The sequence below is a fragment of the Opisthorchis viverrini genome, assembly GCF_000715545.1.
Source record: "Opisthorchis viverrini unplaced genomic scaffold opera_v5_61, whole genome shotgun sequence".
NCBI lineage: Eukaryota > Metazoa > Platyhelminthes > Trematoda > Opisthorchiida > Opisthorchiidae > Opisthorchis > Opisthorchis viverrini.
Genome location: NW_008751717.1, coordinates 992,500 through 1,064,588, shown reverse-complemented (window position 1 = coordinate 1,064,588; position 72,089 = coordinate 992,500). Strand labels below are relative to the sequence as shown.

The window sequence follows — 72,089 nt, the reverse complement described above, 5'->3', positions numbered from 1 at the left end:
TCAATACAGTTCCTGCTCAATTGTTGATAAGACTGAATGAACAATTTTTGACCTCACTTTCTCAGTAATATTGCAGCTATCCATTTCTCATCTCCACATACCATTATTCTATCTGTATCGAAGTCTTATATTGCGAAGCCGCGCAATGCAACACACCAAATTAGCTCGCCAATCATGCCGTTAATGCATAAAACCGATGGGCATCAGTCGCAGGTGGCACTTAACTTCGAAACAGATCGATAACTTATCCAACACTAGGTCACGTAACTAAGAAATCTTTCCAGCGATCAATAATGATGATTGTTGATTTTTTATCACTTGGCTGCCCCGACCAGCATTTCAATGCAAATAGCAACATTTTACAGCTGATAGACACAATATTACTGATGTATGTGTTGATTTCATTTTGTTGATTCCGTTCAGATTGAAATCGGAAGATACGCCAGTAAACTAAATTAAACAAATGTCCGGATACCAAATTCCTTTGCAATAACTACTTAAACATCTTAGAAATTCAAAAAAATATAAACTGTCTGTGATAATAAATAATTGCATTTGATTGCTCTGAGGCTCTAGCCCTTTCTGCATCAGGTATCGAAAGCCAAAATGCATTGAAATATCTTAATTCCGGACGATACTAATTTAAAAAAGCCCAAACCGACCTAGTCCCGATCCCATAACGTCTACTTGAGGAAAATGGCCGGAACAGCTCACATAAGGGTATATTTCAAATATGACTTTTGTTTCAATAGACCATCCAAAAGGCAGTTTAGACTGCAGTAATTCCTCCGTAGCAACCGTCCGTTTATTTTTCACCGTGAGAAGAATGCATCCACAACTAATGTTTTGGTTCAGCATAATTTGGAATTACCACTTCGAACGTTTCCTTATTTAGGAAGCCGCATCACTCGGGGGTCACTCAATTCAAAATTTAACGATATATTGCAACCGGGACGGCCAAGAAGGGCAACTAGAAAAAACACCATTTCCATCACAGAGAAGGCTGTGAGGGGGACGGGAGTACTACGTGAAAAACTTTGCCAACGTGTTGGGTAAAAACGGATGTATCGTCAATGCAATCATCCATCCTTATCCGACTAGCTGAGGTGCCATATAATTTTTCTTCAACAGAATTCATTTCTGGCCATTTGGAGTACAGTTTGGGCAACCATCACAGTTACTAAGAGCGAACTTTAAAAACTGCTTTGTCAACAAAAACCTGTGTTGTATATATTTCAAACCTCAGTGCATCATCTTAATACGAGCTATAAGAAAACCATGTAGTTTACACGTGGTTCCACCTCATGTACGGGGTAACTGCTGTGTTTTTCATGTATGCTCATCATCGGGTTGATAGGAAATTTTATAATGGATAGAAAAAAATGGATAGTTCATTAGGTGCTGTAATGAACAAGCATGATTGTTATGCTAAACAGTTTCACAAACCACTGCATGTGAACAGCACTAGAGTGCCGCGAATCACCACGTAAATATTGTTTATGGCGCCATATTCTAACGCTGTTACAACGAGCGACGTCTGTGGCGAAATGATGGCTTCATCAGACAATCATATATTGTGGTCCGTTTCCATGCTTTGTCGAAAAATTTGATACGAAACCAAACTTTTCTGAAAGACCAGTTATGACTCTTTGTCAGCTACTTTATTAGACATTGGTTTTTCTCATTCTGCATGGTGTGCATCATCACAATGTTACCTTTATCAATTTGGTAGGCGGTTAAAACCCTTCAGAAGGACTGTAAACAATTGTTGGATGTATATGAACGGTGTTGTCTGGATGTATATGAACGGTTTCGTGGCAAAAATACATGTATATTTGCATACCAGAGCAAGATTTCTGTTGGTTCGATTTATTGAGTAATGCTGATCCGCTGGCGCTGTCATACAACGAGCGACGTCTGTGGCGAAATGATGGCTTCATCAGACAATCATATATTGTGGTCCGTTTCCATGCTTTGTCGAAAAATTTGATACGAAACCAAACTTTTCTGAAAGACCAGTTATGACTCTTTGTCAGCTACTTTATTAGACATTGGTTTTTCTCATTCTGCATGGTGTGCATCATCACAATGTTACCTTTATCAATTTGGTAGGCGGTTAAAACCCTTCAGAAGGACTGTAAACAATTGTTGGATGTATATGAACGGTGTTGTGCCAGAAGTACATGTATATTTGCGTACCAGCGCAAGATTCCTGTTGGTTTGATTTATTGAGTAATGCTGACCCGCTGACGCTGTCATTTTCGGATATTCAAACACACAAAGAGTCTATTTTTGAGCGAATGACCCAGGAAATTCCTGTGAGGTTTGCGTTAGGACTAGAGTTTTAACGGCTCAATCGTTTATCGTGTAACTTATCTGCACATTTGCTTACCCTGCCAGTTTACACGGAATTTATGATATACCGCCTTCTACGCATCAGTATTTTAGCTGGTCTAGTGAATGCTTGTTCTCTCGTACGATACACGCAGATTTACAGCCATGGATCATCTGTGCGTAGTACGTAGGCGATCTATTCAGCCAAAGGTATACGTGAAAAAATGTAGCATACATTACGCACGTCGGAAATGCATAATGTCCTGTGCTTGTGAACGCATAGTAAACGTATAAGTGTGACTTGGACTGGCCACCTCAAGTTCTGGTACAACATAGCAAATGTTCGCATCTAGCTGATCGAAAGCGCAACTTAAATGTCCACTGAAAGAAGAGAACAGTCTCCTCCCTGTACGCGTAATCTTATCAAAACTTTTCGGTGGTGCTAATATTAACCTGTGAATAACCTGTGATTAAGCATGTATATCAACAGGTTACGTAAAAACACTGAAGTTATTCATTTGACCAAAATCTTCGTCAGGACAGCTGTTCCTACTGTACCTGGTGATCTATAAGACCGCTCTTTCATACTTTTCGTCATGTTGACTGCACTTTCATAAACAACACCTGTTACAAAGACTTTATATTAAAGAGTGTGGATGACACTTAGCTACAAATGTTCCCCAAAACGAATCAAATCTGTTTGGTGGAGTTCCTTGTATTTATTCTTTAAGTCAGATCAGATGCCCCGGAAATACCAATGCATGGCAAACCATTCATCGTTATCCCTACATACTGAACACACGTCAGTGTGGATGATGAATGGTACCACACGTTTCAAAAACCTGGGCAAAAAGCAGGCGGACACCTGACATTTCCCTAGCAGATTGCAAATCACGCGATAAGAGCTGCTCCATCCAATATCAAACATCCGAGTTAATGGTGGGGTTTTGTTTTCCCTCTTTCCTCTGATCAAAATTGTCTTCCAATGACAATTTCCTGTCGGTGCTACTTACGAGTAGTCAGTAATCATATGTAATTCGCCGGCGAGAAATAATTAGTCAACGGCGAAATACTCGTTATTTCACGAAGTGGTGACCTATGCTCGGACCCTTACGGACGTAACTCAAAATAATCTTCTTGAACCGTATTATAACTTGGTGTTTTCCACTAATCCCAAGTCAAATGAACATGCCGTTTTCATTAGTTCGGTGACCGAAATTCACGTCACTATTGAGAATATCCCCAAAACAGAATCGATGCGCTTTCACGTGAAGTAGTGGACATCATCGCTAAGTTTCCTCTTGTCTCTTACCTTGTCTACCACATGAGTGAAGAAAGCCGAACACTTTTACGGTCTGTAGAAGTTTCGGGATTACTGCAAATGAAGTAATGATCTTCGGCTTCACTGTACACAGTGCATTTGCAAAGGAGGCACGACAGGCGGCCTCAGAGTGGTTCACCATGATGTTCTACCACATTATGTGTCTGCAGCTCTTCAGAAAATCCAGGTTGAAAATATTCTGAGTCAGCTAGACACCGATTGCTTGATTGATAGATGCCGACAATTTAGTAAATCATCAACAACGCCATTAGGAAGTAAAAATCATAACGACTCCAACAATACTATTGATTTTTTTAGCCATAAATGTTGGGGTTCCTCTGCGTAAATAATTGTTTATTCCTTTTATTTCGGTGCGGACAGGTTGTTTTTATATCCCATTGTGGACTACTCAGGGAAAAAATCAATAATTGATTTCCGCTTCACCTACTCAAAGTATGACAAGTTTTTGAAGCATGTACCTAAGTCTGTATATACGACTACTGACCTGTCAGTCGCGATTCCATGAAGTTTGTGTTTCGATGGAAGTCAATGACTGACGCATCTTTATTTCAAGACTGAATTTGCTTTAACTTATTCAATCAAATTAATTTTACTAAGCCATTGATAAAGATGTGTGCCTTCGGCTGTCTGCAAGAGGAATTAGCATTTTCAGGGCGCAAATTTCCTTGGTATAGATATCCCAGACAATCCATCTAAAATCTATACATTTGACGAGGCTGTAAGAAGCTTTACTAGATTATTTGACATTAACGAGAAGAAGGTTGTAAGCCACTTGCCAGAAGAATTGACGCGGCATATTTTGAGGCTATTCTGAGCATTTGTTCCAGTTCCAGAAAAAAATATCGCAACTTTCTATCTCTCTATGGATATTCAGTCATATTCCAGCGGTAGTATTGGAGCCGACAAACTAAGCCAATGACTGTAAAAAAAACCAGCTGAAGTTAATTTTCTTCTAGGCTAAACTAAGTGTGTCGTGATAAAAGCTCAAGTTCTGTTTCATACCGAGTGCTAATAAACCTACCGATTGTTGGTTGTGAAGACTATCGAAACCTGGCTACGTGACACAACTGTGTCCCCAAGAAAAAAACGTTCATCTTCCTCGCGGAAAATACTACTGACAACTCTTTGAAACATGAGGCTGCCCTTGAGCAAGCCGTTTCATGGGAGAGTATAAACGGTAGGCCCAGCTGGTATTCGAGTGGGCCTCCTGTTAAAACCAAATCGGTTGGCAACTGACTGCATTCCTCATAATTGTATGAAATTTGATTCAGAGATCGTCCGAGAACAAATCCGTCCCATGAAGATACTTAGTGTTGTCATGTTTTATTTACTCCCTTAGAGCACTGATCTTCCACCTACTTGATCCCGCGCAACTTTACGACCAAATGCCGTTGGATTTGTCCAGTTGTACACATGGTTTGTGTTGAGTATCATATGGAGGTCTCTTGTGCGCTAGGTGGCAACACCGTTCACAGAAAACAAGCTTTGCAAATAACCGTCTTTACAACCCCGAAATGAGGGGGAACTTCCATCGATTTGTTTACGGATTATAGTCGGAACATCTATTCATTTTGGGCATGCAGTAATCATACGCTATTTTTTAGAAAATCAACCCTATCATAGCCGTACTTTAATATTTTATGTTTAATTTTTTATCTACCCGAAGTGGAACACGCCCAAAACTACGGTTTCACACACAGGCTGAGAGAATTCACCCAGTTTTGGACACTTTTCACTGAACGTAGTCCACCAATCTTTATTTGAATGTAGTGCCCCAACCATTCGATACAGTTGTGAAACTTGTTCCCATAGTCACTGCGGGTGAGTCAACTGCTTCGAGACGTATAACCTGATCCCCACATATTCTAAATATATAGGCCATCCAGTGCTGTAGCGCCATATGTGCCGAAGGCCAGCAATTGCGGCCTCTTCGACTTCAAAGGCACCTTTGATTCCATTCTGAGGCAAGATGACCCAAGTGGTTAGAGCGCGGATTTACTAACCGGAAGGTCCGTGGCTTGAACCCGACCTCTGCCTCTCGACTTCACCTGCCTAGGCTTGGGCTCGACGACGAACCTGATACTACTTCGACGGTCCACTTTAGTATACGCTGCACTTATTCTTGACTTGATTGTTGACACAATCTTCCCCACTTTTCTTTAAATTCATCCAATCGCCTAGCAACTGCTTTATCACAAAACAAGTTTTGCTTATGCATTTTAGGTGGTCACTACTCTCTCGGTAGATCAAGGAGCTCTACCGGATGGCGTTGTCCCGGCGTCCGAACCAGTTGGTTATTTCCACGTTTGGCAAACGTTTTTCTTCCCTCAAATCCGCCCAAAACTGATACATCAGATCCCAACCTGGCCCATTATCGTTGGCGTCGTTCTAGGAATTATATTCCTCGCTCTTCTGGTAATACTGCTCTATTGCGTTGGTTTCTTCAAGCGACGAAAGCCGGACTTGCGAAAAGCCAAATTTAGCAAGGGTGGTGCAGATGAATTGGAACGCAACTCGGAAGAAACGCCTGCCAGACAGACTCATTTTGCTGGATTCCAGACCTCAACTACAGATAAGTATGAAAGAGGAGCTAAACGCAAACGCAGGGGTAAACATCGAGGTGAACTGACAATTTTGCATCCAGCAGATTTGGCTGCAGGTCACCAGACCCAGGATGAGCAGCATTTGTTGGATGACTCTTCAGGAAACGTCAATGAAGCCAGCCCCAGGGACTGAAGACTTATCATACCTCGCGGTTAAGAGGGAAGGCAAACTAATAATGCGCCAAGATGCACCACTAGCCTCATGCTTTACTTGGATTACTGAAACTTTCTGTTCAACGGAGGTCTTAGCTAGCTCGCATTGTAATGACAATTTCCTTCATTAAGATGACAATTTCTTCAGAATTACATCTCTTTTTCGTTCGAAATAACGTGCTTAACCTGCCCCTCTTTGCTTTTGGTTATTAGTAGACGATATATTCCACAATTTTCTGGAGTAATCTGCCAAATAAATTCCTCCATTGCTGATCGTCCTCCCTAGCGCAGAACTACTCCCACTCAGTGTGTTTGGAATGACTATTATTTTCGCAAAGCAAATGTTCAGTTTAGGTGTTTTCCTATTTTCATGTTATCACTATCCACCTGTGCTTTCACAGTTAACCCAATGCTGTGTCACCTCGATTATCGCCCCAACCCCGGCCAAACAACCTCTCATCCACACCTATTCACAACGCACACGCTGCTTCTCTTCTGTTGTTGTTGTTTAGCCCGAATGATAAATCACCTGCACATTTTTCAGTATTTTTGCCCATCTCCTTTTCAAATACGACTGTGTGGACGCACGTTCATCACCTAGCTGACACACCCTCCAAAAAGCCCTCTGATTGATCCTCACCTTTTCTAAAGTTATATTTTCTTTACGTGAATCAGTTTGGTGTGGTGGTCAATAAAGTATATGAAGTTACCATTCCTTGCGTCGTGCAATTTGATGGTTAAAGGTGAATTTTACATGATATTTCAATGGCCGCAATAAGACCCACACTGATTACTGTGGCTGCGGGCTGCAAGCTGCGTGGTCTGTAGAGTGTGATTGCCGTAATCCAGATGAGCACCCTAGGGATGATCACCACTGGGTCATCTTTAATCATCAGAAAAAATCAAATTCCTTTGGTAAGGATGATTCAGTCACCAATACTGAAGTTCATTTGACTCATTTCGATTATTAGTACGCCGACTGACCGTAAATAAATGTGAAATCCCATATACGAATGCTTAAGTTAACCCGTCTGGAAGCAGCGTGGCATTGTAAGCCTGTTCCACTGGTGAGCAAATGAGCAATTCCTAACGTACTAGTGTGATGAACAAACTTAGTGAAACCAGCCCGTCATGCCTCATTTTCCACCGCTTTTCTATTCACCCGAAGGTCCACCGAAACCAAAGTCGTGTTCTTACTGACGAGTGAAATGAAATGTTTTGGCTTCACGCCCTGCGGTTCACTGAATGTGTAGGCTGAATGTAAAGGAAATAATCACGTTGCTTGGCTTCTATAATATGAAAAATTGGAGACATTTTCAATCTGACAGGAGGCCGGCTAGATGGCGAATTAGCCCGTGAAAAGTGTATTACGTGCTTCAGTTGCTGTATTCTGCCAGTCAGCTACGGCGCAATCAAACTTAAACAACGAGTCTTTACTCGGGTAAAAACTTGTGTACCTCAGTTGGTAAGAAGTTTTCATTGCCTTTTAAGTGACTGTCGGTAACTGATGTATTTATTGCGTTTACATTGGTTTAACAGTTGAAAAACCCATTGTTCACTGACCAAACACATTCATACTGTTTCAGCTCTTGCATGAGGACCATCTGTCCCGTTATTCTTTCGTAGGCTTATCCCTCACTGATACTCTTTAAGATGTACGTTCTCCTAAAGCACGTTACTTCAGTTGTTCCTCCTAACGACTCCTCCTTGACCTAACTAAAATTTTTGCATTAGATCCTCCAAATCTATGGAGAAACGCTTCTTTTTTAAACATACTATTAAAGAAGACAAAACTTCTGACAGTTCCTCGGTGGTTTATTGCAGAGTTGACCCGACGCCCCACTTAAAGTTGACCGCCGAACGCATCTAGATTCCTACGTAGTCTGAGATAACTCGGTGAGGAGTGCGTCAGCCCGCATGGTAGCTATGCATAAACGAGCCCGGGAATTCATTTTTGTACATGTGAAATCAGCAGCTGACATTATGCTAACATTGGTAGCGTGGTTGGTCCTCACTTTGGCTCTATAGCGTTTCCTGTCACAGGACAGGCCTGTGCACTTCGCGACGACTGGAATGTGAACTCGATGCGTATTGGCCGGAGTTGCTCGGAATTTTAGGCTCACTCCTGGGCCGCAAGACGTTACGAAAGTCATTTAACAATATTTGTAACGCCGTATGCTTTACCGTTGTGGTCACCCTCATAAAATGGGAATTTTCTACCGCCAACCTCTCTGAGCTCGGCCATTTGGGTGACGAACACGGCTTGCTCTGTGACCCTGAAATTTCTCTACCACAAACGCATGCTCTTAATCCAAAATCTTTGGTTGGGGTTCCATCGTATGCAGGTTTATCACATTACTACAAGTGATTCGTTCTAATTTTGTGGCAAGGCTTGACGATCTTTGGCATTAGATAACCAAAACCATCCCATCGAATAATAAAGTGGACTTCAACATTTCCTAAACGTTTGCTATTCTGTAGTCACCACGGTTCTCATCTGACTGCCTTTTGTGATGTGCGTTGACACTCAGCGACAATTATTAAGAGAGGTTTTGTCCTCAAGTATTAATAGGTGCTGAAGAGCGAAGAAGCATTGTGAGGTTGTTTCACCTTTGCTGTGCATCACCATCAGCATGTCTCACGGAACTTCAGACGACCTCAAGCCCACGACTTCTGGATAAATAGCTTAAGCCCTTAATCATTCGGCCATGAGCTACTGACCAATGTTGAGATTAACTCGAACTGACACTTCAAAGTTGCGAGTTCAAGACCCTCTGGTGTTTTGTAAGATTCGCGCTGCTGATGATTCTGACTAAAGTTGGAATGGTGCTACTCTGCTTTTCTGCGTAGTTTGACTTCACTGACAAAATGATATTTTCAGTGAACGTCCCAAATCCATTCACTCCATGAGCAAGCCTTTTTAGTTGAGGTCCCCTATGAAATTTCCAGGGATTTCGGTGTGAAAACACAACCGATAGGCTGTAGATGCGTGTGTACTTCCAAAGGCACAAAGGCATTTAATTCAAACCAGTTTCCGGACGCATGGCCTCAGTCGGGGTCTCTCATAAGGATTTTAAACTGCACGCTCCAGCTTTTGTCCACTGTCTTTGGTTTCAGCACAGTTTTGCCTGTACCTGTAGAACAGGGTGGAATAAGATTTGATTATCCATGAAAATCACAACGTCTGGGACGGAGTTTTTCTTGACCTTTCAACCACAGCAGTTCACCTTTATTGGTAGAACAATCGCAATGACTAAAAACGGAAGAAACAGAAGATTGGCACCTACCGAACCACACTCAACTCTGATCTTAGCGTTGTGTTTTTCCACCAGCGATCGACGCAGATGTCACACACAACACACGAACTGTTTGAAAAATACGTGCTGAACAGGGTTCGTATATCTGAAAAAAACTGGGGTTTGTCTCGTCATTTGCTTGTTTCCCTTTACTGTTATGTGTTTTGCAATACCAAGTTCTTTACAGTGGTAGACTATGTCTTTTCTGTCTGGACAAGGATCTGTACATGCTGAATGCCGTTAACGACCGTCAACCAGGAAAGCTGGTTGTTCCTCTAGTTCGGTCGCACTTTACCGCGTTTTTATGACCATGACCATTTACAAGGAACGCTCGACCATTTTAGATACGAGAATTTGGACGTTATTCATTGTTACTGGATCACTTGACTATCAACTTTAAGTAGTCGTTGTACGGAGATGGAAGTATTGAATTACTGGGATGTTTGTCGAACAACTTTGTAGCTTTTCACACGGGTCTTGTTACTACTACTTGAGTGCTCTGCTTAGCTGCTCCACTTGCAGTTGAAATCAAGATTTTCCCAACGAGTTGAACTTGCAGGGGATTGGAACAAAGCCGTTTGGTCATAGGTCCATCTTCGATCAAGGTGTGCTCACTCAAACATATCACTTGATCGAATATTGACCTAAAGGTGATCCGTCAAACGATGAATCGCCAAGCCACAGTGACGAACGGAGGTCAGGAAAAGGAGAGCAGCTTTAGCGAACTACACTCATTTGTGGTTTTACTTTGATAACAGCCTGCAAACTTCATATGTAAATGTGAGCAGAATGATTGAACTCTCGTGTCGCAGCACGCCAGTGACATCAAAATACCCCTGGATTGTAGGTTCTGGATAAACTGTATGTACTAGGGTTGCCACTCGGTTTCTAGAACAAGACCGATTAGAAGTAACGGTTTTTAACCGTTTCCAGATAGAAATATCTTTTCGTGTGCATAAATTGGATTGCTCAGCGGGATTTCGAGGCATTAAATCATATGGCCTGTAGACTCTGTAACATGATTCGCTAATTTTTGTTCGGTTCGCAGAGTGGTGTGAACAATCTGTAACATTTTCAGGAACTTTAAAAACCAAAAATTTTAAAAACGCATTTAAATGTGGACCGAGTTTTGCATCGTATCAGTTTACTTTCATCAACGATACTTCAACTGGCCTGATGTCCAACTTACCACATTTGTCCTCAATTGTCAACGGAAATGGTTCGTTCTACATACAACAATCACTCAGTTTATTAGAAAACTCTTTGTGTTATATCAGCAACCGATTCAGGGAGACATTTTTTATGGTAAGAAAGTGGTAGAAACCCAAAAATGTCAGCCGTATACGTGATTTTTTCCTAGTTATTATGAAACAAGTGGGTGTTGATGCTACATCGAAATATAACTAACACGTGTAGCGTGGAATGTCAGGAAGCTGGCGGTAATCGATGTTCGCGGGGATTTGGTGACGGCACACGCCAGTTTTGAAATGTTCACATGTGGAGATTAATATTGTTCGAACCACAAGACACACACAGCACACATTCGCACAAGTTGAAAGACGCAGGGGAGAAGACCGGAGCAGAGCAACAATGTGCACGTATTGAAACCGAAATTACAGGCACAATCCAAGTACAGGTAAAATTATGGCTCAAATGCACTTGAAAGGATGTGCAGGCGGGCTACTCTTTCCTACATGGGGCTCGAGGTGATTGTCGGGGTTACCTGTTATACGATGAACATGTGTGTACAGTTCAGTTTCACTTTCGTTACAGACGTGTAGCGTGGGACGTCAGGAAGTCAGCGGTATTCGACGTTCGAGAGGATGTAGCGACGGCACACGTCAGTTCTGAAATGCGCAGATGTAGAGGTTGGTATTACGGAATCCACACGGCACACACAGCACACATTCGCACAGATCGGATGACACAGAAAAGAGCACCGGAGCGTGGCAACGACAAACGTGTATTAAACCGGAGCCGAAACCGTAAGAAGGGGGTACAAAGTCAGGTCAAGGTCAATCAGGGATGGTGTACAAGAGGGTTACTCTCTCTTGCCCGGGGCTCGTGGTAGCTCGTCCGTGATACCTGCAATAGGGGGAGAGAGGGAGAGGCACGTTTAAGGTCATATGAGAGACGTGCAAGCAGATCTAGTCGAGTTTCAAATGCGTTACAGTCGCAAGATTTTATATGGGCGCGATTTTAAACCTTTGAAAATAGCGAAATAAATAATAGTATAAACAAAGTGTCAAACCGACATTTGCTTTTGAAGTAAAACGCTCATGGATGAAAGATTGCACCTTACTGAAGTTTTTGTTTGAGTGTTCTAGACTGGTCAAAGTACAAATTGGTGGCGCATTTCTCTGGAGAAGTTCGGATATTTCCCCAAGTGAGTTCTGCTTGGCCTCTGGGTCTCCCCAAAAAGAACAGCGTTGCAACTGTGTTATTATTCATTGATTCAGAACTCAGCAGATGATTCAAATGACGGAATATTGTTTACGATGATCACCCTATCCAACTGAACATATCCGTCTCACGTGCGCAACGAAACTACACCAGGGGGCGAGGACCGACACCGGAAGTTGGGATCAAACCCGTTTGAAAGGCCAATAAAATGGCTGATGAAGGTGATAGACAGTAGAAAATGTATAAACGTTCCTGTTTTTGGGACGCAGGAAAACAGCAAAAGAACTCTTTTGGTGCTGAAGCACACCTGTGGATCCGGTTCAAGTTGTAATTTTTCGATAAACGATAGTAGGTTAAGGGTGCTGTCATTATGGATAAGGAGACTTAAAATAAAACGTACCCTGTTCAAATGCGTCCACAAGGAAATCAGAATTATCTGCCATGTAGCCAGGAGGGGTAAACCAAGTTTCAGCGATTTCGGGTAGGGAGACAGCAGTGGTGCCAAGTCAGACAGGTCAGAACACTTATGTGTATGTTGTTGCAGTTTGTGGCGGCAAACTTATGCATTGTCTCCATCGCCTTTTCGTCTGACTAAGCTGGAAGGAAGGAATATTGGTACTTCAACGAATATGGTAAAAAGATGTTTGGAATGATTTGGTTCGACTCAGTTGGATCGGAGGATGGGTAGAAATGACGGTATATGGTGAAGTTAGTTTGATCTCAGAAGTTGACGGAGGCAAGACGGAGAAGTGGAAGCATATGTGAGAACCGGTGACAAATGGATAGCAGGTGGGATTGGGTAAAGTGTTTGAGGGTAGACAAGGAAATACAGAGTTTGCTGCGACCAACATGTGTAGAAGGGACGGATAGTTGTGTAACTCGGGCCAACAAGAATTTGCTAGGTTTGTGAGTTCTTCCAGCTAAGGCCGTCAAGCTTTAGTTTGGAAACGCCTTAGTCAAGCAAATTTCAACACCACCATATACGGATTTTCTCGATCACAACTTGTCACACCGCTTTTCCATCGCTTGTATTTTACTCTAGTTGTTATCCCAAAACCTGAAGTGCTTGAATCGTGGTAAACTGATCGTTGTAGCTGCGGAACACTTTCATTTGGGTTGACTCGTACAGAACTTTACAAAAACGGCAAGTCCCTTAAAACCATAGGCAGCATCAACTGGTACATCTTGTAGTATTTTTCTGACTATTACCATGACCGCTCACTCATCAGGAAGAGACAATGGTTGGTATCAATCAATAATGCTCGCTAGCCGGAAGTAAATACTGTCATTAAAACAATTGAAACTGAAGGTACTTGGTTTCTGTCTGTAAAAGAGCAAGTTGATGCCATCCCCAGGTGACTGACCATACAACACAGCATTTTCTCGAGGAGCGCGAACTTCCATGCTAAGTGAAATCCGCGAGCTTCGGTCTGGTGCTCATTGCGGGCAAAAAATAAATGCAAGTGAGTTGCTTGCCGATTAAAGTCACTCCCATGCTGGGCGGATCTTAGAAAAGTATCACCTGAGTGCTACAGAGTCACGCAAAAAAGGTAGCGAGTCGGTGAGTACCGGTTACTGAAGGAAAACCCTTGGGTTGCGCGAGCAACGTGGGTGGCGCCATGACCAACAGGCATGTAGTTTACATTTCATATACAGATTTTGGCAAAATAATTCATGTAGAAAATTTTTGACAGATTCGTCTGCCAAGCAAATTTGTGGTGACACCTCGCCGCATCCTGGACTTCTTAGTAGACAATAGCTACCACACGGTACACATGAGTCGCCTCCATAAAAAAGATTGGTTGAAGCCGTTTATAATAACTGCACATACAGAACCCAGCTGAATGCTGTAGCGTAAATACAACACCGCAAATTTAGTTTAAACCCTAGCTAACAACCAAGGCGGCAGGCCAAAACATTTAGAAGTATAGGTAAGCATGAACTAGCACACGTACCATAAATACAGCAGAAGGAAAGTTCGGACATATTGCAAACGGCATAGAAAGAATCACAAACATCGCAGACATTAGGAGTAATGCAGACAGCGGTTTACAAACAAAACACCATCGCGCTTACTTTGCATTTAAATTTATATTTACTTAATAGTATAGTTATTTAATTAAGTTATATGTATTTGATCTATTTATATTATATTCTGTTGATTTATTTATATTAATTTGTGTTCGTATTTTACTATATACTTATTTTATTTTTTTATTTTTTAAAGGTCAGAACACTTATGTGTATGTTGTTGCAGTTTGTGGCGGCAAACTTATGCATTGTCTCCATCGCCTTTTCGTCTGACTAAGCTGGAAGGAAGGAATATTGGTACTTCAACGAATATGGTAAAAAGATGTTTGGAATGATTTGGTTCGACTCAGTTGGATCGGAGGATGGGTAGAAATGACGGTATATGGTGAAGTTAGTTTGATGTCAGAAGTTGACGGAGGCAAGACGGAGAAGTGGAAGCATATGTGAGAACCGGTGACAAATGGATAGCAGGTGGGATTGGGTAAAGTGTTTGAGGGTAGACAAGGAAATACAGAGTTTGCTGCGACCAACATGTGTAGAAGGGACGGATAGTTGTGTAACTCGGGCCAACAAGAATTTGCTAGGTTTGTGAGTTCTTCCAGCTAAGGCCGTCAAGCTTTAGTTTGGAAACGCCTTAGTCAAGCAAATTTCAACACCACCATATACGGATTTTCTCGATCACAACTTGTCACACCGCTTTTCCATCGCTTGTATTTTACTCTAGTTGTTATCCCAAAACCTGAAGTGCTTGAATCGTGGTAAACTGATCGTTGTAGCTGCGGAACACTTTCATTTGGGTTGACTCGTACAGAACTTTACAAAAACGGCAAGTCCCTTAAAACCATAGGCAGCATCAACTGGTACATCTTGTAGTATTTTTCTGACTATTACCATGACCGCTCACTCATCAGGAAGAGACAATGGTTGGTATCAATCAATAATGCTCGCTAGCCGGAAGTAAATACTGTCATTAAAACAATTGAAACTGAAGGTACTTGGTTTCTGTCTGTAAAAGAGCAAGTTGATGCCATCCCCAGGTGACTGACCATACAACACAGCATTTTCTCGAGGAGCGCGAACTTCCATGCTAAGTGAAATCCGCGAGCTTCGGTCTGGTGCTCATTGCGGGCAAAAAATAAATGCAAGTGAGTTGCTTGCCGATTAAAGTCACTCCCATGCTGGGCGGATCTTAGAAAAGTATCACCTGAGTGCTACAGAGTCACGCAAAAAAGGTAGCGAGTCGGTGAGTACCGGTTACTGAAGGAAAACCCTTGGGTTGCGCGAGCAACGTGGGTGGCGCCATGACCAACAGGCATGTAGTTTACATTTCATATACAGATTTTGGCAAAATAATTCATGTAGAAAATTTTTGACAGATTCGTCTGCCAAGCAAATTTGTGGTGACACCTCGCCGCATCCTGGACTTCTTAGTAGACAATAGCTACCACACGGTACACATGAGTCGCCTCCATAAAAAAGATTGGTTGAAGCCGTTTATAATAACTGCACATACGGAACCCAGCTGAATGCTGTAGCGTAAATACAACACCGCAAATTTAGTTTAAACCCTAGCTAACAACCAAGGCGGCAGGCCAAAACATTTAGAAGTATAGGTAAGCATGAACTAGCACACGTACCATAAATACAGCAGAAGGAAAGTTCGGACATATTGCAAACGGCATAGAAAGAATCACAAACATCGCAGACATTAGGAGTAATGCAGACAGCGGTTTACAAACACCATCTCATGGCGCTTACTTTGCATTTAAATTTATATTTATTTAATAGTATAGTTATTTAATTTATACAAGGTCAACCCATGGTCACGCACAATTTCCCTTTAGTTGGAGGACCATGTAAGCGTACACCGGGGACTAGGCAGATTGAATGAATAACGGCTGTACGGGGCATTTGAGCAACTGCAATCGAGGTTTGAAGCTTGGGAAGGGGGTGGATGAGGAAGAAATAAGATGAAAGAAGTAGCGTCTGGTGAGTGCCAGGAGGCATCGGACAGGACGGTGTGAATAGAGAACAAACTAGAGGAGGATGACAACAAGCTAAATGAGACCAGGAAAGTGTCTATTTTGTTGGCTGACCTATAGGCCAAGTACTAACTGGCCAAAGTAAGTCCCTAATTCTGGGAAGGTAAGGACGTTGCCGCCAAGGTAGCTAGGAAGGAAGCTAGTCGTTGGATTGGTTGGAACGGTGAGATTACGTGGCAGTAGTTTTAGCCCAGCAAAAGAATCCAAACAGGGTTTACGTTGTGTAAATATGGGTTAGTGTAAACAGGTACAGCAGGCAAGTAATAAGCGGTCGGGTAACAGCTTCCGGGATAATGGATAGGACCCGTGGTTTAACTGAAATCTACTATGTCAGCTTAACAGGAAGGTAAGATTAAGGGTCGTCAGCCACCGAGTCACTGCTGTCAGCTCCAATAAACGAATGGCTCAAGGCAAAACAGTCATCAAGCGCTAGCTGCAACTGATGGTATTCAGGCACTGGTAAAGAATTTACAGTTTATATGTAATCGATCGCTTCAGAGAACAAGAGGGAAGAACGTGTGTCATGTCGGGATGATGAAGTGGACTTGTGGTGGCGCAACCCAACTAAGCCGAAGATGGCAACTCCTCATACGTCAAGGTTAGCCGTGAGCCTCAAACATTATTTTTAGGCTATCCATCCCATATATATATATATAAAGGTAACAATCAATGGTCTTTCGAAACCTCCGTGAGATGATATAGTGTGGATAGTGGAAGTGATTTTTAACATAGCTTGGAACAGGAAAAAGACAGTTCGAAAGGTCGACAATGGGAGTAAAAATCTAGAGATGCGGATACTGTAGGGATGGCAGGAAGTTAATTCAGGGCGGCAGTCAGCTATGTGAGCCCGTCTGTAGATTAGGCGATACAGGAGGCCTAGGTTCAGCCTTATTAGCCTCAGCCATAAAGGATCCAGCCCAAGAGACAAACAGAAAAGACGATTCGGCAGATTGAATCGACGGAAACAGGGACTTATCAAACGAAGGCTGCACTATCTCCACAGAATTCCGACTTGCACGCAAACACTGTGAGGCAAATGCAGGACTGGATGAAGTAATCGGTCTCATAAACTGCTTCAAGATGGTAGTTAAACATGGTTTATTGTGGAAGGATCGGCGGACAAAAGCGCAGCGCTAGCGGGCTTTGGCCACTCTATGCTTTGCGTGCCGGGAAAAATTAAAGGCACGTTATACCCAAGACCTAAGTCTCTCAATTCGGAAAGAATAAGTATCCCCGGGGGATCTGAAACCGATTTGAGAGGTTTAGGGTACAGGTTTGAGGACCAGGGGGATAAAGAGTTCAGATGAGACTGGATGTCAGCAAATGTGGAAACAGTCACTGGCGAACAGAAAAGAGGATCCATGGGTGATCGAATCAGTGAGATTATCATTGTATGGTAAGAACGGGGGGTAAACACACTACCCTGAATAACTCCGCTGGTAATGAAAAGAGGTGGTGAGAAGAGACACCCGATCTTGGTGATCTGGGTTCGCCCACTGAGGTAAGAAGTGGACCATCCTAGTAGCGACCACCAATCCCTGCAGATCGTGATTTGTTGAGGGGCGCACCGTGAGCGACTTGGTCGAACGCCTTGCGAATATCAAGATAGATAAGAATAATGCACAGTCCGGTATCGTAGGCTGATGAAATATGGTTAAAGAAATCAACCTGGCATGTGTTAACTAACCGCCGTACCACAAACCCATACTGTTGACCATAAAGGGTCTTGATTTTGAGCAGGCTGTTCATGATAAGGACTTTGGTGAGACGCACCAGAGTACGGGCGAGCAACCAGTTATAGTGAATGCCACGATACTAAGCTGGAGCGGTTCGTGGACCTAAGTTATGGTGTGGGGTGCTTCCACCGACTTTAAACTGTGTCAGCAACAACGGGGATATTGAAAAGATTAGGGATTAAGGAGTGTGTCCGGCCCATTAACTTCAAAGATGAGCGACGGCCCAGTTAAAAAGCGCCCGCGCCATCGTGCAGAACCTGTGCGGAATCTATACAGGACTTCTGCACTAATGTAAGGCTTTTAAACCGCGAGAGATTGAGACATCTAGGAGGCATCAAAGCCTCGTTATCTGTTTCAAAGTAATAAAGAACCACAACATCCTGTATTTCTGGATCCCTACGGAATGTAAACAATGACCAATCCAGGTGGTTTTGTTTCAGTGCACCATTTCCGCACCTGGGTGCGGACTGGGTACTGAAACTTGTTTAAATTCCGCACCCCGGTTGCAGAAATGTGCAGAATTTGTGCAGAAATTTGCGCACCCGAATGCAGATATGCTGCAGAAATTTCTGCACCGGTGCTAATGGGGGACACCGTCAGTGCCGAAAAAATTGTTCTTACCATAGTATGTTTCAATGACGGAAGGCTGGTCGAGATTTAGGGAGAATATACGGAAGATCATGGGCCACATCTAGGTACGCGAGATGTTGTGGCCCCGAAAGCCATCAGCGTTCATTTGGATATCAACATTTGTCACCGTAGTGTGTATCTCATATAGCTGCAGGAGGATACTTGCCTTCAGTCCACCGGCCCTCTGTCGCACGCAACACAGACGAGGATTTCGCAATACGGGCAGTTGATCCTTTAAAATAGATGGAAGAAAGCACCTGAGTTCGTCTAACACAACGGCTAAATCGTATATAGTTAGGCTCAGCCTACGCACCATCCGACGACGCCGTTAAAATAATCGTACGCGGTTTCCTAACACAACAAATCGTATATAGTTAGGCTCAGCCTACGCACCATCCGACGACGCCGTTAAAATAATCGTACGCGGTTTCGAATGGTTAAACAAGGATGGCGTTGAAAAGTGATATAGGTGTAAGCAGGACTGATACTTGCGCTGGGCCATCCTGCGGCAAAAAGCTGTATTGTCTGTAGTGGCAGAACGTTTCTTCAAGGAACGCAGTGATGAATGGCCTTTCAGCGCCAATGTACTGTTTGGTAAAATGCGCGGTAACGGAGATAGCTGTTACGAATTACCGCGAAGACATATCGTAACTGCTAAGCCAGTATATGTGACGCTGATTATGGGCTTCACCTATACCCGGCAAGCAATCCAATGGCCAACGACGGCTTTTCATACTCATAACTGTATTCGTTGTTATCGTATAGTTTCAGTGAAATTACATTGAGTATGCTTCTAGTGAGCGCTTATCTACTTACCCAAATCATTCCTCAAAAAGAGGATCCATTTAACCACCCAACGTTTAACTGATATCCGCCAACGCGCATGTCGTCTCACCCATGGTCTTCAGTCCGCACTCGTCTGCTGAATTCGAATTACTAGATACCAAAGCGAAGGAAGCAAATTCAGCTGAAAGTAGACAGTGCAAGGACAGACTAATACATAAACTCGAGAAATTGCTTTCTATCACTCGCTGTTCTAGTAACACAGCAGAAAAGAGTAAGTCATCCACTAGCTACTGTAGCGTAGCCAATTTATCAGATAGACCCTTCAGTGAAGAGGAACGTTGTCTGTTCGAGTAAGGATTGAAGTTTGCAGTACGTAATGGTGTTATAAGGGCAGAGGGGATTATTCCTAGTATTGAGTCTGTATTCCAGAAGCTTCCTGCAACGGATGCGGAAAAGTTACGTGTACAGTTGACTACGGTCCTACATACATTGCACCAGCTGAGCGAAGAGCCTTAAACACGTTGAAAAGTGTAGACAGCATATTAATTAAAAAGGCAGATAAAATTAAGGCCACGGTCGTCATGAATAAGGGTGACTATCTTCAGAGAGTTGGACAACACATAGCTGATGGTCCTTGCCGAAACATTAGTAACAGGACGATCACGTCAATTATGAACAACAGTAAAGTTGAAGTTGGAAGGTATCTAAGAGTTGCGATAAACCACCTGGGGCAAGGCAAATGGTATCGATTGTAACCAAAAAGTAAAATCCAACCACGACTTTACGCGTTACCGGAAAATTCACAAGGAAGACCAATAGTGGATGGCATAGGTTCGCCACCACATGAGCTGGCCATATTTCTGGCAGGTATCCTTAAACCATTTGCCGGCAAGTCACCCACACACATTCAAGATTCATATAACTTTGCTAAAAAATAGCTGGGTTTCAGATAGAGCCAAATGAAGTCCTGGTTGGCTTTGATGTCAACTAGATGTATACCAATGTTCCTAAAGCGGATGATGTGGAAGTAGCAAGAAGAATTTTTACTGGCAGACAAAGCTGCAAGAGCGAACGCAACTCTCCGTAGACGACATGTTTGAAGACATGAGGGTATGCTCCAACCTCAGTCATTTTGATTTCGTCTCAATTATGTACTCTCAAGAACAAGGCTTAGCGATGGGCTCACCAATATCCCCGATTTTGGCCAACATGTACATGAAAGACTTTGAGCAGAAAGCTTTAAGCGGATTAGGGTGTCCACCAATGGTGTTCTGGCCTTGCGTAAATGACACGTTCGTTGTGACAAAGCGGGATAAGGTAAACAAATTCTTTCAATATATGAACACTTTGGTCCCTCATGGAGCTAGAGTCCACATTGGTTACACTACCTTTCCTTGACTGAATGACACACGAAATTGACGGGAAATTAAAAACAACTGTATATCGGAAATCAACAGATGGCGGCGCGGTCTTAAACTGCTTCTCTGCACGTCCAAAAGCAGTATACACTAGCGTAGCTGCAGCGATTTTTAGAAGATCGAGAGCAGTGTGTACAGAGGAGGTGGACCGAAGAGCAGCTCAACTTGAGGTAAAAAAGCGACTTCAAGATAGCGGATGCCCAGTGGGTTAAACTAGGCGGTGTATTGGTCTGGCTACCCAATAAGTTAGTTTACCAGGAGTGTGTGGCAAAGAAATAAAAATAATAACGCTAGGTTGGGTATAAAATAATAAAGAAGGCAGACGGAACAGACTCACTGACAATTGCTTGCTTTAAAGTAGTTCGTCGTTGGCCCAGGTCAGCAAATAAACAATAACCCAATTATGTTGGTCCATAGGTCTTCTTCTGAACGGTTCCCACATATAATAGATTCCGAAGATGGTCTGAAATGTTTTGGTACCAGAGTTAGTACTTGAGACTCGCGAATGACCGCTGCAAGCGTGAGCGAAATCAGAAGAGAGAGTCAAAGCAGGTGACCACGCTTGTAGTATGTGAAATTGCACAAGTGCGCGTTTTCTGGTTCTTCGTATTCAAACAAAAAACGATTATACAATTGATGAGATACGTAGTGTTATAATGTAAGTAAAGCACCCGAGCGGCAGCTAAGACGGGTATCATTGCCAACATCAAGGCCCAACAAGGAATGGATCGGAACAGCGGTCATTCCATAGAAAACAGGGACATCTGAAGTCATTAGAAGGGTACTGAATACGGTTAACATTAGAGTAGCATTCCAGAAGGGGGAGACTTCACGCTCGGCGTTGGTGCATTTGAAGGATCGCACTTCGGTGGTTGTTGCTAGGACCTGTGTATGCAAAATAAAATGTAACGACTGTACGAAGGTTTACATAGGTCAGACAGCCAGGGAATTGCACACCAGAATTGGTGAGCATAAGCGTCCCATTAACAGATCACCGAGAATCGAGTATGAATACCAGGAGTTAGTCAGAGATTCAGCAATGGCAGGGCATGCGCTAAACACTGGACATAATACAGATTCAGAAAATGTGGACATCTTGAGACTGGGTTTAAGATTCACACCAGAGCCACTGGTGGCCGAGGCGGTGGAAATCGCCAAGCATCTCAGTGTGAATAGAATAGAGGGGGTTGAACTTGCAAGCGTGTGGAGGGCGATCTTAGATGACATGAGGCGTTGTGCGGTTACCAGAGAAATGGCCTGGGTCTAAAAGTGCAAACTCCAACTAAGGTTAGCTCCAATCAACCACACCACCCCCATCCCCAAACCAATTGTCCCAGCACTCGTGGACGAACACAGACGAAATCTGTGAACGACCCCGAGAGGAATTTTCCATTAGGGTGTTCTAGGCTGAAAAAGCAAGGACGAAAAATCCCGGTTCATCATAAAGCCGAATTCCTCCTAACCAATCTGTCGTAACTCTTGGTCATCCCCACTAATCAACAAACAGAAACATCAGACTGAATACCCAGCACTGATCAAGTCACTAGTCATAAGGAAACTCACGGACTGGTTCTCTGTCTGCCTTAAAACCCAATCAACCTACCGACTTACTCACTTGGCCTGACGAAGCTTTTGTGTCAAAAGCGAAACGTTGCCCAGGAATAAATCCACTGACTGTTTACCAAACCCCTCTGAAACGATGACTTTCCAATCGGTCCCAAACATTTTTAATTGATTCAAATCGAAACACTTAATCCGGAATCTTTATGCATTAATAAAAGTTTTTAATATGGTTGACAGTGGTGAGTGGCAACAAGTATAAACACAAATGCAATGCGAAATGTGGAGCGAGTCAAAAGAAAAACTTATTGCTTTTAGAGTTCCTTGGTAAAAGTCCGGACGGCGGGAACGTTTTTTCTCCGCAGTATAACTGCTACACGTGTTCCTTACTTGCCCGTGAACACGTGACTCCTTGCTTCATGCGCGCGAGTCTGTATGTCGACTGTGCTGCTTTTTTGGCCGTGTTCTGCCCTTACATATGTTGACTGAACCGTGAAAAACTACGATGTGAAGTCTCTTTGTGCCCCCAAAGAGACCAAGGGACATGTTGTTAACCAAAGGTCATGTCATTCAGGCCACGATGTTTCGTGAGGCACGTTGTGGTACGTGAAACAGAGCAAAAGACGAAGGCAACACTGGACGCGGATATACTTATCAGATTGTGGGACCACCACATAGTGTGCCATTTGTAACCCCAACTCAAAATTCCATCATTCTTGTTTGTAAGTTAAGCGTTCAATGGATAGCTCATTCTTTGAACGCACACACTTCCTTTCAGCTGTGATCGGTTGCACGAATGGGGCTTCTGAACCTGATGGTCTACGCTAATGAGGCTCCTGACCACGAACGAGTTATGGAATGCTTCTCCTAGAAACAGTCTCTGTGATATTATATTCCATCCTCTGTCCAAAATAAAACTTACTCTCCTGATTTTTACAAATCCCACCAGAATCTACATTTACTTAGCCAGAACATTTTCAACTCCCATGCAGCAAAGCATTCACTGCTAATCGTGCTAGTGTTTTACATGTACGACAATCTTATAATCCACCTATTTTGACGCCTGCCCACGCACATCCATATGCTCAATCAGCACGCATTGAAGCCTCCATGGTCCTTCTCTACTGTTTAGAGGCCCTAACCTTCCAGATATCCTGTCAATTTACGCACCGTTTATTCTGAGCATAGAAACTGCTTCACCCTCCTAGTTTAATCAATGACAATTCTGTGGTGAATCTATGTTATCCGTCTCTCTACCCACTGGACGAACACATGTTGGCCCAATCCACTCAACTTCCCAGGAAAGTACCTCAACTCTCTTGTGAGTACTCAAGTCGAGATACGTAATCAATGGTGAGGCCTACTGCTCCCTCGGTTCTGTAAAGTTAACCACGAAACTTCTACTGATGTCAAAAATTCTTATATAGGAATCCACGGGCATCCAGCTTCCGATCCGTGCATGGTTTCCGAGCCAGTTATACGAAGCCATTCGGGCACAAAAGGAGGCTTTCGACAGGAGACTACCCATCATGTTCCGAATGAGGCTGCATCAAGTAAAGCCCAATGATCATGAGGACCTCAGTTGGAAGCCCATGCAGGAAAACTCAGCAGCATAACTCGCTCGACCTGCAGTTAAAAATAAAACGTCGAGTGTCGAGTAGTTGAACTGAAGGAACGTGAAGGTCATGCAGCATCGAAAGTGCGCTCATAACAAGGTCGCTTGGTTACCTCGTGGTTGACCTAATGTGTTAACTTGTACGGGGACATACAGATACAAACGGACATTCATATACATTTTTATCAACGTAACCCAATGTCGCTGAGATGCCAGATATAGCTCCAGAGCTCGAACAGAAATCTTCAAGAAATATATTCCATAAAGTTCACGATAAACTATCTGCAAATAGAGTATTTGTTGGAGCATTCATATGCAGTGGGTGTAGCATCATACGTGTTAAATTTTAGCCGTCGGAGTAATAGTCGTATCATCCACAGTCACTGCTTACTTTAAAACCCGTGCCCGAAAGGTTTGTCAATTCCACTCATGTTCTAGCTATTTTCAGCTTTATTCCACGAATCTGATAAATAGGACCTTCGAGATAGACACCCTGAACGATGTTTTTTTAAAGGACAATGAAGAATTTCAGTTCATTTCTGGCAGTATCCATTACTTCCGAATCCCAAGGATTTATTGGTTGGACCGATTGCAGAAGGCAAGTGCGCTCGGACTGGATGCCGTACAAATGTGAGTTTTCATCTAAACCTAGTCAAATCCGATGCACTATCCTGGTAATTTTCTTTCCCTTATCGCCGCCAAGCTACCTCAACTCACCATGCTTAATGTTCGCTTGAGACCCTAAGTCCTGTGAGTTGAGTACGGCAGTGAGGCATCGGTGTTGAATACTGATATCATGCTGTCGATGATGATGATGATAATATTCTGTGAGTTAATGGAAAACCCACAGAACAGACAGGAGACGGAAATTGGCCTGGGTACTGGACAACAGCGGTCGAGCGAACAACCTACCCGTCAGTGTCAACTAGTTGAGGCCCATTGTAAGCAGTCCATCCAACAGTGTAAGACATAATGGACGAGCCCATTATCTTCGGCTCAGTTTTCCAGCAATAAACCCTGTACCTAGACTGCATTAATTATAGCTGCTGCCACCGGAAATGGGGAAGCATAAGATATGTGGCCAAGCATTGAAGGCGATGAAATGGTCACTTAATTCGTATTTTACTTTCTTGTGATGGAAAGGGAAACCGGGGATAGCTACTCATTGAGTTTGAGAGCTTCGGTGCACAAACGCTAATGTCTCCTTGTTGTAGCCATGGATACAAGTGTCATTAATCTTTGATGGGGTAAATCCAAGGAGGTGGCTGCCGATTGAGTTACTGGCTATCGTTTTTATACTTTGTTGGTGGGTGGTACACTGTCCACATAATAGCCGGTTCCACTCAGCACAGCGTGGAACAAAAACAAGCCCTTTAAAACATTCAAAGTACATGTCTTAACCAGCGTGAACTGCGAAGCTTGAGTAGTTCGTTCATTGCGGAATAGTTATCTTAAACTGTCTGGCGTACCACAGCATCGTTAATCCGATGTTCCCACCAGATTCGGTCGTTTCTCCAGTGGCCATATGCTGTCAGCCTTCAGTCACCGTATACTCGTAGAGGTCATGTTTCTGATCCATTGAGCAGTATGGATGGCACTGCTGCAATGTATATTATGCACTTGGCAGAAACCGAAGTCACACCACTGCCATAAGTGTCAGAGTGTACGAGGGCTGGGACACTGCCAGGTTGTCCAAGCCTAGACAGAGGAAGTCGAGGTCGGATTGAACCGCGGATTTTTGGTCAGTAAATCTGCGCTCTAATCACTGAGTTATCGCGCTCCAGGTATTTAGGTTATCTCAGTTGCATCTTTTAGAGGTCTGAAACTAGGAGATTAACGACATCCTCATCGCGCCATCATCATCGTAGAGCACAGCAAAATCATTGCCGTACAACCACAAAGTTTATTTAATTATATTTAAAGCCTTGATGTGAGTATAAAAGAGAAGACAATGCACGAGGGAGGTATGCGTGGCACATGATAGCACCATCGTGGTCGGTGATGCTGGACGACTTCCTCGATTGAACTACCTGCCGCACAACCAAATGCCCGTTTTCTAATCACCTTATCAGTAACACGCTGACGCTATCTAAAACCAGCCACGCCTCTGAGGCATCAGTCGACAAAACCCTGAAGATGCCTCACATCTGTCCGTAGAGGCCACGTATCGTACTCATAACACAGCACAGCTTTTACTGTAGCCTGGTACCCACGACCTTTAAGATCTATTGAGATGCTATTTTGATGCCAAAAGTGACGCAAACTAGCAAAAGTGATTCGATTCTTTGAGATTCCCGCACTTACTTCATCAAACACTTCCATCAGAGCTTATAGAACTACTGAGGTATGTAAAGCTATCCACAACATCCAGCGATTCTCCCTGAATTGTTAGTGATATCGTTTCAGGCTGCACGTTTTGAAGCATGATTTTGCTTTCTGAGGTCCAAGAAGCATGCTAAAAGTTGGTATGATGCTGGTCAGTCTATTCAATAGGGCTTGTGCTTCGCTTTGGTCTTTAAAGATGCGGGCAATGTCATCTGCGTACTCCATGTCGACACGGCTCTCGCCGGCAACAATTTGAACACCTGGGCTTGCAGACCCTTTGAACGTTCGCCTCATTATTTTATCATTGATGAAGTTGAACAGGAATGGAGAGAGTGGACGTTCTTGTCGGACACCACTTTTTGTAGGGAAGCTTTTGAAGAGCTCACCATACAGTGTCACTCGTTCAGAAGTATGCGAAGTTAGGGACGGGACTTTTTTCACAAACTTCTCTAGCGTACCCTATTGAGCAAGTGTAGTTATCAGCACTGACCGATCGACAGAATCTAACGCACCCTTGAAGTCAAAGAACATCAGGATTGTGGCTCATCTGCACATGTAACGTTGCTCTAACACTGAGGGAGTGTGAAGATGTGGTCAACGCAGTCCCTTCCCGGTCGAAATCCCTCTTGATTCCCACTAGTCAAGGGTTCGCGTGCCACCGTAAGGCGTTGAAGAATCAGCGACACCACAAGCCTTGTCACAACAGGCGTCAAACCAACATCTCTTTGGTTAATGCATTCACTGCGAGTACCCGTTCTGAAGATGGGCACTATTATCGATTCACCGCAGTTGTCTGGAAAGGTGTCCCTCCCAGATGGACCTAAACAGGCTAGACATCGTACCATCCGGCCGGCGTTCGAGGAGTTGTCTCTGATAATTTCGTTTGACTTCTGGGTTTGCTAGCTTCTCAACGGCTAAGCGAGGTGTGCGCATTTTACGTACACCTGAAACGCGCATTGAAAAGCAGCAGCGTACAAGTGCATAGTCAGGGTCTACGCTCTGGACGCTACCTCAAACCCCGTAACAAAAGCGTTTCAGGCACCCAACCCTATCGAAGAAACAACAAAGCCCGGCTTATGACGAGAGCTCAATGCATACCAAAGATAGTTCACCTGTAACGCCCTTCTGGTGTCTATATGCCATGCTATCCGAAGAAGTAACCAGGGCTGGGATACTGCCAGGTTGCCCAAGCCTAGACAGGAGAAATTGAGCTGCAGAGATCGGGTTCGAATCACGAACCTTTCGGTTAGTATATTGGCACTCTGACTACTGAGCCATCTCGCGATAAACAGAGTAACTGACAACAAGATCTAATAGGTTGCGTGAAGCGTCAGACAGTAGATTTAATGTTACTGGGCATTGCTTGACGTGATGATGCCAAACACCTATCGCTACACCGTACTCTCAGTTCGATAGAGGCCTTCATGCAGTGACAAAGGTGGCAGGTGCAGCCGGACCTCATTCACTGCAGCGCAGTGTTGTTACCGACTTCAAGCCAGTCTGCCGCCAGTTACTGCTGGCATTGCTATGCAACATGACTTCTCGGACTACATCCTCAAAATCGCAGATTCGTCAGTTATCGCTCCTGTATAGACGCGAATATTGTGACCATATTTTCTAAGGCGGCTGTTTGTCACTCTTAGAGGTGAAGAAATGTGCTTTTTGCTTATGGTCGTTGGGCGTTATGGACGATCGCTACAGACTACTTTCCTGGAGTTGCAGACAGGCAAGAAGATGGCCAGATGTTTACGACAAAAGTGCTCTCTCTTGTTTTGACTTCCGTTGCGTTTTTATTCTTCGAAATCTTAGAAAAGACACTTAGACCTGTCAAAAGCACCACGTTTAAATGCTTGCGTGGGAAAATATCTTTGACCGCGGGTGTGCATACGACACCGTTTTTGCTTTTGAACAAAAAATGACGCGGATGTTTTTGGGGTAATCCGATCACGATGGGTCCATCCTTTGCTCTTATGAAATGTGTAATCGTGCTTCCTAACACAAAGAACTGATAATACTACTTGAAAAACAAGGAGACACCTGCTGTTCCGGGGCACTTTAGGTAAGCTAGAAGTTGTATTCGACTCGACTCTAATGTGAAAGGTCTGGTCGGTGCTGAAATCCTCAAGGCTTATATTGCGGTCACTGATGTGCGATACACGGCGACGTCGTCGTAGACTTCTGGCTGTTAAACTACAATACAGTTTGTACTTTTGCGCAGTTGTTAGTGGTAACCTCAGGGTGACGTGGCGGAGACTTCTCTAGTATTCGCTAACCGTTGTCTCAAACTCTAAAAACATGTTCTTTGGCATCATCAAATATGCTTCAATAAAAACAAAAAAAATAAGTGTTCAATTCTGCAACGAGATCTCCAACAGAAAAACGTTAGATGCTAAGTTATCCCCGGTGTCTGGTGACCTTCACACACCATCATAGCTTCGCTGATGACCGCCTGAGACAGCGATTCAAGCAGGATGTGAATCGGCTCTACTTGATCGCTGATTTCTCCGCAGTCCCTACACNACGAGCGCTACTTGTAGAGATCATCTTGTAAGCAATATGCACAATGTGGTTTACAGCATTCAGTCGAATTGTGAGTACGCCATACGTGTTTCTTCGATGGAAATACGTGCTGATCGCCCACGGACCGCTGTATCTCTCACAGGGATGGAATCAGTCACCAGTTTGTAACACAAAAATTAGTCTATGGAAGTCCCGTGAGATCTTGGAAACTGCTGGAAAGCTCACGATAAGAAAGACCATTTGAACTGACGGGTAGCAACATATGGTTGTGTGGTGCTGGTGATTCACGCACTGCTTATTTGTGGTCGCCGCCACGAAGTAACTAATAGCAAGCCTGGCGAAAGGGTGATTGAAATGGTGATGGGGATAATAGTGAAGGTCATGACGTGCTTGAAAAAGATCGTCTTGACTCTCACCAGGTTTCTCCATAGCCTGTGGATGACTACTTCATCAGTCATGCGTGGTATGGGGGATCTATAAACCGATCAGGGCCCAACGTCCTGTGCAGTATAAAACAAGAACTTGAAACTGGCGTGTGCATCAGATCAATGGATTGAGGTTGACCAACCACTTACCCTTTAACAAGGTTTGTAACTGATTTTGAGTGCATTCGTGTGTATGCCGGACATGGAGTTCATAGTACCAGTGAAGTTTATGAAATTGCGGTGAAAAATTAGGTGCGTGTGTCAGGGAGCCGACGGGTATAGCTGACCGATGTATTTCAAAGTTTTGCGTAAAAATAGTTCAGCTCTCAGCATGCCTGTCTAAGTAGGCGGCAGTGATTGCTGCTGTCTCCGTTAAGCTAATCAAACCCAACTTAATAATAAGAGTTAGTGTGAAAAAGGGATTTGGGGTAACTAACGGCAGTTCTGCATTACCTGGATCATCTCACCACAGGTTTGCGTTATGCACAAGAGCAGGAAAAACCTTTAGCGTACAAGTAGTTTCATTTTGCATTTTGTGAAGCCATCCATTATCAGGCGCTTTGTGCATTCCAATATTGAGTAGCATAAAGATTTCTCGAAAGTGTAACTTTCCTAGACGGACTGATCTGAGATAGCTAAGTTGTACCTACTTGCTGGGATATAATACTTTGCTGTCTCGGTCGCAAGAAGTAACCGCTTATCTCACTCAGATAAACAGAACTGCATGAATTGGGATGGGATTTGAGTGAACCTTTAGGCTGATGGGTCCGTCGGCTATACACAAGTCTCCTAAGAACTGCGCAACTGCTAAATTGGAACGGCAGTTTCTGAGACAGTGGCTTAACACCAGTGGGAGCACCCCGGGTCACCCTCTGCCCTTATTTGGGTAGATTTTCTCCGGATTCAATTAAATCTCCTCTGGGGTCAGCGTCGTTCGTTGAGTAGTTGAACTATGTCCGAACGGACAGCTTCAAGAATGGTGAGATAGGAGAAGTTTGTGGCCACTGTCGAAAGTAGGCACAAAACGATTATCGGATTACATTTTCGTGTGATGCTGTTCTAGGAGTGCGAAATGGATGATCTGATCTAACTCTGAACTCTGGGAAGTTCACGAGAAGCCGAAAAGTGTATATCAAAGGAACACCACGCTAAGTGAAGAATTTATCCTTTCCGAACTTCAATTTTAATTACTAATTATGGATCGGATTGTGAAGAGAGTTCAATTGAAGACACTCACTATTTTCCTGGAGTACTCTAACGTATTACCAATTTCGGTATACAGTCACTTCGATTGGATGGAAAATGAGAGGAACTAATTCTTACCATGCTGTGTGTGACCCGGCTATCCCGAGTTTGGTTGAATGACCCTGTTCCTCGGAGGGTTAGGACTCATTTAACCCACGCGGGATGAGTCTCCACGCCCAGCACAGAACCATCAGAAATCCTTCACGGGTTCCACAACTGTTTAGTTGCTACCATCATCTCTCGCGGGGGTGAAATCGAAAGGGATGTTTCACACTGAATATCCCACTACTCCTCCATCGTAGCAATCCTTCACAGGTAATATATGAAATCATGCATATGGAAATCCAGAACGTCCTAGCGGTCTTCATTAAGAACGACAGAAGAAAACCTTGGACTACACTTCAAGAACGGATCCCAGGCGGTGAAAGAACAATCGGCTATTTCTGGTTCTGTGCAAACGCCAGAAACAGAATATCACACCTGTTTCTTTTGCGGTTTGAAAGGTGCCGTTCATGCGAGCTTTTGCCAGATGAAACCAACGTGTATTTCATGTGTGTGAAATGACAGCGAAGCCTTCACTTTCACTAATTGCCACGTGACATCCGGTAACCGTTTCGATTAATCCGAATGAAATAAAAGCATGTTATACCCAAATCGGCTATCCCGCATGGGATAACGAAGCCAGAACAACCTTATACGGGTTTTGTCCTTCAGGAATAAACCAAGTTTTGTTTCAGTGGTTACCAAGTGAGCTACTTTGTGTTTGGTTCAGCTCGACTTCAATTAGTCATTCGAAATTATAACTACTAGCAACTGAAGAGTAGCAACGTGTGATCCATAAATAAATGTAACAAAGGCCACTTTTATAAAAGTAATTTTCAGACGGTCGTATTTCAACGATTGCCTTGCTCCTGTACTACAGTGAACATATCTTGGAAACTGCAACCCCCAGTTGCTGTATGACAGTTTGTCAAAATGAGGGGATTATTATATTTCCCCTATTTATTGCATATATACTTATATCCTTCACATGAACATTACAGTGACATTTTAACGTCAACTCTTTAGGTCTGCGGAGCAAGTTTGAGAATCATCTCATTTTTCACGAATACCGGTTAGTAGGACTGAATCCTTTGACATCAGAATCTGCTCTAGAGTTCAGAAGAACGTTAGTTGGTGTGACAACACCAAGAGGTGAACTATAGGAACCACTACCCAGTGCCGTCTCGTCTCGTCGACAGAGACTTCGACTGTATCCTACGATCCTTCAGCGTCTAACTCTTCACAAATCACTTCAGTATACTTTTAATAAATGCAAAAAGTAAATACATGTATGCATTCCACTTTCAGGCCAACTCAACTTTTAGGTTTGCACGTCCATACATTCTGTGCTTGACTACGCTTTCGTATATTAATCAGGTGGAGACAAACTAGAAGGCGTGGTTTTGTCGAGCTTAATAATCACTCATCAGATTTAAAATGAGAGAAATAAAGATCCAACTGTATCTTCTGGAAATGGGATAATGGTGAAAAACGTAAGTGGGGCTATAATTTCCGCAACAAGCATCCTATACTTTGAACTATGTCTGAGTGGTTGTTCTGTATATGATGTTATGTTGACCGTATGTCACACAGCCTGGAATGTAAAATTCTTTGTAGAAGTCTTTGGCCGTTGCTATATCATTTTCCTTGATTTGTTCCCATCGTGGATAATAAGCTGAGTGGCATGCATTGTTTTTCCTCTCATTCACGAAGGTGTAGAAGAGCGAGTAGGTTTGGCAAACAGTAGGAAATCGAGCGAATCAATTAACGACTGAAACACTCCTGGAATATGATTGTGTGGCCTTTTGTATTTTCTTCCTCGAAACATATGTCAACAGTGAACGCCTGACGCACTGCTTGGTACAGAATAAACCAAAACAGAATCGCAATACGGTGCACACCACATCAAGCGTGATGACATTTAGAAAAGTTGGTCTTACTACAAGGAATTTTATAAGCGTGAATTGCATGTTATCTGTGTCGCTTAGTTCAGGCTATATTCTCCCTCATCCTCTCGTGTGACAGCGTCCACCGTCAACGATTTTATCCAACCATCCTTAATGAGGGTTCATCCGTGCTCGGACATTGATGTATTTACGGTTAAATGGCACAGAGAATTCAATAAGAAAGATACTGATGGCTACACCTCTGGAAGTTTCTGCGATGTGGGCATTAAGCGGCCCCAAAGAATTGCCGGTACATAATATTTAGCACATCGATTGTCAGTTACTTCGCGAGCACGAATTTGATTAAATATTTTGTGAACTGTGTGTCACATTAATTGATGTGGCATGTGAATAAGAGCACGACGATTTTGGGTGGAGTTTTTACTGCAAAACTTTTCGATTACCTTCACTGGAGGCGGAAAGCTTTGTGATACTTCTCAAATGCTACCAAAATTTACCGCTGGTTTTGAAAATAGTAGTCAAGCTAAGACCTCTTCCTCGATTTGAATTTTATGCTTTTATAAAATGAAACTCGCCCTCCAGTTTTAGTAAAGGATTCGGGTTATGATGTTAGGGACCTTTCTGCACTGGACGTGGCTTCTGTAAATGTAGGATTTTACTGCATCTGAGCCATAACAAGAACTTCATAGGACTGATGATAAGCATTCGCGTTTCAGGACGTGCTTTACGTAATGGCTTACCTGTTTGGGGATAGCGTTCTTTCAGTATGCTTCTTTTCATCAATTCGGAGTGATTGTTTGAGGGCAGGGCGCGTGTGTATGAAAGGTTAACACAAGATTCGTTCTCCTAGGCAGTTCGTTCCTTGCTTCTTTGAAGACCTTCATTTTAGTAAATTTGCGCGATTATCAGCCGTTGAGCAGTACTCCCTTCCCCGGCGATTGCTAACTTCCCAACAGACTGTAGTTCTGACACCTACGAAGGCAGTTTTGTGGCGCTTTAGGCGCTTAATTACCAGAGCTAAAGCTCAGGTATTGTCTGGACTTCGTGGAAAGATTTTGGAGTTTTTAACTGAGATTTCGTCTTGTAGGTAGGGTTGAGATGGTTCAGTGGTAGAAGTTCGGTTTTACTGACCGGAAGGTTCGTGCTTCAAACCCGACCTGTACATCTTGATTTATCCTTTCTTTGCTCTGGCAACCTGGCAGTATCCCAGCCCTCGTGCTTTCTTTGGGTGGCCTCTCGACTAGACACCGAAAGGATGTTTCAGTTGAAATATTATCTTTTCCCTTCTTTTTGATCCTCTCTTATTTGTGTTCCCGTAGATCTTGATGGTGGTTACCGTTTGGGAACCAGTTTTGAATACCTGGTATCTGGTTGTTCTTTTTCTTTGTGCTGTCACTTCTTGCTTCTCGCAGTCTTGTCCATAATTTGTTTTTTTTTGCACCGGAATGATTGCTGTCTCTAATTATACGAACCCTGCGTTTTTACACTTATTTTATATCTTATTTTTTACGAACTCTTTTTCTGGGCCTGTAAGTATTTTGCCACCAGTATGTCGGAAGCTTTCCTACCCTCCCTATATTTTAGCTACCATTATCCCTCTTACCACTGAAGCAAAGTATCCTTTAGATGTTGCCTGAGTGAAGTTTCTCCCGGCCCTAGAGTTCCAACATTTAGCCTATCGTGGCTGAGCACGATGTCGATTTAATTGCCACAATATACTCGGCTGGGGCATCCGTGATGCGTAAGGGTTCTGGAACTTGGGGATTTGGACTGCATAACATCCTCGGGAAAGATGGTGACAAGGCAGTCACATTGCCGTCAGCGTATTATCCGAAACAATCCTACTTATCTTTTATCCTGTTGATGGTGTTTCAAGAAACTCGTTTGACTGCCGAGCACGCACAACGCCGCTGTGGAACCACCGCCACATCTCGGCTTACTCATGAGCAAATGCTGTCGTAACACGCTCAACATAATCACGCTAAGATGGTGTGGGAGTGGGCCGTTTCAAATCCGAAATGATTGCAGTTGTAATCACACCGTATGGAGTTAGAGTAACGGAATTCGGTCCTTGCTTCATCTGAAATACCACTAGTGTAGTTCAACCTAGTGCTGTTCAACCTCAATTTATTTCCACATACGGTCTAGCAAGTTACAAAATGACAGCAGCAACCCATTTGTTTTACAGCTTACTAGACTTTCGGCCATTGCAACAGTTAGGCAGTCTTCTTTTGACGAACGACTTAGAAGATTGTTGTCATTGGGCTCCCTTCTTGCTTCTTTCACAGAGATATTCCCTGGAATTTTCATGAACGCAAAGAAGGCGAGTACACCTTCGAGGGCATGGCAGATGTAGAACATTTCATCTTCACTGCACAACAACAAGGATTGCTAGTGATCTGCCGTATAGGCCCCTACATTGGCTCAGATTGGTCACTAGTGAGTTGATATTGCCCTGTTACCTCTTTTCGTTGGTACTAAATCAGAAGATTCATCAAGTTTTGACTTTCACTGTTAATGTCGACTCTTGAATCAAGCAGTCTAATGAATGAACCGGTAGGCGAGTTCACGCACTTTATTGAATCGGTCCACCATATGACAAAGCAATCAGCATTGCTAAGGAGGCAATTAAGGAGTTTTCTCTTATTAAGAACGGTTTTGTGAAGCTCAGCTATTCCAAAAGACAGAAGGAACCGTGGAATTCCTAATTGATACAGTATGTAGCTGTAACCTCTTGTAAGCGTCTTTCTATTAGTTTTTTTGCTAAACATAATCGAAGCGTTAGATCAAAGTGACATATTGCTGAAGGTATATAATTGGGTCATGAGTAGCATGAAGTAGTTAAAATCGAGGTTTGGACGAAACGCTTTATGAAGTCTATCTCAGTGGAATACAGCGTGTATTTCTCCACTGTGTTGTCCATAAATGACTGGCATTCATCTATCGGCATGCTTTGTTTTTTATGCTGAGGAATAGCATTAATCGCTTTAACGGTCATGCTTCGTATTTTGTTTCGACGGAATACGAATCGAATGCATGCGGGATATTAAGTACGGAAAAAAACTTGGTAGCTATTTCTGGGTGTAATAAATTGTAGGTTCCGGCACCCTAGATGTGGACAACTTATTTACTGTGGTGCAATGTGTTTAATGGCTTTGTTTCTGAGTTCGATAAACGAACCGCCGAAAAGTTGTTGCATTCTTCCGGATTGACATACATTACTTTTTGAACCCAGACCGCTTTGAGACTGACCATGCTACACAGAGGCCTTGAATCCCATTTTCGCTTATCAGGCGTGCAAGAAAATGAAGATGCTGATAACCACTAACATACCACTCATAGATATAGCGATCGACGATCGTGTCTTGAAGTGTGTAAAGGGCGCTGAACCACAGTGGCCACCATACTCTTTCAAATCCGTTGGATTTTTTAAGATTTCGGGACGCTGAACTGTTCAGTGTAGTAGGACACTCACATCCCGAACCTTTCACCTAGTGTGCAGCTGGGTAGGTAAATATGTACAAACAACCGGCTACCTATATGTTGAAGTCAGCTCAAATGACATCGGGAAGTTGGTCCTCACTCATAAAGTTTTATGACAATTGGATTTTTATTGTCGTTTTATCACCAGGTACTTGGTAAGATTTGATGGTGAATGCATGCGTTCTATGTATACGACTATGATGTGTTTAGTGTTCACGCAGCGGAGCGAACTAAACACTTTTCGAACTCACCGTGTATGTGCCACTCCGTCGAAAATTACGATCCGTCATAGGTCACTTGACTACTAGGAGTGTTTGCCCGATAGAAACGCGTTGCAAATTGTGTCGTGATGATCTGAACGCGTATCGGGAAGAGGCGAGTACCCTTCATTATCAACGTGTTTTTCCTTTCATTGGACCCTCGCCTACCATTTACATTACATATGAGGTTTCACACATTCATCGGCTGATTGTGAACGTTTCAGTGCTGTATGCGGGAGACAGACATGCCGATCGCTAATGAGACCGAGCTATCCAGACCGCTTATCCGCTGCTTTTGATTTTGTCACGAAGTTTACACTTGGTCAACGTAAACTTTGACATGTTGGACTTTGTACCAGCACGTTTCAGGTAAACAAATAAGTTAATAATCGGACTGGAAGCTGAACCACTGTCGGTCCCTGTCCGCTTCCGGAATTTACGTGGTGGGTATTCGCTGTCTATAGTTTTGAATAACTCCTTCAGTTGCATAATCAGACGATGCCGACCTGAGATTCAGACGAAATTTCAAAGCTTCTTCGGCCTACGATGTTCACGCTAACGACATCCTCGGGTCGCTATCAACGGTCAGGAACTATTCTTCATTGTAGTTGGTACGGGATGATTGTTTGAAAATCCGATGGCAGCTCATTCTCATACTCGCACTCTTTTGTCCATCTAAGGAACGATTTATATGTTGCCCGGACATCTAGATAACAGAGTTGTGGAGCAGATTCACTTTTTACGTATCGTTCTTTCTTACGTTACCATTGAGGCTGTTTCCAATAGCTCATGTTGTCTTTCGAATTACTAGGTTAATCGGGCGCTAGTACCTTTTCATTGTGATAAGCTCCAAACGCATTTATCGACAGTTAATACAGTTAATTGATACGAATGAACCTGAGTTGAGACCCGGGATCCCCACCCAGTGAGGCGGCAGTTATTCATCCGACTTAGTTCGCTGATTAGTGATTTCACAGTTTGTTGCCATGTCATAGACCTTCTACCTCTCGGTCGCTTTCACACAGCACAGGGCTGGACGAAAAGAGCTCTGAGGCACCAAGGGTTTGCAAACGGGCGAGACGCTTCCTAACTGGAATAACGAATGATCTTTGAGTGGCTCGGCCATCGCAAAAGAGTTCCTCTTTCATATAACCTTCTGGTGTATCGGACCCGAAACTGATGATCAAATACTGACAGGTTTCCTACATCCAACGCACCTAAAGGCCATGTTTTTATCCATAGAGCAATGTGAATCCAATGTTGCAGTGTATGCTCAGCCATCGACAAAGAGATTGACCTCACGCCTATGAAATTAGTATCCGAGGTTTCCAAAGCTGCCCTGGTCTTTCCCGTTCGAGAAGTACTTTCATAGCTCCAGCTGCTACACTTTCAGTCACCGAAACTGGGGTACCATGAGACACATAGCCAAGTAGTGGTGGCGATGGCTTGATCAGTTAGTCCATACTGTGCATTGCTCTGAGGTACGGGAAGCTGAGTTGCTGTGTACTGAATGCGACAGCTTTTCTGTACGAGTGCTACTGACTGCATGATTGAGTCACGTTTCTCTTTGTCCTTGATCATTAATGAGTTGAGACCCGGGATCCCCACCCAGTGAGGCGGCAGTTATTCATCCGACTTAGTTCGCTGATTAGTGATTTCACAGTTTGTTGCCATGTCATAGACCTTCTACCTCTCGGTCGCTTTCACACAGCACAGGGCTGGACGAAAAGAGCTCTGAGGCACCAAGGGTTTGCAAACGGGCGAGACGCTTCCTAACTGGAATAACGAATGATCTTTGAGTGGCTCGGCCATCGCAAAAGAGTTCCTCTTTCATATAACCTTCTGGTGTATCGGACCCGAAACTGATGATCAAATACTGACAGGTTTCCTACATCCAACGCACCTAAAGGCCATGTTTTTATCCATAGAGCAATGTGAATCCAATGTTGCAGTGTATGCTCAGCCATCGACAAAGAGATTGACCTCACGCCTATGAAATTAGTATCCGAGGTTTCCAAAGCTGCCCTGGTCTTTCCCGTTCGAGAAGTACTTTCATATCGGGCGAGTCCCCCGAAACCTCATCATTAAGGTTATTCATCTCTAACACCCTTTGGTGCCTAGCTGCCATGGTACCCGAAGAAAAGAAAATGTATCCACCACATCGATTGGCTCATTTGCAAACATGAAATGTGGATCTGATCTCATCCAGTCTTTTAGCACTAGTTTACACTTTGCAGGTACAAAGCGTATATCAAATTGTGCCACAGAATATTTCAAGCTATTTAAAACGATTTGCATCCTGGAAATATCTGAACCAGGGAGAGCAGTATCGTCCTCGATGTCCGAGCGGAGGTCTCGGGAGCGTCTCGTTCCTCGCAACTTCAGATCCAGGCAAAGAAGTTCGAGGTGGAATGTAAATGACAAATTTGGAGAACGAGGGTAACTCAGCAGCATTGTCCTATAACACTAGCATCGGTGAACTCAGATGAAACGTTTATGTGTACCCGCATCCGTCCACACCAGTTTTGAATCTGGCTCCTCATTAAGAATATGAATTTTGACACCTTTGACCGTCAGACACCGTTAAAGTTTCAAACAATCGACACAGTCGATACAGTTTTCAGATAGAGAGGTACAACCAACGTGAACCGTTCGAAGGCGGTGCTGTTGAACTATGCATCTTCGTCCAGGGTCAAACTCAGCTTGACTCTCACAAATTTTTATTTCCAGGTAATCTGTCAACCTGCCCAAAATAGTGCCAGAAATGACTGTACATGCCACTACTACCAGGCTGGTGTTTTGCATGGCTTTCTTTCGCCCGTTTGGTCGAGGCGCTCAATTCCACTGCTATTTTGTTTCCGCCTCAAATCTTTTGTGGTAGGGTTGTCAGACTGCTCACCACCTTTGAAAAAGTGTGGAGTGCGAATCATTCGTACTGAGTGCCTTGTCAGGTTGGAGGAACGGTTCTTCACGCTGGATTTCTCTTGCTAATTACAGACCTCTTTTAGTGTTTCATTCTGGCGCTTTGAATTCTCCCAGATGTATTGAAGGTGGCCAGGTGAACTATAAAGACAGTAGAAAGGAGGTTGGCTGAAGTACCCTGGATTCGAAAGTTTGACCCACAAGGCAGTGGGAGGATGCATGGTCTTGTTCGGCGACCCTGTCTATGGTTTTTGACCTAAACGTTTTAACAGAGAGTGCTCGAGTCTTCTTGACGTATGCCCACTGGAGTCAGTTACTTACTTCTTCGATCAACCTAGCTGCAGGGAGCTGACCCGAACCGAGTCCAGGGGGGTCAGGCATGACTTTGATTCATAATGAGGTTGCGCACATGAAGTGTCTTTTGTACTATAGTGTAACGCTATAGTGGTCACGGTCAACCGCTGGGATTTCGGAATATCTGACTCTTGGGGCCAACTTTTTCTTACCCATCTCTCAGAGGAAAGGAACACCACTGCTTACTTCCTCCTCACTTTCTTCGCAGTACGACTTTACCTCCAGACTTCCTCGTAATACGATTTCCGGCAGCTCCTCTGTGACCTTCTTGTCATTGGTTGCAGCCAATATAGTCTGCATGACCGTTTCCGCACTGCAGCCCGACCACCACGACCAAGTGACAGGTTTAGGATGTGGGATACAAAGAAAGAAAACAATATAGGAATACAAACTTTTCGGTGGTCACTTGCTTAACACTTATAACCTAGGGACATTGTGATTACGCTAACCTGCGTGTTTTACAAGTTTCAGATCACTTAAGGTACAGCTAACTGCCTTGGTTTATTAGTCTGCATGTTGAAACTGTCTTGGCCTGTTGGGAATGAATATTGATATGCGCCCGCGCTAACTGATTGAAGTGACTGTTATACGGGATATATTACTTCCTCTTCTGGACCCCTTTGGAATCTTCTTCTTGGACTAAAAATAAGCACTTGCTATCGTATCAGAAGCCAGTTCATAGTCAGGAAGGACAAAAAATCTATCCACGGCATCAAAGAGTGGGAATGAAAACGGGCGATGCTGTGCTCGGACGTCCCTGTGTTCAAGTTTCACCGGCAACAGCGATTCGAAATATTATTTGGAATTAACTTGGGTTTTTCCAAGGGAAGTTAGCATAGTGTAAGCAAATAGACCAGTAGCTAAATAAATAAATATAGAAGCCAGCCGGCAATCAAATAGACAAGGAAGTAAATAAACTACCGGCGGCCACAGTCATACCAACTTGTTGTCAGACTAGTATTGTGGTCGTCTGCGATTGTACCTTCGTCGTTGTCAACAACATGGGGCATACATCTTATGCGAATCACATCGATGACGAACGTATCCGTCGGCGGATTTATTGACACGTTTCTGTCAACCCATCAAAACATGCTTGAGAGCTGAGATTCTTACTTCCCAGTAGGTGTCGTGCGCAACACTGATTCTGCGACAGTGATGTGGAGAACTTTGGGCTGCGAACCAACACTAACTTATGGAACTGAAAGTCCATAATTATGCATCATTGTGTCATTTCACAATATAGAAAACTTGGCACAGCGGCATCTTACTGGTTACGAGACAATCGCAAACAAAAATGACGGGCAGTACAGACAGATTAGTTACAGACAACGTTCCAACAATATCTACTTGATACTGACCAATCTGTCCGGTCCGTTCGACAGGGGTTTGCAGACCAAATTTCGACCGTAAGCCATCAGACCGGATCCGGCCCGGACAGCTATCAACATCGAACTTATTACTTTTACTTACACAGATCGATTGTGGGATCCAACTGCAATGCCTTCATTTGTGTCGTTTATTACCTACAATTTTGTCTTGGAGTATTCAGTACGGAGTCTGATTCCACGTTCAAACGGAGGCTAGCAGATTTTTTAAAGTGGCGTTTTATTTCCATTTTAACCAGTGTCCAAGTAGATATTCTCTTCTCTTAACTAGCCGGCTGATCGTCTGGCCATATTATTCACTGAACATGAGCAACCAGTATGGTCAATGCGCACGCCTGTATTCTGATGTTATCAAAAATCACCAATTGTTTGGTGAATGTGGTTCTTAGTTTAGTCGCGCACGATGTTGTGCAGGTTGATATGTGAACCACTTGCAATACACTTGTAATACCACACTTGTCATACACAAACGAAAGTTCACCAAGCCGTAGTACCTATGCTTTCTTTTGGTCCTCACCGCACATTTTTTTCAGAGTTTTTTTATCGGTATATTCATTTTCGAGTGGCATATATTTGGAAAATGAAGCGATTTTAAACGTTAACTAGGACTCGTCTTACAGGCCCAACGTGTCGAAAAGTTGATTAAAAAGTTTGCCTTGTGGTGAAACGCTGCCAAAAAATTGGAAATACCGACCTATCTAGTTGAGTTCACTAGAGATACCCAGTGTTGCGGCCTGTCAACAGAAAATCCCACAATAGTGTGCCATGGTATTGCTCTACCTCAGGTAAATTTGGTTTTGGTGTGGGCGGTTTCGGAAGTTCCAGGCACCTGATCAATCTCGCTCGTTTGACGCAGCATGATGAAACTATCATAGATGAGCCAGCAGTACGGGCAACATTCGGATACAGCTTATGCTAGGCTCCCAGGTTCTGGCAAGGCTGTGCACATATTCCCTACTACAGGTGAACCAACGTGTTCCCAGTTCATCTGTTGGTTCAAGTCGCTGCTGAGTTACATATGAGTTGCACGTTCTTCTTGCACTGGAACGGGCGTTGTTTTGAAAAATATATTGAGGGGCGGAAATTTCTGATTTCCTTCAACTAAATAATCGCAGGGAACTTTAATCCAGTCACCTATGGCATATCAGTAAATAAGGGACACTGATCAATTTATACGTTTTCTTCTGAAACGCTTAGGTCTTTGAATAACTCGACAGACAAAATTAAGCGTGTTGCGTTGACTATACCGCGCTATTTTTATGCATGTAGGCTCTAGAAGTTCAGCAGTTCATTGTGTGATCGAGGGATAAGGTGATGGTGATGAGGCTCAGTTTATTCATTTCACCACCAGTGAGGGAGGTCCTCAGGTGCTCAAAGTAATGAATTGTAACGTTCTGGTCTTACTGTTATTTTTTCACTAAGAGCCATACATGTTATCGATTTTGTTCCTACCGAACACGCCCTAGTAATAGGATGAATATCGAAAAAACCCACAAGTGACCCATGAAAAGGTATCAGATAAATAAATCAGGTGAATAACTTAGCTGTATATTCAACCGTCGTTTCAGTGTAGTTTCGTTAAGGATCTCATGATACGTAACTGAATTCGCGAGCAACGTGTACCTGATAAACTCACAAACAGTAGGTAACAGGTAGTTGGCTGAAAAATACTCGCATACTACTGACACGATAAAATCTTCATATCTAGAATTTTTGGGCGAGTGAACCAAAGAAACCTTTCCACTGATGAGCGAAACGCAGCCGAGCCTTCAGGAGACTCAGTCCAGCTTCACGCGCACACCAATTTAGCATGCTTCAGGAAGCGATTTACAGACATAAATGTTCGTGAGAAATTTGAGAACCAGGCCTAATGGATGAACTCCAAGTGGAGCGCAAGCTTTAGTGGACTGTTGTTTAATGGCAGTCTTCATTTACCACTTTGAAAAGAGTTAATACAGCTGGTTTCAAGACAAACTGTCTCATCCAGCATCAAATGAATCTTTCCAGTGACGGAGGTAGAGGTGCAAATGATTTACTTCAGCCCTACACTTTTAGCAGATTTCGATGCAATAACCTTGTCATCCCAAGTTTTCTCGTTGGACCATAGTGCTAACGAATGCGTTTTGTGTATCTAATTTTGACACGCCAACTTTGGGGCAAGATAACGTCACACACAAATAACAGCTAGGATTTGTTTTGTTTTGTTTTTCTGGTTATTATGAACAGAAGGAAGCCACACTCTGACCCGCGAAGCTACACTATTTTGCGTTTTTCAACAAAGAAACCCTTCATCCGGACCTTCATGTTGAACCATTAGGTAGAGATCGACTATGTTGGTTGAAATTATTATGGTTAAACAAGTGAACCAGTGCTTGCAACGGAAAATTGAGTTCTTCCGTATATTTTAACAACTCTTTCGAACTCTAGGGAGGACTTCCACCGTGGCTATTGTATCGATATCCACACATAAAAATGCGAACTAGCAGTGCTGGTAAGTGAATTTATAGTTTAGTTGAAGTGTTTCGTTATTCTTCAAATCCAACCCTTGGGCCTCGATGCAGAATTTCCAAGTGTTTTCTATTTTTGAATAGGCAGATAAGTTTTATTAGCAGTTTTGTTTTGTTGTATTTTATGAGTTGTCCCGGGAAGGCCTCATGAGTTGACATTCAGGTGGTTGGAAGGATTCCTGTAATACAACTTATTTGGGATCATTCCAACAAAACTCAGAGCTGGGAAAATTTACCCTCTGACGGTGGATGCCCCCGAACAGAATGTGATAACAACGATAGAGTCCGCTCGTGTGGTATAGTGGAACAAATATTGTTGATCCGGACAGTATGAGTTCTTCGAATCATTCCGATCGGTCGGACTCGGATAAACTCGCATTAATAAGAAGAGCTCCAACAATAAAAACTTTAAGTTATTTTGAGGCTGTTCAAAATCTACCTTTCAAATGACCATCTGTGTGAAGGACAGTTTCTCAAACTGAGAAGAATCCTCATGCTATCTGAGATGGGTAAATCTTGCCCTGCTAATACGTGGTGCGTTATCATGCCATGTAAGCCGGTCCGTCCGTTTTCTAGCTATGAACCGGCGCCACAACACAACACAAGATAGGAAAATTGCATCTTGTCTCAAGAATGGAATTCCCAATAGCGAGCGCCTCAGGGCGCAGATCAATAGATCACCCGCCTGAGATGTCCGCCAAAGTAATGCCTTGGCAACAACAACGCTCTGTCCGCAAAAGTTTCGAATAATTCCCGTGATTTATTAGTTTCTAGCTAAAAACTGATGAAACCGGCATTTCTGGGACCAAGCTGCACGACGATATATTCTCTGGAAAACTAACATTTCCCACAGTTCTACGAAGCTGTGTAATGTTGCGTGAAATGGATTAATGTATACATGTGGTCTCAACAGTCAAGCAACCCATTGGCACTATCTGGTACAAAAATAAACTAATAAAGTAGGCAGACAGGTTTTACTACAACAAAGCGGAAAGCATAATATAGGCTGTCACCCCTTGGTCAATGGATCCTCCCCAAATTAGCGAACGGATTTGGTGTCACGTAGTACATTAATAAACGAACTATTCAAATTCAAATTTCGGCCCCTCTCAGTCACGTGTGTTCGATGTAAAAAGCACGCGAATTCACTGTTCGTTTGTTCATGCGTTTTTTTTACCGGCGTACAGCGTTTGGTCGTCGTAATTCTCTTTTTGCCGATGTCCGTTCAAGTGAAAATATTCCTATCCTCCTATCTCTACCGCACTTTTAGGTGATAGCGAATTGATAATCATTGCTTAAACTACGATGGTGTGAAATTACTGGATGACCCATATTCTTAAATATGTGTTTCTATTCAGTAGCCTCATGTTCCACTTATTCTAGATAGCAAATTATATTTTTGACGTCTCACTACTTGAAAGGTTTCCAAGAATTCTCCGTTAACACTAAACTTACTTCCAAATAAGTGTACTGCATCATTTTCCTCCCAATTGGTGCTTGATTAGATCATTGGTCACCCAAAACAATATACCAGTTCTTGCTTAACTGCTGCGCAGCCATGAGAAAGGCTGTCCACTGAAGAGTGGAAAAAGTGGGGAGTGGCCCTACGCATCCGTGGAAATCGATCAAGATCAAGGTTCCCCTACTTTGGAACAGCAACGAGGGTAACGTATCTGAGCCCCGCATCGAAGTGATCTACCGCCGGTGGGCTTGACCCGACGTCCTTTTCGAACCTCACGGAACGTGAGCCAACCATATAATCACAAACACTAGCTAGGTAGCATGAACAGAAAGTGTGAACGTGCTCTCTACTCGAACCGGATAACTTCCGTGTCCTGTAAGGTTTCAAACCGCTTACAAGAAGAATCTCGTGACTGGCTTCACTTACGGGACAATCTTCAAAACGTCCTCACTCTACCAACGATTAACCTGATAAATCTTATCTGCTGCCTTGATGAATCTGATTCATCCACAAGCACTCACTCATGCATTTCACTGTGAAAAAACAGCATCAAATACACACCAGCCAAGGTACTGATGTGCGAAATTAGCATATGTCCAATGTTCTCAGATCAGTAGGGTCAAGTTTCACAAAGATGGAATAAGGTGGCTCCTTCAGTTGGCGTGTGTTGCGAACATGTAGCTTCGATGAAATTCACTTCTGATCCCAGTAGATGACGCAAGTTGACCAGTGTTGCTCACGCCTTCCTAATACACGCACTGAATTGTTCGGTCACTATATTGCCACTGTCTTTGCAGCTGCGTAAACAAGTAAATCGGTCAGCAAACTCAATTTCAGTGGGTACAGGGCCGCACAGAATTCTGTAGCGGTGTTTAGCACTTTGAAGGTGCAATGCGTCTGTGGAAACTAGGCAACACATCCGAGAAGTATATCTAGTGTAGACTATGAGGGCCAGTGGTTCTTAGCTAATACGACGACTTCGTCACAATAATCTAGTCCAGTCCGCGAAATAATTCCGATACTAAGGGTTTCCATCATTTGAAGTAGGCATTCTTAGATTGTCGATCCTAAAACTGAACAGGAAGAAATTGTGGACGGCTTCGCCAAACCCCAGTAGTCGTAGGAAAGCTCTGGAGAGTCTGTTATGAACTTCACGACTTGAAGCATGTATGAAGTACAAAGTATGTTTAGCAATGTTGTAGAATGTAGGTAGGTCGGGTGCGCTGTTTGTGAGTGACCCACTCAACCCTGCACTGACGATGTCACCTCGATTGGTGATGAGACGTTTGCAATCCAACTGCCAAGCTCGGCGAACAGACCAACAACCAAACAAAGTATGTTTATAGAGTTCAGAGACGTTCTTGAATTAAGCGTATGTAATCTGTAGTGTCGAGGGTTTCCTTGATATCGAGGAGAAGCGCAGTTGTTGGCCAGTAAAATGTCAGGCGCTGCTCAAACATTTGGCGTAACATGATGATGTGGATGGTGTCTCTCCTGCCCGGATGAAAATCTGTTCGCTGCCATAGAGTTTGCCTCCTATGTACCGGGTTTTGGCATCGCGGTATTATTGAAAACAGCGGCAACAGCTTATGGCTTATGCCTCTATGGTTATTAAAGTTGTCTCACGCACACTTTTTCTAATAGGGGTATCATGATGGATTGCCCCAGTTGTCTGTAACACTTTTTGTTTCCACATGCGAAAGAAGACAAAATGTATCGCCGTCTTTAATTAGCGCCAATGGAAGCTCTTCTGGTCTGGCAGCCTGATGTGGCTTCAACGCAGCAGGGGGAGGGGCCGGGTGATATAATGGCATCCACTGCTCCTAAATATAGTACTCCTGAGAGACAACTGGTGGTCAGTAAAGTTGAAAAAACGTTCGACATCATTACTGCGCTTATATAGAACTATATGGAACTGGAACTGTATGGAACTATATCGTGGTGGATAAGCTAGTGTGGTTTTCTCGTAGAAGGTGTCACGGTGTCAGTACTACATTTTATGCGTAAGCAGGAAATATAAACTAAGGTCGATTAGTATTCCGATCGCTGTCAGTCCTAATGGGATCGGTGGCACAGAGTCGACTGTTTACAGATGTCTAATCAAATGTGGAAGCTTCAGCTTGGTGGCTGGAGGACGGTTGATGTGGCCTCAAAATGCTGTTGTTTGTGCAATTTGTGGTTTAATGTGGGCTGAGACACTGCCAGGTGCCGAAACCCTTGGCTCACAAGCCTAACTTCAAGGAAGTGGTAGACAAGGAACGGCTACACTATAGTTTAACGTTTAGGGAACGGGTAACCACACTTGTTTCATCTCTCAGAAATGAGGACCAGGGTGCTCTGTTTGTCAGACCTCTATCCATTGACCAAGTTGCTAATAGAGCCTCTGTAGATACTGTGAGCATTCTTCAACATAGCTGAAGAGGTCTCTGAGGTATGCACTTCGTCGCACCAAGATGAACACCAGTCTCATTGTGACGCGGCAAGTACTACGTGAGGTTTTTTGAAACTTGAGCACGCTGGACTCACGAGCCCCAAGAAGTGCGATGCTAAGTGTGGGCTGTCAAAGAGTTTTCAACGATAGCAAAATTCTTCAGAATGCGAAGTTATTCAAATATGAAATATAAGCATGACGAAGATGCTGCATTCCCTTCACGATTGGTTAGTAATAGTTGGTTGATGTACTCTAATCGTTTTGTCTGAATATCTCTGTACAACGCCCTGGCACACATTAAGTGTGTCCGGATGATCTCTTAATCGGTGTCCCTGCATTGCTGTTTGGGGACATCCACCAAGTTCTGGAATCGTAGGCTAGCACTTTTATACACTCGGTCTGTCAATGTACTTTAGAGATTTTCACTGAGGTTGAGGTCCGTCTTGCATGGGGGCCATTCTACCAGTCTGATGTCAAGCGACAAAGACCAGTTACTCACGAGTTGGGAGCCACGTATTACTGAGGTGCCGTGCTATAGTAGTACCTCTTCCTGTGCTTCCTCGACAGTTGGAATCGTAATCTCTGGTGCCATCCACTTTCGCTAATTGAATTCTTCGGCGAACTAACATAAAACTAGTACCAAGCGCCTCCATTACTTCGTCTGGAACATGTTGGCTCTACTTTTGTGCATCTCGTGTATCCTAAATGGTCTAACAGCCGAGTTGAATATACGCACCATGTTTTCGGTGTTAAATTCGAAACCATTTCCAACTGAAATGTTTTTAGTTCGGATATATTTTAGAAGTACTGCAGCATTGTGGATTGTATGTACTATTCAGTAGATGCGTTCATATCATTTACTGCTTTCTGATGCGATATCAAATGAATGAGAAACAGGACAAGTCATTTGATTTAATCGAAGAATGTCCTTTTTGTTCATCCACAAGATTTAGACTCTGTCCTTGGATATGGTGCTTTACCGCATTGCTGAATTGTTTCAATCACCCTTGGAAATCGGGTACAATAAAATGTACGGAAGGCGGACGATTCCATTCTCTTCGGAGGACAGCTAAGGTCACTCCTCTCATGTCTCACTGCGTTAGTCTTATTGACTGCGGAACTTCTGTCAGTCAAGTTCGTTGTGATAGGATTTGCAGTCAGAGAGGATGTGAACTACACTTGGACCTAGAACTGACGATTGATAGTGGGAAAAAGCACCATTGTCTTGTGGTGTAAAATCACTCTCCCGTCAACGAACAAAGCGATCATTGTGATAAATTGGTCGATACTGTACATCGAAAAAAGATCAACACGTGACGCGCATTTGCCAGTAATTTTAGCTAGTACAGCTAAGGTCGTCCTAGGAAAAACCGATTTGGAAATTAGAATAATCTGTTAGTATTATTGCTCAACTAGGTACTATGTAAACGTTTGCTGTGACTTGGTTGAATGATTGCCCACAAACGGTTTTGTAAACCTAGGTACTTGTATTATTTTAACGCGGTACTTTTGGTGTTTTTTCATCAAATTTTTGGTTTGAGAAGCTGAATGTTTTCCGTGTACGTTTTAATTGTCGTCAAGGTAGTAACTTCGACACGAAAGTTATGAGAACTCTGGGTAGTCCCATAGATTTCTCGGTGAGTACAGTATTGCTAAACATCATGGTAGACGAAGCAGCAGTAGGTGCGGTCAAATAAAAGACCTGCCTTGTAATGAAGATTTTAGGTGTGAAGAGGGTACAATCTAGATAAATCTGAAGGTTGAACGTATCTTGATTCAGATAGTTTTTGTCCGTTGATGAATAGCATCATCTTATTGGTAGGATTGCTGTATTTTTTTAAAGTTACAAGATGTTCCCTAACATCATAATCCTAAGAAAGTTTTCTGTGTCCTGACTCCGTCTAGGTCTTTTAACCGTTTGGTGACCCCGTTCAAAATCGTTTTATCATCCTGTTAGCGTTTCTTTAATCTGGGAGGGCTTAACTCCACCTACAAAACTGGTACATTCAACCGGACCTGTCAGCACCAAATATTAGAGACTTTTCATTTTGGTCAATATCATAAGCCTGTTACTTTAATGTGTTAGTACCTCAATATAGCTTCATTTTTACAGCGTTCTATGACTTATTCTTCAGAGTGCTCATTTACTTGTAACCGTTCTTCTGATTGCAGAGTTCCTCGCCCCTGTAAAGCGCTGGTTCGATGTTCTGTTGCCCAGACTGAAGGAACATCTTTATCACAAAGGTGGACCGGTGATAATGATCCAGGTAGTACAGGGCTTTGTAATTTTCAAAATAGAAAAGTAAACAATTTTTCATACGCGCGTCAAGTGAAATATAACGGTTCTCAGCTCATTGTGAGCGCTTATCAAAAGAAGTTTCAGTGTACCTCAGAGAAGAAAAGTGATGCCGAAACCAGTAGCAGAGAGCCGCTGAAAATTTGTTATCTTCACCAGCTTGAAAACGTATGTTGAGAAGAATCAGGCTAGGGTCTAGCTCCTCTTGAATTGAATTTATGACATTTTCCTCCTCGATCAGGATCTGTGCAGCTAGAAACGTGCATTGTTTTTATAATTTCTCATTCCTCTTCTGGACACTATAACCATTACTTGGTGGAACAGCACCTAAAATGTCACTCCGATTTCTAAAAGCCCTACAACCAACCCTGGTCTTTAGCTCTCAATGGAGCTCATCGTGTAGGAATATAGTGGCCCATCAGTCACCTCTTTTATTAGGAGTTCCGCACCGTAAAGTGCGGCTCAAACCGTTTGAATTACTTCCCTCTGAAGCTGTCTTATAAAGGGATCGCTGTACTGGACTGTGAAAATGGCCTTTCAACACTCATTCTCCGAGTTCTTCTGGACGTTTTTTCCTTTATCGTATTTTGTCGACTATTTTCCTTCAGAAAATGCCAGCGATGACTGCGTACGTGTGTGCTTGATTGCAGTCCTGAGAATGTTTTGTTTAATATGACCGATCATTGATAAGATCCGCTAGTTTTCGGTTATTTTCATATCATTTTTCGTGACATTTGATAGAGTTATTTACGTAACTGTGCGACGCACTTACACATAAACCATGTGTGATACTATGAAGTCGATCCTCCGTCGTGCACAGTCTTCATTCTCGTGAAAGTCAGCAATACACCAGTGACAAACTTCCACGCAGCCATGAAGGAAGTCCATAGCGAAAGATGAAAGGAAAGGGGATAGGTAGGTTGGGTTGGGAATTGATTGCAAAACGTCCTTGTTCCTGCGGCGGTGATCCATAGTAGATCTTGTCGTGGGCACAGTTGCAACCTGCCTTTAATTGTAGGTTCCAACAGTTAGTCTGCTACTCAAAACACTTAGGTACAGGTATAAACAGAAGGACACGCCCTGAAGCTGAATTTCGACTATCGAACGGTTGTTGTACTGAGGTCGCTTGCTTTTACTTCATACCTAGTAGTGTGTGACTCGCCACGCATCTGCCTGTTGGATTATTAGATACTGTCTAAGCATTTCGGCATAGCCGGCAACTTTACGTGAAGAGCCATCACAACTTCTGATGCTGTAATGGCAGTGGTTTCGCTGGTGTGTCTATTACTCGATTCTCTTTTGGATCGCATCACTGGATGACTGTCGAAGAAACGATGTATTTCTTCCGCTTCCTTATTTTGCCACAAAATTCCAGCCACCATCTTTTGAGCGTCAGTAGTCTTCTAGTATTTTGCCCTTTCTGGAGCTTCCCGATAACCAATTAGTTTGATAGCTGTCTCCCATCTGCATGACTACCTTCAAAATCCCTGTACTGCGGTCCCTGTAGGGATGATTAGTTAATGTATAAATTAGGGAAAGGTTGATGGAATGCGCGAAGATAAATTACCGTTTTGGCAGCCGACTGTTGTAATGAGACTGCGATTCTCATACGCGAGATTCAATGTCGAAGGGACAATAAAACTACACCGGTTAGGTTTTTTGTACAGCTTGTGGGACTATACATGTGTTGCAAACGAAACACGTTTTCGACAAATACACTCATTTGCATAGCAATTTGGTTTTCACGGGAAACTCAACTGAACCTCTTGTTTATGGTATTCTTCAACTAAATGTGCTACAGAGAGGCCACCTCGTATTTCAGTTGGTACGATTTGCGAAATATCACAGCTCCAAGCGGGACGAAGCTGGTTGTGGGCTATCGGAAGCTTGGGAGTATAGTTTCCTTTATGAAAATATTGTACCTACTAAAACATGAGGCGGCCTTTACGCAACACATTCAGTTGATCAATATCATAAACGAGAGATTCAGTCAGTGTATTTGGGTTCGAGTAGAACATAAGTCTGACGAAAACTCGGGGACTGTGCTTCCTTGATGAGACGTTAGAAGGGTGAAACCGGTTGCGGGCTTTCGATCAGTTTTCAGCAACCTTGTGATAAGTTTCCTTCATATAAACATTTTTTATGCATGCACTCTCTGACATATGTCTCACTGATTGTCTTTTAGATTGAAAACGACTATGGAAGTTATGCTGCTTGTGATACAGACTACATAGGGGCACTAAACGCACTTGTCAGAGAGCATCTTGGCCCTGAAGTGCTCGTGTCCACCGTTGACATCGGAACAAAAAACCATTTAAAATGTGGATCTCCCTTCAAGTTGAATTTGGCCACAATAAATTTTGGTCCATGTAAGTCTGACACATTCTGTAAACAAAATGAAATCGGTCGGTTTGTGGTGACCTTTTGTGGTCACTAGTCTCGAAATGTCTCTAAGCTGAGCAATAAATGGTGTCAGGGAAGTGATTACCTGAATGGTAGAAACTAGTACTAAGGGTTCAGCTCTAGTGCGTCCTACACACTCAGTTACATGTTTTTTTTAAGTGTACAAATCTGATCATTTGTTTTCACGTCTCGGACAGCGATATGTGAAACATGAACCCTTTTCTGTTAAGACATCTAAGCAACGGATTCTCCCCCACATACCTTCTGCGGGTTCTTGCCTGTGCAAAGCGAATAGAAAACTAATCAACAGAAACCGAAATCAAATAGAAAGTGGTAACACAAGAGTCACATTCGAAGATGTATGCGCAGGTGCAAAAATCCGCCTCAGAAGCTATGTTTAGTACTCATATGGTATAAGGTTGAATAGACACGTGTTTGAAGTACAAAGAGATGCTGGGTCTCACGTTTATTCACATGACACTCGGTCGGCTGTTTGTATTGCATCAAATGGGAATGACTATGAAGACTTCTGAACACAAAACAATGGCATGTGGATGTGAATCACGCCGGCTTTACCTGTGCACAAGGTTCTTATTCCCGTTTATCATGCTAAGCTTGAGTTGATGTGATATGTGACCGTAAATTTCGCCCCAGAATCAACTTGATGTCCTAGTTTTAACATGTGTGTAAGAATTGAGCTGTAACACTCCCTCCTCAGTCTTTTGGTCAGGCGAGATTGGATGCGCTCAGGCGCTCACTTCAACAACATTCTTATCGTTCACATGGGGAAATGTGTGTATAGAGGTCGTCTGATGAGACAGTTGATCACAGCTCCTTCAAACAGTTACTAGTTTGGTGTTCGCTGCAGCTGCTGTGGAAGATAAGCTGTCATAACATTTTCACACTTAACCTCACGGCTTTACCATTCCTCCGATACCTTGGCTTTCAGCTATTGTTCCCACAGTTAGGTAGTCTCATCACTGAATAACCTCATCTATATTTCTCAAAGTTGAAGGAATGTAGAACAATTATAGCATTATATGGATTACATATTTGTGGCAATCACAAAGGTTTTCGAACTGTCGTGACTTCATTGTTGTTGGAGCACCAACAGCTTTTCATGTTCCGACGAATTCTCTTTTTTTACAGTGTACAAGTGCAACTCCTGACCGCTTTGCCCTTTGTCTAAGCGAAGTCAACAGCTACCACTGATAAAAATGTATATGGCTCATAAAAATCTACTTGAAAGGCATGAAGAACATACTGAGAGGATCACCTGGTCTCCCTTAGTATCGCGATTTTTCGTTCGGTAGCCTACTATTAAGGTAACAAAAACGGAGCGGTAAGCAAGACAATACTTATCTTACTTGTCAATACTGAAAGCTACTACAGTGGCTGTGTAAGCACGGAACCGGGATTGAAAATCTCAAGGTTAATGTGACATGGACCAATATAGTTAACACTACACCTAACTAGTTGGCGAAAATGGTAGTGGTGTTTCCCATGAGTTTTCAGACACCTTGCATTTAGCGTTATAGCAAGGGAATGGCTCATTTTTTATATCGTTCCAAAACGAACGTGATGTAGCAGTTGCGCATCCCATTTAGTTGAAGAATATCATAGATGGGGAATTCAACTGAGTCTCTCATCGACATCATCTTAACTTGTAAATTGTTATTTCTTATCTTCAGATATCTTACCTTAATTCATTCTTAATCTCTACTTCATTCTCAAACACTCCTGCAGTAGTTTTCGGTATTGACCTGTGGAATACATATTTTGTTTTGTGCTGATTCCTGATCATGACAGTAGATGGCTCAAGCACGTGTCGCAAAATTAAATGTTTCCGTCAGCACATAGATCATGCTTCAGACTTATTTCAACCAAATCTTATATTCATGTGCAAAAATCGGTAGTTCAATGTGTTTTGAGGTTATATTCTCGTCATCGCCACCAACTATGGAAATTTACTGGCGACTCACTAGCTGGATTCATACTGTTAGCTTATCCTCCTCGTGGGGATGCCATCGCTCAACTCATAGTCACCTCAATTTTGTGCAGTTTTCGGCAGACGTGCCTGCCTATTGCTTGTTGAGAACTACAGCGACCCTGTGACAACATTGTTTACCTCCACAGACAAAGGTGAGCCTGACGATAGATTTCTGGAGTTATTCGAGTTCCAGCCGGAGACACCGTGGGTAAGTCGTACAAGTGTTTTGAGATGTGAGATATAAGTAAATAATGTGTACTAATCCAGAAAGGGTAGAACTTTTGAAGTACCAGTTTTTTGTACGAAATCGATGAATCCCGCAGATAACGTCCTGTAGTTGGTTTGAACAACGCATGGAAATAGACCGAATGATGTGAGAAGGTCGTTGCGGCAGAACTACGCGCAATATTTATCACTCGTGGGTATCTACGAGAGGTGTGTTTCGGATCATGGGGTCATACTGGTTTCGTTGCAACTTAAGCCACCAGAAATAGTTCGGTTACCCTGCTATCTGTCTGTTTTACGCCCGAGGATAGGGGGATACTTAATATCCGGAAAAGGACAGCGCGTACCACTGATATCTTCCGCTAAAGTTTTGAAAACTTAAACCTAGCTTGGCCAGTTTCAGCGCATTTAGTTGAAAATGGGAATCTTCAGAGGACCCATGTGGTGTGTAAAATCATGATGAACCAACGTTAAAGACGCTTTTTTCCGAAAAAAATGTTGATAAAGAGGCAATAAAAGTGAGAAGTGTCTTAGAGACAGAAAAATAACATTACGCTGCATGTCACCGTTTAAAATTTATTTAAAGTTCCACATTTCGAGCATTTCCTTTGTGAATACCCTATAGTCTTGGAGAACCTGTAGTGATTTCTTGATAATGAGGAAATGGTAGAATTAATTTTTAATGCATATTTGACAAGGTCACGATCATGGTTTCTTGTCTCTGTACAACGAGAAATGCTCCTCCTACCGAGCTTTTAGTTCGCCAAGAATATGCGAGGGGCTGTAGATATCCTGAGTTACTTAGTACTGGTCAGTTCATTCAAGAGTGGAAATGATAACTTTTCTATGTTGACGTAGCTCCTACGGTGGGGCTTGTGCTCTGACAAGTGACAACTTTACCACCCGAAGTATTCATGTAGTTTATCCCAATTAATCATTGATCTTCACAGACAACCTGTTGATTATCAGGCGAAAATCTGATGACATACTTTCTGGTAATAAGTAGCATTGATCGCTTCCTGGAAGCTCAACTGGTAGATAATGAGCTCTTACTTGAATGCTTCAGGCAGACTTGGTTCAGTTTAGTTCTTATATTACTTCCATATTTCTTTCCAAGCACTCATTTTTAGTATTTTTGGTATCAGCTGACTATCTGCATGAACTATGTATAAGTTGCGTAATGTGTCTGTGTGTATTACGGGACGTTACAGTCAAATTTGTTTGTCAATCACTGATTCTGCATGTCACTGAGTTAATTTGAATGAACTGTCAATGCAGAAGGACAGTTGGATTACTGTCTCTCCCTTGTTGAGGTAACAGAAACCTGGCGTTGTCAGGTTCTAATTAGTAATCCTGAAATGTTCTGCTCACTAATTTTGTGATTCATGTAAATCCACTCCAATTGCATAGATTATCGTCAAGCTGTTGATCTTTTGTGATGCTCTTCTAACACCATATCTTGGTGTTCCCTTACGTCCTCGTTGAGAATTTGTTAGGTCTCTTTAACCGAAATCCAGATCTTCACGCTTTTACGGACAATTGTCATTATTCCATATCCCAGGTGAACTCGGAATATTACACCGGTTGGATGGATCACTGGGGTTATCCACACTTTCAAATTGAACCAAAGGTATTCATCGATCGGCTTCTAGATCTCCTCTATTATTCACCAAGAATCAGTGTGAATATGTGAGTTCTTTTGGCTCTAATTGTGTCTGAATGGTGTAAGATAATGTTTGCACGAAACCCTTTTCCCCCATTTTTGTCAAACCTCCGGTCGCCTCATAGCTCTGTATACGTTTCTACATCAAGCTTTTTCAGACGTTGCATAATTGAGCCGTTTTATCACCCGCACAATTGACAGAGTACTCAAATCACTATAAACTTGGTCAAATCGCAAAAACCGTTATTGAAGTCTTCTGGTAACTTAGATTTTGGAACCGAGTGACTATCCTTTTTTGGCGGGAAGTCATTTGTTCCTCAGCGTGTACTGATCCCTCTCAGGACTGTCTCAAGTGGACGGTAGCAGAAGATATATTCCCTCTGAGGTCCGTTATTTTTTATGAACAGACGATTGAAGATAAAACTCAAACTTAATGAGACTCTCTTCAGTCTGCCACCCTTCAAAACACTTTCTAATAACTGTTCTCTGATAACACTTGCTTTGTTTGAAGAACCAAATGTTTGGTTAGTATTGGCAACACTTTTTCGAACGGTGAAAATACTGGCGCATTCTCATTTTGCTTGAAAGAAAAACAGCACACCGCCCTAACATGATCGCTTATTAAGTGAAGTCCCGTTTCTCATGTCCTGTGCTTGTCAGATCAGTTTGTCGTAGTAATTACACGTTTAGAGCTATGCCACCACTGTCAGTTAACCTTCTCGGTTATGTAGTCGTGTAATGTTTGCCATACTGCAGTAGGCATCATTATAACAAACATTCATCTCGAAATATATAGTCCAGTGCGAATAGATGAAGTGCAAATGTGACAACAAAGAAGGCGGACTGAAAACTTCGACTGTTGACGAAATTTACCGGTGCGTGAACGAGTCAGTAAATATTGTTCCGCTGACAATCTTATCTTGTTTCACTTCGCTCAAACACGAGGCCTCTAATCTACGCTACACACCGTCGAAAGCAGTCGACATGTGCGTTTGCAGAGCTCATCGTGACAAAACCAATTAGCTTATTAGCCGTCTCAGAATAGCCATCTGAATACGCTAGAAGAATACGCTAAAAACGAAAGCAGTTGCAGATACCCAGTAAGAGTAGGTCATTTAGTAGTTGGCGAATGTATGATTTGTATTTTTAAAGTACATCCAAAATTGCGGTTTGTCAAACCTGTACAGTACAGGACATAGAAAAGTGTGCACCCGACTTACTAAGTAAACACTTAATTCAATATTACCGTTACAATTCAAGATATCTGGGGCGGAAAAACCCGACAAAAGTGTAATCCCTCCGACAAAAATTTTCAACCTATCCTCACCTCAGGCGGAGTTTCACGTGAATTCGTTATTGGCACGAAGTGCTACACTGGCCTTCTCAACTGTATCGATATTGCCAATGACATCGAAGTGTAAATTTTACTTCATGTGCTGTTCCACGTTTCTTCACAATTGAGGAGCCACTCAGCTGTCTATTGCAATGACCATTACATTCGACGTGAGAAAGTTCAGTTGATGTTCAACGATTCTTGGCTAATATTCTCTAGGTTTTCTACGTTCCTGTGCATTCCACTGGACTCTGGCGACCAACTTATTTCCTCATGGTTGATCTTAGCTCTAACCTAGCTAATCGTAAAATATTTATTATTTTTGGCCGGGCTTCCGACCAGCTGTTACATACTATTTTGTCGTGTCATTTTTGTGAAAGTTACATGTTCCACGGCGGAACTAATTTCGGATTCTGGAACGGTGCCGTGGACCGCCCGTATAGTTCCCAGGTATCCAGTTACGACTACAACGCTCCTTTGTCTGAGGCCGGCGATATTACGGATTTTTATCTCGATCTGAGGCAAGCGATTTTAACGGTAAGTTTTGGAATGTGTGAGCGTGCTTTATCTTAAAAAAACTGCGGATTCCTTAAACTGCAGCCAACAATCTAAATGTCACTGACTAAATAAAGAACACTCCTCTGTCGTTCTTGTTTATAATCACTCTCTTCATCGTTCGTAAGATATAGTGCAATGACCTGATAGTACTGTTATCAATGTACCTTGATTCGTTTGTCTATTTCATTACTCACCAAATAAATGGGCCGTAATTTGTCATTCATCCTCTGTGGTCGTTTTTGAAAACTATAACAGACTGAACATGCGTTAAGTGAACCCCAGTCCAATTCGCACTTCTATCAAGCCTTCTAGTAGCTCGACCAACTAACGACCAACAATATACTACTGCACAGATCTTAGTTTGTTGATCCCATCTCTATAATTTGCGCACCTCACGTAATGGTGTTTTCGTTAGTATTTGAAGATGGTTTAGATTAGCGCTTTTATCGCCTCCGGTAGCTTTGCTCACAGATGCATTCCAGCTCCACACGAAAACCAGTGGTGTCATGGATAGCCAAGAATGTATGCAAGTTTATTAGTGTGCGATATGTCAGCTGGTAACCGAGGATGCGTATCCCTATTTACTCGTTCTCGCTCACAAACACTTGGTCGTAAGCTAAACAAATTACCGAGAAGATCACATCGGAATCTTCGCGGATATCATCAGACGGGATGACCGTCGAACGGATGGGCAAAGATAAGGTTTCTGGAAGAGGTGTGGAAAGAGACAAGATCGAGGGATCCTGATTTAACCTCTCGACATCAACGTTTGCGCTGAGCATTGTCACACAAATGCTTATGGACACTCCACATGTCATGCAAACGTACACACCGCGATAAATATTTGACGCTGACTCAGCGTTAGGGTGTGCCCCCATCTTTTGATCCTTGAGTCGGCTTAGGTTAGACGAGGCAAGTCTCTTAGTTCGTGTCATGCTCGTAATATGATAACTATTGGGTGGAGAAACAAATGAAGTTCACAGGCTATATGCTGGACAGCTTCTCCATTCGACCTAACTTTGAAGCACAGCATAAACATTGAAGATAGTTGTTTTGCAGGTCTGTGGTGCTGTGTTCTGGGGCCTTTTTTGGACAAAGCTTGCCGTTAGTGCCAGCCATCGGGCACAAGAAAAAGGAAAATAAGGGAAGGTCTAACTGCACGGTTTTCTTCCCGGTAGGCAAAGGGTAAATGTCCCCTAGAAATCCAGGTCTGCCAGCATTGAAGGATTCCGTATACATCGACTTCTTTGAGACCAGATTTTCCGATTCATTAGAAAACTAACATCCTTTTATTGGCTCAGAGCAACATGGCTGAGAAGTTGTTGGGCTTCCCTACAGACATGTGGATAGTTTGATATTAGTGATACAATGGGCATTCTGGTAAAATCAGGGCGCTCGAACATGACGTGCCAGGCTGTGTAATGCTTCTTTTCTTGTTCTTAAACTTTGACCCAGAGTCTTTTTAATCGACTGTTCATGAACTAACTGACGTTCACTAATTAGGCGTTTGGCGCCAAAAGCATGAAGAGACTTCAAATAGACGCGACTGTAGCAGCTTGAAATATAATTAACCAAAATGGTTCGCGTTCACCTGATTAAGAATGGCATGCCCACTATAATTCTGAAATCACGCATTAATGTGTGTTTCGAATCTTGGTCCATGCGTTTTTAGGCATAAATAAGTCTTGAACATTTTTATCATCGTCCAATCAAGTTGTCAGGCAGCTCTATCAGCAACGAGATCCCGGGTGAAATTTGATCGTTTATTCTCCTGTTTCTACATTATATTTTATGAGTGAACATGGTGTATCAACCCGTTCTCCAAGCAGTTCACCTCAGCTGTTTAGGATCACGAATGGATACATGTTGTTTATTGTTTGATTTTAGTTCAAAAACACATCGGGAGTGGAAGTACCCAGAAACACCACCAAAATTGCCTACGATGCAATACCAGTGTATTTGGTAAGCAAATCATTGTGATTGTGTCATTTCAAAATTCTCAGTCGATGGTGATACAGTACAACCTGAAGCTTCTGTAATTTTTGTATAGATTCTGACATTTCCATAACACCGTATTGAAATTGTCAGTATTTTAGATTTTTAGCTTTCTGCAGAATTGCAAAGACATCGAGGTAGTTTCATGTTTGTGAGTTTGTGTGTTGTTGTTTTCTAAGATGGTGAGTAAATGAAAATTTGAATGATAATTGCCGAAATCCGGCCGCAAGCGAGGTCGTAGCCATTCTGGAGTAATTGATTGCCGCGGATTTGTAACGACTCTCCGTTTCTTATTTCGCATTCCGCCTCACTTTTTGTATCAGGTTTCGCACCTCATTGAACATGTCACTGGTGGTTCGAGTGCCATGGTCACAGTTAGCATGGAGGCAGTGCAACAGGTAAGATTTTAATCACCCTTTAATCGACTATTATAAAAAAATACCCGTTTAGAATGGCTGGGCAATGAACTATACTAAAATTGTCTGAGGGTTGTCCTGAATGCTCTAAGCTCATGGAATTTTTGAAATGTCCTGGTGATGGTGTCTCTGCGATGTGAGAAGTTCGTGCGCTTACATTTGAGATATTTACTGCTTGCATCAAACACTAAGTAGTGCAACTAATTTTCTGCCTCCGTGCTAACATGATCACATGTTTTGTTTTCTACTCTACCGCACCACAATTTGATGCTCTTTGGTACTATAACTGACCGCTTCGTTTGCCACTTATCATGTTCAGCTGCAGGTTTTGTAAATCCGTCTTCAGTAACAGCGGTAAACACCTCGGGGTCTGCTTCACTCCGATGGCTCGGTCATATGCATGTCATGCATATGCATGCCGAAACACCGTTTACCGATGCGAGTGTTACGTTCCGCCTCCCGTTCAGAACGACACAAACCGCGAGGTAGACAATGGATCTAAACGAGACTAGAAAAAGTTTAGGTATTTTTGCTGTGGTCAACGTTCAAGGGTGGTGTCTCCTGCACTTGGCTAGAGACAGCAAGAAATGGGGGCTAATCTATATTAGTGTCTTCTGTTTGAGCGCATCAAGGTAGGTACATGTCAAAATGCTTGATAAAAACCAGCACTAGTCCCCTCCCTCGCCCACTCTTTTTACCCTTTACTTCAAGTGTAATTAAATAAATTTTATGGCTGTATAGTAATGAAGAATTAATGTCAACACTTTTTCCCTGAAGATGATACCTAATATTCTGATAAGTGTTTCTAACCCTAACTGAGGTGGCAAAGTCTATTCACACCATTCACTGTAGAACTCGGTGAGGTCAACTGGGACCGTCTTGTTGGCTTATTTTTATTTGAGCATAGCTTTCAGGCTTGCATTTGAATATGGTGGATACATTTTTCAGTGTTTGCACAATTATATTATAAGATGTGCCTATCGGGCAAGCAACATCGACCTACAGTTGGATCTCTACCCTGTACCTACATTCCCTAGTTTACACAGTCTAATGATGGATTTTCCAACCTGACATAGCCAGCCTTGTTTCCTTCGCACTACTGATTATCTTTTCTACTGGTTTCAACTTTGAACTTCTTCAGTATTCGGGATTCATGTTGTACAGAACAGAATTCTATCGTGATGCTGGACAGCCTGTCCGATTAAAGTTCAAAGATGTCGCTGACTACGCATACATCTACACAACTAGTGTTAACCTGGATACTCTTGTGAGTCAACCTCCCATCCTGTGTTTTATGGTATAAATCTAACCGAGTAGTCTTTGCAAGTTTCTACAAACAAGATAATTGTTTTGCCGTTTTCCAACCCAGTTCACTGCGAACCAGGCCAAATACGCTGACACTATCCAAAGGCAACGCAAATAAGAATTATTCTATATTACGTAGAGCAGTGCATGAGACTTGAACTACCGCGTGCGACGTGAAGAAAAACCCGAACTTGGCTTGGTCGTAAAGAGACCATTTTAGCCCCAGGTTACCTCCGTTCATAAGGAGTTTGCATGTAGCTGTTTGGGAATTCTCCCAAGTGAATAACTTGGCCTTTCTGGATCACCATTTCGGGCAACCGAACGTACACTGTGCTACCGAGCTAATATACCTTTGATTTTCGCTACGTGAAAAAACGAATGAGCCAAGCAGATGGTTTGTTCTCTGAGTCCTGTATATGTACACAGATTCAGTCAATAAATACGTGAGGTAGGGTCGAAATGTGTTTTCCATCACTCGGCTAATCGCGCACAACTTTGATACTGCATTGGCAATACAGAATATCTATGTTAATTGAGTCCGATTTAAATGTTTCTCCTTGAATAAAAGTATTTACGTCTACTCCGCGAAAAGATACTACCTTCCTCTTTAGGTCACTTCACAGCGGCACGTCAAGTGTGTCGCCATTCTTTGGACTGAAGAGGTTGAAAATGTTGCTGTAAGATATTTAGTAATAAGAGCAAGTTAATTGTCAAAACCCGAACTGGCGTGTGGTGCATATGAATCAAACTCTCCCGCACATTTTTTCTGGAATGGGAGTGTTGTGCACTCGAATGATTGAGCCAGAAACTGAGAACGAGGATTGCCGAATGATTGGCTTTAATCTTCTATCAATTTCAGTACATCAGCTAAAACATTAGGAAACACAATTAGCTCAACGAATAGCGAGTAAAAAAGTTAAAAACAACGTGAGTATATAACATTCTTCTCCGCCGGAGGGAGAGAACAATGATAGATGCCCAGCCTCTCGATAGGTTATAACACAACCAAATATTCCACTTCCACAAATGGAGCTATGTAGCGTAAGTCACTGCATAGTCTTGGAAACATTCGGGTCACAGCTCTTCAGTCTCCGCGCGGTAATTATGGTCAAGCGAGATTGATGTCGTAGCCCCTAGCAAGAAAAGGAGTTCGTCATTTATATATATACGTATTTATATATATATATATCACTAGTCCGAAAGCACCCATTAAGTGCCGCTACCCAGTTTCTGAAACATCTTCAGTAAACAGACTGTAATGGTTGGACTGACGAAGCGAATAACCATAGTCCCATGCTAAGAATTCATCAGACCGAAATAAATCTGTTAACGGAAAGTTCACTCTCTTCACCCACTAGAACACAAGTCCAGTGAAATAATGGTAGGCAAAATGCACCACTTATAGACATTATTAACACACCAGAATGTATTGGTCCGATATATTCGACGTACAGTGTACACGTACGCGGCTGATTTATCTACAGCCACGGAGCCATGGGCCAGCCGCGAAATGGAGTGGCCTGATTGGATAGCTTGCCCGCAGAACTTTGAAAATTGGCAGTACCGAAGCTGCAGACCAAACTTTTCTGCCAGCTATGTCCAATTTGGAAGACTCATCTTGAAGGATGCGAAAATAGTTCATTCGTTGAACAGAAATGAATTCCATGGAAAATGAGCATGTACTACGGTATTGTCCTCTTATGAACTGCAGAAAAGCTTACAGCTCATATCTTGCTCAACCGACTGGTAGGTGTAAAGTGGACGTATGACTACAAGACTTTTGCAACTCAAGTTTTATTTGTTCTAGTTTTAATATATAAGCATTTGATCATTTGATCCGCCAGCCTATCCTATCATTGTGGTTTATCTGACGAGCTGCTCTATCTAAATGAAGCATCGGTGTTAAACACTGATATCATACTGTCGATGATGACGATGATGATGAACCCTAATCAAACAGTTTCGTGTGGATACAAAGCCATACAGTCGTGCGGAAAATAGCAATTTGTTTGTGTGATCACGGACCGGTGTATCGGTCCCACCATTCAGATTGACCTCTGTGATTCGGCGGTGTCATGTTTGTTCAGCCCAGTAAGTTTGTTGATTGCGGTCTACGGCATACACCTCTGCTCTGTGTTTACCTTTTTGATCATAGCATTGAGTGTAATCCGAGATGAAGTAAAGGCTAAACCGTGACGTGATCTTCTACAATATAAACCAGTGTTGTAATCAATCGGTATGTAGGTCGTGCAGCGCATGGGAAGCAGAAGTTTTGTGATGTCAGCAATCTTTCCAATGAAATCCAGAAAAACAACCGAGAAATCATCGGGGTTTTCAAACCACTTGATCTAAGGCCGTTTAATACAATTAGAAATACGGTGCATCTGGATAGGCAGCTGACTGAGGGCCTATACTGACGAAACTAGACCATCGATGTATTGACAGATGATAGTCGCTCTGTTAGGTTTTGTTATCCCTTGGACTCATGTGTATTTCGCTCTCCAAACGCTTAAATTTGACAGTGACTACTTTATTTTACTTCCATTAATTACACAGTAACCAGCGGTTTTCTGGTTGCAAAATCGTAAAAAATTTCAGGTTTTCAGAATAGAAAACAAACAAAAGTCTTATATTATGTTTTATCAGGTTTTTCACGGAGCAATATCTCGAAACGACAGGTCTCTGGTCTTCTATTTCAAACCGAAATTCAACACAACCGACCTGTTGATTCTAGTAGAAAACGCAGGTTATACCACCTACAACTCGAAATTTTACAATGATCATAAAGTAAGTGAACATACTTTGTTCACTTGTTTGTTCTTTGGATAGTTATTTTGATTTCCCGAAACCTACCTTATCACAGCGAAGTTGTCGTCACTTGCAGGATTAGAAAGGAATTTGAATGGAATATCGGTGACCTATGTTACAACCACCTTTGTGGAATGTTTTCCACATATTGTCCGTTAAAATTGGTGCACCTAGTATATCTCGGTGAATCGATGGTCAGTGCATAAACCCTTCACAGCTAAGTGACTACATCACAGCAGTTTGGACTCTTATTTCCAATAGTATGAACCTAGACGGGTAGCTGTACTGATGCACTCACCTCCATATGTTCTGGGGGTCTTAGTGAGAAGCTGCAGGCATGTAGTTTGAACAGGCTTTCAGCAAACGGTTTTCAAGATTGTCTGAAAAGTTACTACGAGAATGTGTGTCCCGCGTTGGTTAGGTGAAACTTTTCTGGGCACTGTCTACATATTATCAGTGGCTTTCGCCAGAAGCTAGGTGTCACTCGATAATTATTTTGTAGACCGCACTACGCTGTTCATTTGAGTTAAGCATCTTTGTTCAGCGCATATTCAACCACTCACTGTCCTTTTCAGGGAATAATCGGGCCAGTTTCTGCAGATGGTCGCGAATTACTGGGTTGGTCGTTCATGCCTGTCTGTCTGAACGCGGAGTCACATTCAAAGTGCAACTGGACTCTGGTGGATAAGATAACGGAAAAGTACGTTTGTGCGCAGCTTTTCGTTGACCTGTCATCCTCTTCTGGAGGGAATCACCGGAGATGTCCACCACAAGTTTGAGCCACTCAGTCACCAATAATAGCTATAAGGGAGCACGCAAAAATGAACATCACGGACAGCTAGAAACTTGAGAGTGGCTTCCAAAGAAGAAGACGAATGTGTTTGCCCCTCAGACATATTCATGCGTGTGGTCATCAAACCAGACTCATCCAATTTCACAACCTCGTCAAATTTATGGTCAACCTATATTATGGTCCACAAGTCAGTTGTTAATGGTTTGTCACTTGCTTCACAGGTGGACTGTTCCGATGTGTAACCGCGCTTATTCAGAGGGACAATGAGGCTCACATCCCATCTTCCTAACTGACAGTTTCTCTAGTTAGGTTAATGGAATCGTAGGAGAGCCCTCCAGTCTTACTCCAGGTCTCTTGGTTCTCTTTTATGTCATCGAATTCTGAACAGCATGTTTCCAGCTTCAGAACCAGTCTGTGCGCCATGATAAATTGAGCTGATTCAACTACTGGAGTGGTTGCATATATACGTCTGGCGTGCATTGATGAACTCGTGATAACTCGTGTCATACTTCTGGTTTTCAAATGCTGACACTGGTGATGAGCTTTATTGGGAGCGAAACCCCATTCCAATGTCTCCTCTCTTTGTTGTGGACTCACCAGAATAATCACAGAAGTACAAGAAGGAGTTGTTCAAATGACCTTGATGTGAATGAGAATACAGATTCTCGGGTTTTGCTGTCTAGTCCATATTTGCATCGGAATGTCCCTCTCGCTTTGCTTGCTTTTGGTGAGAGCCGGAAGTGATATTTTGAAATCACCGACTCTAAAACAGATATCACGGGACGGTACTCTGGTAGTATCTGCTCTGTTGTTCTTTCTGATGAAAGCTGATCAAAATGACTGTTTTCCGTTAGCTAGCTTGCTTCATTTTTTGGCGTCCAAACTGAATCTACTGAAACTCAGGGCTTTTTGCACAAAACGGTCATCAGAGCCCTACTTCTGCGAATTCTCGCCACTCGACCCGCGGAGTGGTGAGCCCATTGCTGTCTTGGGAACAATACAGGAATTAACTTGCAGAATTGAGCTATATGAGTTATTGAACAAAGGTGCATTATATGTCACGTTTTTTTTGCGTCGTTGGGTGGTGTAATCGAGACGGTCCTTCGATGCTTGTTGGATGGATATCTTGAATACAAATCACCGATTATTCAACTAAGCCAACTGATTTTCAAGCTGATACAAGAATCTGGTGTGGCTATCAATTGCGTTATGTTTTAAGAGAGGTTGGTTTAAGTCTGTTTCAACGTTGAAAGGTCGACGGTTTTATCCTAATATTGGGGTTTGATTGGACCTGCATGTGGTCTAAACCCTCGGTGTTTCCAGTACATCTCCTCGATACTAGCGGTGAACTCCCACTAATGATGCCCATCGAGATTGTAAAAAAATATCTTACCTTAGGTTGCTGTCAGTGCAAGGTGGTTCGGTGCACTGAAGTTGACGAATCCGCCATCGCTTTCACATCGTTTTCCTGGGTCATACTTCCCCACAATATAGTAGATAGAAACCCAACGTCCCCAGTTGGCCACCCTGCCGATGGGTTAGCACAGAATGCGTCATTTCCCAAGAACGCCGTAACATCGTGTGACTCGATTGATCCGGATGTCCTTATGAAGTAACGAGGGAATACGATACAAGTAACGTCCCTAGTATTAATCGACTCTTGGGGCGATTTCAGCCTCTACACAACCTGCAACACAGCATAGAATTCGTTGGGATTGATGGAATACAACTGCCATCGTGGCCTTTGGTTTCCTCGAGTGATACACACCTGGTCAAGTGGAATTGATTCCTGTTTTCGTCGGTTACTTTAGAATCAGAATTTAATGAAATCACCTGCTTTTAAATGGTCGACAGTTTGATTGATTACATTCTTGTGGTAGTTACATGATGGATTGCACAATTAGTTGCTCGGCACTGAGTTTCCAAACAGCTGAGTTTTTGCTTGTTTATCCATTCACCCCGTCACAAAGATAATGAACATTACCTTGGCGTGATGGTTTGTGCACCTCCGCCAGACTGAAGGAACCTTTCATACCAAGTTGGTCAATGGTTAGATGTTTGACCGACACAGTCTCCTTGCCTTCCAGGTTGTGAATTGGAACATGTGTGGCAACTTGATACATGAAAAATGTTAATGCACCTGCATTTTCCGCCAACAACCACCACTTTCTGGCTGGGCTTTTGAGTCAAAGGGTTTGGTTGAGGGCCATAATCGTCCTGTCCATGGAAGCTCCCTGAAAGTATCTCAGTCCACGTACAACCATGAATTTTCGCAGTGAAGCATCTATGTTCAGCAATTAGTTATGATGATTGTTTATTGGTGGTTGATTGGTTAAGATGATGGTGGTGATCCATTCACGAAGGTTGGTTCCATCATTCAGGGTACTTGCGCCTGAGCTTCCGATGAGCCGTCGACATTCTAGGTTCGCTCTTTTTCCAGACCTTCGAAGGACCTTTAAACGATGAGTTATTTTTCTCAATTTTATTATTACTTGGTTCGAATTCCTTCATTTCAGAAGCTCAATTAAGTTGATCGTGGATGTTCATTTTATGTGCCCCAGTTCATATCAAATAAGTGATGCTGCATTCTGTTGCAGCTTAACAGGAATCTAATTATAATTTTGCTCTCAGGTTTATTTCAGATGTACAGAAGACATCCGAGCAACAAATTGGCGGCAAAAGATCATGGCCAACATCGGGGTCGATATTCGCAGGAATCCTGAATATTGAGTCATTTGAGCGACTGGCTGATACTTTTGTTCAACCTTTGAATTTTACGCGGGTGAGTTCGTTTTTTTTTGTGGTAAACAGTTGTCATAATAACTTAGATCAAAACCCTCAGTAAATTACCACAACAGTTTCTTCATACGGCGAGCATCCCACTAACAGTTCTTTGTAATACTTCTGCTTGACTATGCGTGCAACTCGCGACAGTCAGTTGTCCATCAATTCGGGACAGACCAGCACTAAATGACATCCGAATTCGATTGCATACTTGTGCATTTCTTACCTTGTATCTCGTTTTTTTCACCAGCTGAACGTTCAAAGTATCATTTCTGTTCCTGGTTAAAATAAAGATATACTCCTACAGTTTCCAGCCTTTGTTTATCCACCAAGGATCTTGTATATCCATAACCGTGGTACAGTCCAGCTACACCTATCTTTTTGTGGTAACAGTTGTCATAATAACTTAGATCAAAACCCTCAGTAAATTACCACAACAGTTTCTTCATACGGCGAGCATCCCACTAACAGTTCTTTGTAATACTTCTGCTTGACTATGCGTGCAACTCGCGACAGTCAGTTGTCCATCAATTCGGGACAGACCAGCACTAAATGACATCCGAATTCGATTGCATACTTGTGCATTTCTTACCTTGTATCTCGTTTTTTTCACCAGCTGAACGTTCAAAGTATCATTTCTGTTCCTGGTTAAAATAAAGATATACTCCTACAGTTTCCAGCCTTTGTTTATCCACCAAGGATCTTGTATATCCATAACCGTGGTACAGTCCAGCTACACCTATCCATTACGCCATTGGAAATGCAAAACCTCCGATTGCACAGAAGGCTCTCTGGACTATGTTCTGTTTACCTAGTCAAAGTGCCCATCATTCATGAAGTTATTCACACACTGGGCCAGTTGCAGTTGAACATCCAACTATCAAGACTCTGACAGAATAGGCTATTTTAAGACTGAGATCAGTTTCCTACATTTCGTTTGAACTCCGTAGGAACACAATATAAAACTTCGCATGCTTTTTCACGACCAGTTGAACAGTATTTGTGTTCGAGTTGTACTTTTTTACTAGTCCAGAGTGTGAGACCGCGCCAATCGTTGTTTCGTCTTTATATATCCCGACTTATTTGTCAGAGTCCGGTAGACCACACTTTTTCACTCAACTTATGATCCGAAAATAATGGAAAAGTTTGGTTTGGTATAATTTCACAGACACAGTTGTTTACTTTCGACCTCACGTCGTCGCCGCTTATATGCTCACACATTACGGTTAGGATAGTACGAGCAAGCCTGTGATTGCCCTTAAATATCGTATAACTCACAGTAGAAAATGTTAGTGTTTACTGTCGGCTCACCAGTCCCTTTGTTGTGACTATGTCTCGGATTCCACCGTCCTGAGTTCCAAAAAAATGTTTCCCCTTTCACTTTTCAGGGAGTTCTTCTTGTGAACAACGAAGTGGTTGGAAAGTATAATCAAGCACTTGGTCCACAGCTACGAGTTTATGTGCCCAAGAACTTCCTACACGTTGGTACAAACATCTTCATCTTGATTGAACTGGATAGTTTATGGCTCAACGAGACCATGACTTCAGTAAATAGATCAGTGGGCATCTCCTACCCTTTGTTATTCGATGTTCAAATGCAATGGCATAGGACCCGTGACCGGTCACTGCAATGAGTCCGTGTATCGTGGATACAGTACTCCATGCACTAAAAGTGGATCTCAGGAGCTATACTTTAATTCCATTACTTTTAGTTCATCGTTGGGTTGACTGTGATTGACTCGCTCCACTCTTTTGATTCGAATTTTTTCAGCGCATACTGACTCTATCACCCCACATTGTCTTGATCCTCTCGTAAGGTAACATGTACAGGTAAGGTAACTTAAAGCGCGTTGCATACGCTCTGCTTGTGACCACCGTATGTATAATTCCCGGTTTTACTGATAGTCATGCAAACAATTTTTGTCTGATTGGCGGAGCCAAATACATTGGTTGTTAGTTCTGTGGTCTCCTCCAATGATCCCAAGGTGTACACATGGCGCATCTGTTCCGATGTTAAATGAGGCTGACTGAATCATAGTGGTTGTGCTTGTAGAGCAAACTGGACACGAATGACTACGTATGGAAACTGTTTGAGCATATCCGTTTCCCTTTTATCTTCCAGTGGTGACACGAAAATTCGTTTGCATTTTGTCGTTGCGCATTGATGCGGCTGTCAATGTCTTGTGACAAATAAGCGGGACATCCTAGTTCTTTCGGGCTGTTTTCGTAGTCATTGTTGAAACACATCACATAACGATGCACGCACAGTCCTTTTGTCTGTTTGTAGCGTCTTACTTACTGGTGGTTCGTTTGGATAGAATTTCCTGTCATTGGGAAAGCCAAGCTGGACAAAGAATTAGGGTGTTGCATTTTTTTTGTTTTGCCCGAACTCAAAACGGAAAATACACTTTTACGCAATTTTTGTGTCGTGGTGGCTGTGCCACTCAACTTTTCGTCATTTTCTTAACGTGCAATGCATGTGAGAAATAAGATTAAAAATACCCAACATGAATATGGTTGTTTGCCAACGAAGAAAGTGGTTTCACTGATGATACGTGGTATTTGTAACCTTGTTATTCAGCCCGAATTTGTATTCCAGAAAAAACTGAGCTAGCGTCTCTTATTTCTCCGTGGTGATTGAGAGTACGAGATGTCCAGTTATCTTTTTCCGCAGATTTGTGAGAAAAACGACACGTGTGCATTTAGCAGCCTGTTAAAAAAATTAATGGTATTAAGGGATGAGTGGAGAAACTGACCCACACAATCGAAATTCGGTGTCAGCCGAAAGAAATGTCTCTCACTGAACTGGATGCATTCCATAAAATGGCCCATGTAAAATCACTATTCCTAGTTGCCCATCTGAACGGTGATGCAGCGCCTTAAAGCGTGAATGATACCGTCGCACCAAGTTCATTTTCTGTAGAACCCTGAAGCATCCTCGTTCACTAAAATTGAAAATAATCATCATAGTGAGCGCGATCACAGCGGCGCTTCTCAAATGGACAATATTAAAAAGCGATTTTAATCCTTTAATTATCTGTTTCCAACTGTTTTGAACTTCCGACTACGCAGACCTTTACGAAACCTCCCCTCTAAGTAGTTTATTTCATTTTAAGGATGAACTACCCAAAACCAGCAGATATACAGAACATCAGTAACTCACCATAGACGTAGGATACCTGGAAATTTGGACTGTGTGCTTGTTTTATTTAAAAGGTTTTCCATTTGGAGGTAACACCGCTCCTAGAAGACTCATAATGAAAATTGACCAAATTTCGCTAGGTTGCTTGTGTGATTAGCTCACTCAAGTCGCATTGAATCTACCTTGTCCTCGATAAGTCCCCGATTCATTTACTTACTTCACCCATGTACTTTTGATCTACGCTTTTTCTCCCAATCTGTACATGCTCCATTCACCTTGCTTCAACGGTCGTCCCATCCGATACTGGTTTGTCGGCATGTGTGTGTGGGCGGATGTGTGCATAATGTGCGCAACGGACGACTCACCTAAGCGTGTCCGTGCTCCGTTTGCTGAGTATATTCTGACTTGCTCTGTCGTGATTTCCATGTTACGGCACCGCCAATCAGAATCAGGGGACTGTCCTCGGAAGAGACGACCGCAAAGTTAGCATTCCGCTTGCCCCTGCATGGTGTGCCGACCTTAACATTCCACTGTGCTGCTCATTGACGGACATGTGCACGTGTTTACGCTACAAACGTGGACATTTGATTTATGTTGTGTGACTTCACTTGCCTTTGTGTAAATAGTATCGTAGACTTTTGGACTCAATTCATCCTTTTGACATTCTGAATCGCCAAAACTAAACTAGACTCAAAGTTCGGTATCGGGAATCTCAACAAATCGTGATGAGTGCCAGACGACCGTGTGATTTCTGACGACGTTCTGTTTTCTGTAGCTTAACAATGGTAGCAATAAAGATTTCGAGGACTCATACATCACTCACGTCCACATATCCACCAGAACAGCCTAAATATGACGAGTGTCAATCTAAAACTATTGACATAAGTGCTGCTTTGTCGTTGCATCGTCCACTCAGTAGGTGCGACTAAGGCATGTACGAACTAGCTAAAATGCGACTGGAAAGACTGATAAAATAAACACCCTTGAGTGAGTAGTTAAGTGTGTTAGCGATTCGCGACTATGATATGAGTCCCTATTAAAAGGACTTCGTCACGTGATAGGACAGTTTTGGTTAGTCCTATCACTGTGTCCTTTAGGAAGAAAGGGAACTGTATAACCTCGGGCAAAATACTGAGTTTTCAACAGGGGTTACGAGGGAAT

General features: G+C 42.8%; 4 protein-coding genes across 4 annotated transcripts in view; 2 read left to right on the top strand and 2 right to left on the bottom strand.

Moving 5' to 3' along the window:
- T265_03974 (hypothetical protein) overlaps nucleotides 1-5,110 on the bottom strand; it is a gene marked incomplete at both ends in the record, with an annotated part of 53,783 nt that extends 48,673 nt beyond the window's left edge. Inside the window, one exon of the mRNA XM_009168581.1 lies at nucleotides 5,036-5,110. Within this exon, the coding sequence (XP_009166845.1) occupies nucleotides 5,036-5,110 (75 nt within the window). The remainder of the gene's footprint in view (nucleotides 1-5,035) is intronic.
- The window catches only part of T265_03975 (hypothetical protein), a gene marked incomplete at both ends in the record, with an annotated part of 58,683 nt that extends 51,540 nt beyond the window's left edge, over nucleotides 1-7,143 (top strand). The window contains one exon of the mRNA XM_009168582.1: nucleotides 5,900-7,143. Within this exon, the coding sequence (XP_009166846.1) occupies nucleotides 5,900-6,412 (513 nt within the window). The remainder of the gene's footprint in view (nucleotides 1-5,899) is intronic.
- A 1,163-nt stretch (nucleotides 7,144-8,306) lies between these two features.
- T265_03973 (hypothetical protein) lies at nucleotides 8,307-8,585 on the bottom strand (the record flags this gene model as incomplete). The annotated part of the gene is made up of 1 exon (XM_009168580.1): nucleotides 8,307-8,585. One exon carries the CDS (start codon nucleotides 8,583-8,585, stop codon nucleotides 8,307-8,309), a length of 279 nt encoding a protein of 92 aa, XP_009166844.1.
- A 15,459-nt stretch (nucleotides 8,586-24,044) lies between these two features.
- Nucleotides 24,045-69,723, top strand: T265_03972 (hypothetical protein; the record flags this gene model as incomplete). Its single annotated transcript, XM_009168579.1, has 14 exons — nucleotides 24,045-24,579; nucleotides 34,702-34,852; nucleotides 49,353-49,484; nucleotides 51,699-51,882; nucleotides 54,053-54,114; nucleotides 55,693-55,820; nucleotides 57,508-57,664; nucleotides 59,573-59,647; nucleotides 60,004-60,078; nucleotides 61,238-61,363; nucleotides 64,048-64,188; nucleotides 64,785-64,909; nucleotides 67,634-67,784; nucleotides 69,175-69,723. 13 exons carry the CDS (start codon nucleotides 34,757-34,759, stop codon nucleotides 69,418-69,420), a joined length of 1,698 nt encoding a protein of 565 aa, XP_009166843.1.
- Nucleotides 69,724-72,089: the final 2,366 nt, after the last annotated feature.